Raw genomic sequence first — 57976 nt, 5'->3', positions numbered from 1 at the left:
CGCAAGGCAGAACCGCAGCAATAACCGGCCTTTCCCAACCCCTGTGGGGCCCAGGATGTACTTTAATTCCAACAGGGGGTGGGGGTCAGCACAGTACCAGTGTCAAAGCACAGCTGGCTCTGCTCAGCGTGCATTCAGCCCTGAGATCCAGCCATGTTATCCTTCTGCCTCATCAATAGGATTGTTTACTGGCCAATGCAAGGCCTCAAAGGCAGGGGGCTGGGTGTGTGCCCAGCTGGAACTGGAGACAATTTGCCTGCAGAGCCAGTATTACAGTATTTGAGGAGGGAGAACCAAGCTTGACTGTTTCCAGGCAAATTGACATTCAGTCTGGCCCAAGCCCTGATTAATTTGGCCTCCTCTGCCCTTTCCCCCAGCACCAATGAGTCAGTGGCTCCCCGCCCTCACAACCCAAGTGCGTCTGGTTCCCCTGTCCAAGGATCTTTTGTCTCTGCCCTAGAGACAGCTCTTCCAGCTCAGTCCCCTCCTCCCAGCAGCTAGGTTCCGGGTGGCTGATAGGCAACAGCTGGAGAAAGGCTTGGCCTGCCTCAGCCCATGTAATCAGTGGGGCACATCTCCTGCCCTGCAGGCCTGGTCCCTGGAGCAATCAGTAGGGACAGGGTAGAGCAGTAGCAATAGGGAGCAAGAGCACTTGTTCATGCTCCTGTAGGGAGCAGCTAGTGGGTGCTTTGGGGAGGTGAGTGTGAGCAAGCCCCTCACTCCCATCCTGAGCAGCAGGTCCCATACCAGCAGCTGAGGTGTCCCATGAGCATGCCCAGAACTAGCACAGGGGCACCAAGGGAGGAGGAGGCCTCTGATGCAGTGGTGCTGCGACACTGTAGGTGGGGGGTGGGCCCCAGTCCTACAGGGACAGCACATTGGCTGTGCTGTGTGCATGCAGTGCAGCCTGTGACCCGGCCAGACCCTCACCACCTGTGGAGCAAGGACTGACTTTCTCCCCCTGCCATTGTTAGTACCATTTGTGGAGCTGGAGCAAGACTCCCTTCCCTGGATCCTGCTTTCTCTTTCTCTCTGCCACTCTGCACGCAGCTGGGGGGTGTCAGGCAAACCTACATGATTCACTGAGCCCTGGGAGAAATGGAACAATGAACAGATGTGGGTGTGGTGGTTTAGGTCACAGAAACCCCCTTGGGACTGTCACTTCATGTGCTGAAACTATCTCTGAGCCTGTTTTCTTTGTCAGCCTCGGACTCCAGAACCCTGTCTTGTTGAGCCAGACACACTAGCCTGGTGCAACAGAGCCCCAGGGTCTGAACCACACTCCCAAAGCTGCAGACTTAACTGAAAACAGCTCAGCAAGTACTCCTGTCTACAGCACCCAGCTCCCAATGGGATCCAAACCCCAAATAAATCTGTTTTACTCTATATAAAGCTTATACAGGGTGAACTCATAAATTGTCCACCCTCTCTAATACTGCTAGAGAGATATGCATAGCTGTTTGCTCCCCCAGGTTAATTAATAAACAGAAGTGATTTTATTAAGTATAAAAAGTAGGATTTAAATGGTTTCAGGTAATAGACAGAACAAAGTAAGTTACCAAGCAAAATAAAATAAAACATGCAAGTCTAATTCTAATTCATTTAAGAGACTGAATACAGGTAATATCTCACCCTCAGAGATGTTCTAATAAGCTTCTTTCACAGACTAGACTCCTTCTTAGCCTGGGCCCAATCCTTTCTCCAGTACAGTTCTTGGTAGTTCCAGCTCAGGTGGTAACTAGGGGTTTTCTCATGACTGGCAGCCCCCTTTGTTCTGTTCCACCCCCTTTTATAGCATTGGCACAAGGCGTGAGTCTTTTGTTTCTCTGGGTCCCCACCCCTCCTTCTAAATGGAAAAGCACCAGGTTTAAGATGGATTCCAGTTCAGGTGACATGATCACATGTCCCTGTAAGACCTTCTTCATTACCTGGGAGCTGGAAGATGTGTACATAGGAAGGCTTGCAGGTAAACAAACCCATTCACAGTTCATTGATTCTGAAGCACCCTTAATGGCTTCAACATAACGTGTTTACATCAGTAACACAAGTTTATATCTTATTCCCCTAACTCCAGACATAGAAATAATACATGCAAACAAATACGATGAACACACTCAGTAGATCATAAGCTTTGTAATAAAACCTTACAAGAGACCTTTTGCATGAAGCATATTCCAGTTACATCATATTTACACTTATAAACATATTTTCATAAAACATATGGAGTGCAATGTCACAGTGGGGACAGGATGAGGAACCAACCCAGAAGACTGAGAGAAAATGAAGATGCAGGAGCTCGTAGTGAAGGCAGAGAGAAAGTGGCTTGGACAACCAGTCGCTGGTGAAGGGGACCCAGCCTGGAGCTGATAGGAGCTGAGACCACATCACTGACCCACCACCCTGTGCTCACACCTCACACTAGAACCAGAGCAGAGCACAGACAAGTTGGACTGACCCAGTGGGGGAGGGATCACACTGGTGCGGGGCAGAGTTGATGTGTGTCTAGCCAGGCATGGGGGGGACTGTTTTTCTCCCTTGCTGGGGCAAGGGAGGCTGTAGCCCCTGCCGGAGATCCTGCCCTGGGTCTGATGAGGGAGGTGCTTGTCCCTGGGTTAACGCTGATCCCCCTGGAAGGGAGGGCTGATGTGTGTGCCAAGGTGCATGGCTGCAATCTGGGAGTCTCCCTCTGACAAGAGGTGACACAAACAGGATTTGGGGAGTGTAGGCAAGGATCCCTGGGGACCATGGCAGAGGTACTAGGGACATCTTCGAGTCAGATGGACTCTCCCATTCCAGCCTAGCCTCCCCCACTGCCAGCGCCACACCTGGGGGACCAGCCTGGGAGATTCTGAGACCAAATGAATGGAGGAGGCACCCTGGTGTAGTGCACACCTGGCCCGCTGACCAGACGCCCACCACCTCAAATATTTGTAAGTGGCCAGATTGGATTTATGGGCCCCTGGGCCCCCTGGAACAAGAGAGCCTTTTGCTCAGGCCCAAACACCCCCTAAGACACACGGGCCTTTGCTAGTCAGCTCCAAAGGAGCCTCTGCTGCAGCACCTCCCTGGCCCAGGGCCTAGCATGGAGATGAGCAGGCAGGCCTGTGACCCTGTTGCACAGAAGGCTTTGAACTCTCTGGGGATCCCACAGCCTGATACGAGCTTGGAGTTGAGTGCAGTTGGGTTGCAGGCTCCTGAGAACCAGGGCTGGACGGCCACCCCCTTGCAGAGCTTGGGTTACCTGCACGTGACCCTTAGGAGCCGGTTGGGGAAGTGCTGACATTTCCCAGAGAGACCCACCACATCACCCCCAGACCCCAAGGCAGCCTCGCAGCAAGTGGCTCAGCTTTCTGGATTGAAACTGGGTGACCCCTCCTCCACTCCCCCAGGACTGGCCCAAGGGAACGGCTGGCTGAGATGTCCGGACACATGGAGGGTCTGAGCACACAGCTAGAGATGCAGCTGCAGAGACTGGCCTGAGGCAGTTCAGGGCAAAGGGCCAGCAATCAGTTTGCTCAGGATGGCCAGCACCTCTGCTGGGAATGCGGGATGCTGGCCACGGCAGAAGGGGGTGCTCCCAATGGAGGGTGGCTTTAAAGAAGGGGATTCTTAGGGCATAGGACTGAACTCCAGGGACAGCCACTAGATTCAAGGTCTCACTGGGAATGGTCTAGATTCATCAATAAGTGCCCAATGGTTCCCATCATCCTCAGCGCTGTGTGGCCAGCTGTCCCAATGGAAACCAGTTCCCAGGTGATGACTGTCCAGAAAAGGACATTCTGCCAGCGCTGATGGCCACAGGACTTATCGAACCCTCCCAAGAGCTGGATTCATCTAGCTGCTGGGAACTGGCTCAGCAGCCCTTATTAGGGTACGTACAACTGGCTCCAGGCTGCTTCACCAACATGGGAGCGTGGTGACCTGGGTAGCCATGCTCTGGGAAGCAGGGAGGAGCACCAGCCAGCCTCTCTCTGGCCCCAGCTTTGCTCTGTCCCGTTGGCAGCTGTGTCCCCAGCCCCACTCCCGACCCCAGCCTCCATGCAGCTCCACTTTCAGACCCACCCCAGCCTTGACTGCTGTCCATGGCTCTCTTTCTGGCCAAGGCTGGGGGCAGGAGCAGGGCTGGAAGCAGACCTACACCAGGCTACCTGCCCTGCTGCTGGCCCCCACCACCTCCACTCCTGCCCCCAACTTTGGTCGTGGCTCTAGCCCCGACCCCACTCTTGGCCCCAGACCTATCCCCCGGCTGCAGCCCCCTTATCCCTGTCTGCGTTCCCCCCACACACACACTCAAGCTGCATCCCTGCTCCTGGCCCTGGCTCCAGGGGTCAGGAGTGCAGATAAGAGTTGGGGGGCACAGCCCTCAAAAGTTTGGGGACCACTGCCCTAGAAATTGTTCCAAAGCTGGGGCCATAGTACTGATCCTGTGGGTCCGTGACACCCCTATTGCCTTGCAGAGCCGCATTAGCGAAGGCTTGGGAGAGGCCTGGATCCAGGAAATAGACATGGGAGCTGTGCAGAACAGAGGAACCATCTGACCCAGCTGATTCAGAGGCATCAGTTGCCTTCTCCAAGTGGCTGGCTGACTTTGGGTGTGTAACACATCCAGCATTGGGTCGTCACCATGCCCCGATCTGAGAGACAAGCCTTCTGGAGAACATCTTTGTACACTCAAAGACATACATGGTGACAGGTTTCAGAGGGGTAGACATGTTAGTCTTTTTGTAGTGACCCAGCCATTACCAATCTTTATTCAGGCCTAATTTGAAGGTGTCAAGTTTGCAAATTAATTCCTGCTCTGCAGTTTCTCGTTGAAGTCTGTTTTTGAAGTTTATTTTGTTGAAGAATGGCCACTTTTAAGTCTGTTATTGAGTGTCCATGGATATTGAAGTGCTCTCCTATTGGTGCATGTGATTCTTCCTTCCTAAGTGCAGGACTCTGCACTTGTCCTTGTTGAGCCTCATCAGGATTCTTTTGGCCCAATCCTCCAATTTGTCTAGGTCACTCTGGACCCTATCCCTACCCTCCAGCATATCTACCTCTCCCCCCAGCTTAGTGTCATCTGCAAACTTGCTGAGGGTGCAATTAATCCCATCATCCAGATCATTAATAAAGATGTTGAACAAAACCGGCCCCAGAACCAACCCCGGGGCACTCCACTTGATATCGGCTGCCAATTAGACATCAAGCTGTTGATCACTACCCGTTGAGCCCGACAATCTAGCCAGCTTTCTATCCAACTTATAGTCCATTCATCCAAGCCATACTTTTTTAACATGCTGGCAAGAATACTGTGGGACACCATATCAAAAGCTTTGCTAAAGTCAAGATCTATCACATCCACCAGTTTCTCCATATCCACAGAGCCAGTTATGTCATCATAGAAGGCAATCAGGTTAGTCAGGCATGACTTGCCCTTGGTGAATCCATGTTGACTGTTCCTGATCACCTTCCTCTCCTCCAAGTGCTTCAAAATGGGTTCCTTGAGGACCTACTCCACGATTTTGCCAGGGACTCAAGTGAGGCTGACCAGTCTGTAGTTCCCTAGGTTCTCTTTTTTCCCTTTTTTAAATATGGGCTTTATATTTGCCTTTTTCCAATTGTCTGGGACCTCCCCCGATCACCATGAATTTTCAAAGATAATGGCCAATGGCTCTGCAATCACATCCACCAACTTCCTCAGCACCCTTGGATGCATTAGATCAGGACCCATGGACTTGTGCATGTGCAGCTTTTCTAAATAGTCCTTAACCTGTATTTTTATACTCCTCCCTAGTCATCTGTCCAGATTTCCACTTCTTGTAAGCTTCCTTTTTGAGTTTAAGCTCACTAAAGATTTCACTATTAAGCCAAGCTGGTCGCCTGCCATATTTACTATTCTTTCTGCACATTGGGATGGTTTGTTCCTGTGCCCTCTATAAGGCTTCTTTAAAATACAGCCAGCTCTCCTGGACTCCTTAACCCCTCATATTAGCTGCCCAGAGGATCCTGCCCATCAGTTCTCTAAGGGAGTCAAAGTCTGCTTTTCTGAAGTCCAGGGTCCGTATTTTGCTACTCTCCTTTCTTCCTTTTGTCAGGATCCTGAACTCAACCATCCCATGGTCACTGCTGCCCAGGTTTCCACCCACTTCTACTTCCCCTACCAATTCTTCCCTGTTCATAAGCCGCAGGTCAAGAGGAGCATGACCCCTAGTCAGTTCCTCCAGCACTTGTACCACGAAGTTGTTCCCAACGCTCTCCAAAAACTTTCTGGATTGTCTGTGCACTGCTGTATTGTTCTCCCAGCAGATGTCAGGGTGACTGAAGTCTCCTATTAGAACCAGGGCCTGTGATCTGGAAACTTCAGTTAGTTATCCGAAGAAAGCCTCCTCTACCACCTCATCCTTCTGATCCGGTGTTCTATAGCACACACCCACCACATCACCCTTGTTGGTCTCGCCTCTAAACTTAATCCAAAGACTCTAAACAGGCTTTTCTCCAGTTTTAAACTAGAGCTCTGAGCAATCATACCGCTCTCTTACATACAATGCAACTCCCCTACCTTTCCTCCCATACCTGTCCTTCCTGAACAGTTTATACCCACCCATGACAGTGCTCCAGTCATGTGCACTGCCCCACCAAGTTTCTGTTATTCCAATCACATCACAGTTCCTTGACTGTGCCATGACTTCCAATTCTTCCTGCTGCTTTCCCAGGCTTCTTGCATTTGTGTACATGCACCTAAGATAACTAGTCGATTGCCTTACTTTCTCAGTATGACTCAGGAGGCTTCCTGTCTTGTACCCTCCTCCTTGTGTTTCCTCCCAATATTGCACTCCCCCACTTACCTTTGGGCTTGGGTCACCATCCCCCGGAGAACCTAGTTTAAAGCCCTCCTCACTAGGTTAGCCAGCCTGCCTGTAAAGAGACTGTCTTGTTTGGCCTGTGTAGATGGCAGAGGGGCATTGCTGGAAATTATGGCATATATCACATTGGTAGATGGTGTGGCTGATGTGGTTAGGTCCTATGATGGTGCCCCTTGAATAGATATGCAGACAGAGTTGGCAACGTGGCCATTCTTCAACAAAAAAATTTCAGAAACAGACTTCAACGAGAAACTGTTTGGTGTCATTCATTAATGGAGTTCTAAAGCACCTTGCCTCTCCCTGAGATGCTGGGGTGCTGCAGTATTTCAAACCCAAGAGAAACACAGAGAAGCCAAATTTCATCTCATTGTAAAAGTGGTAGGGAAGGTCTTGCGCAAGGGATGGGCATTTCACAGCTGATTTATTCTGAGTCATTGCTCTGCAGCCCACACCCACAGAAAGGCTAGAGCCAGATCCCTGGCAGTGTGACTTGTTGTGCAACTCCTAGAAGGCAGGTCTTGTGAAATAGGCATGAGCAAAAAATGAGAGAACAGGCAAGGTTGCCAAAAAACAAACAAGCAGACAGAGTCCAGGACCCAATGGAGCAGAGACATGCTGTGGACCGCTGTCACTTTGTGTTCATTGGCAAAGAGCCAACAAAAGTCTTTGCCAAGCTCTGTACTTCCTGTTAGCCATGTGATTGATCATAATGAGCTATGTTAAAGCATCCAGAAAAATCCCTGTTTCCTTGATTTGCTCTTTAATCTGAGTAAAGCAGCATGAAGGTCACCATTTTAAATAATCTCATCTTTCTTTTGCTACTTGTAACAGGATTTGCTCACTGCTGGTGGTGCATCCTCCTGGTCACATGGGGATTTGCACTTCCACATGTTGCACCCGCCTCTAGTGTTCGCTCCACTGATCATAGCTCACCCTGTGTCTCCTCTTGCTCCAGGAACTGCAGCTTCCTCTTTGTGACTTGGTCTCCAGAGAGGTCACTAAGTAGTTCCCCCTTCCAGGGAGACTAACAAAGTCTTTCCAAAACAAAACATCTCAGGCAGTCCACTGTCTTCTTCTTGGCTGGTGTTACGTTCCTCTTTGCCTGGTAGGGGAACCTAGGCCCGCCCTCTACTCTAGGTTCCAGCATAGGAGCCCTCTGGTCAAGGGCTGCACTGTCCAACCTTGCTGCTTTCCCCTGAGCCTTCTCCTAGCTTCCCCTGGCTTCGCCAGTCTCCCAACTCCCTCCACTCAGGGTGTAACTGTGGACTGCCCTCTATAGTCCCAACACACCTCCCTTCACCCAGGGAGTGGCTGCAGACTATTTCCATGCAGCCCTCTTCTGTGGCCAGCTTCCTGCCTTATATAGGCCCCGCCTGTCCCTGTCCACACCTTGTATCTAATTAATCAGGCCCTGCTCCCTGGCTCTCTTGTGTGGACTGGTAGACTCCCTTCTCAGGCCCTACTCTACCAGCACTCCTAGCTATCTTCAAGACACCACTAACTTCCTGAGGAAACTACAATCCATTGGTGATCTTCCAGAAAACACCATGCTGGCCACTATGGCTGTAGAAGCCCTCTGCACCAACATTCCACACAAAGAGGACTACAAGCCACCAGGAACAGTATCCTCGATAATGGCATGGCAAACCTGGTGGCTGAACTTTGTAACTTTGTCCTCATCCATAACTATTTCATATTTGGGGAAAATGTGTACCTTCAAATCAGCGGCACTGCTATGGGTACTCGCATGGCTCACAGTATGCCAACATTTTTATGGCTGACTTAGAACAACGCTTCCTCAGCTCTCGTCCCCTAACGCCCCTACTCTACTTGCGCTACGTTGATGACATCTTCATCATCTGGACCCATGGAAAAAAGTCCTTGAGGAATTCCACCATGATTTCAACAATTTCCACCTCATCAACCTCAGCCTGGACCAGTCCACCCAAGAGATCCACTTCCTACAGTACTACACCTACAGTACTACAGTACTAATAAGCGATAGTCACATAAACATCACCTTATACCGGAAACCTACTGACCGCTATACTTACCTACATGCCTCCAGCTTTCATCCAGACCACACCACACGATCCATTGTCTACAGCCAAGCTTTACAATACAATCACATTTGCTCCAACCCCTCAGACAGAGACAAACACCTACAAGATTCTTACAGCTACAATAGCCACCTGCTGAAGTAAAGAAACAGATTGACAGAGCCAGAAGAGTACCTAGAAGTCACCTACTACAGGACAGGCCCAACAAAGAAAGTAACAGAACACCACTAGTCATCACATTCGCCCCCACAACTAAAACTTCTCCAGCGCATCAAGGATCTACAACCTATCCTGAAGGACGATCCATCACTCTCACAGATATTGGGTGACAGGCCAGTCCTTGCCTACAGACAGCCTCCAAACCTGAAGCAAATACTTACCAGTAACCACATAGCAAAAACACTAACCCAGGAACCTATCCTTGCAACAAAGCCCATTGCCAACTCTGTCCACATATCTATTCAAGGGATACCATCATAGGACCTAATCACATCAGCCACCCTATCAGAGGCATGTTTACCTGCACATCTACCAATGTGATATATGCCATCATGTGCCAGCAATGCCCCTCTGCCATGTACATTGGCCAAACCAGACCAGGGCATCCCAGAGGATTCAGGGGGCCTGGGGTCTTTGGTGGCAGGTCCTGCTTCAGCAGTAATTCAGCAGCGGAGGTTCCTTCCGCCCTGGGGCAGAAGAACCCCCTGCTGCTGAAGACCCGGAGCAGAAGAAGCTCCAGGGGCTCGGGCCCCCTGGAAGTTTTCCAGGGCCCCTGGAGCAGGTGAAGGACTCTGCTCCAGGGGCCCCAAAAAACTCTCGTGAGGGCCCCTGTGGGGTCCGGGGCCTGGGGCAAATTGCTCCGTTTGCCCCCCCCCCCGGGCAGGCCTGAAGCGGACAGTCTCAATGTAAAAGAATAAATGGACACAAATCAGATGTCAAGAATTATAACATTCAAAAACCAGTTGGAGAACACTTCAGTCTCCCTGGTCACTCGATTACAGGCCTAAAAGTCGCAATATTACAACAAAAAAACTTCAAAACCAGACTCCAACGAGAGACTGCTGAATTGTAATTAATTTGCAAAATGGACACCATTAAATTAGGCTTGAATAAAGACTGGGAGTGGATGGGTCATTAACAAAGTAAAACTATTTCCCCATGTTTATTCCTCCCCCCACACACACACACACAGTTCCTCACACCTTCTTGTCAACTGATGGAAATGGGCCATTTTGATTACCACTACAAAAAGTTTTTTTTTTCTCTCCTGCTGGTAATAGCTTACCTTAACTGATCACTCTGGTTATAGTGTGTATGGAAACACCCATTTTTTCATGTTCTCTGTGTACATATATGTAAGCAGAGTCAGGATGAGCTCTACCCTGACATCTGGTGGTGAATTATGGCGAGTGTGGAAAAGAACTTAGGAGACTGATCTTGTTTGCATAGGCACACCCACTCTGCCTAGTATGAGCCCACGGCAGCTCGAAGTGGTCACTTTGACAGCTGTGCAATCCCCAATTTATCGGTTATTGGGGTAGGAGGAATAAAGTGTTGTTACCCTGATTATGTGAATGAAGGACTATGAGACTGTTTTATGACAGAGGGTCTCACCATCAACTGAGTAGCACTTGCTAGACAAGGAACATGGGTTCCAAAACCCAGTAAATTGAGAGAGATTGGTGATAGGTGTGTATGTGTGGTGGGATGGGCCCCTTTGGAGGGTCTGGCATACTAATTGCACCTCCTTCTTCCTCTCCACTATTGAATAGTAGAGATAATTTTGATTCTATTAAGAGTCTAGCTGGGGACTGCTGAGCTGAATTCATGTTGGGCCAATGGTGCACCAGCACTGGGGCTCCCTTACTACAAGCAGAAATCACTAAGAGCTGAAACCACTAGAAGAGCTAAAACTAGTGAGCTGAGATCACTGGGTGCTGTGTTAACTAGTGTGGGAGCCTCAAGATATATTGCTAAGTGGCTGGCGCAGTAGAGTGGAGCTGAGCAGTTTGCGGGGCAGCTGGTGGAGCGGAGCAGCTTGTGAGATGGTTGGAGCAGCCCACAGAACAGCGAGTGGAACAGAGAGGAGCAGTTTGCAGGGACGGCTCGAGGAGCGGAGCAGCTGGTGGAGCAGAGCCGTTCGTGGTGAAGGCTGCAGCAGCACTTCCACAGAGAGGCAGGGCAGTCAGCCTCAGCCCGCATAAGGTGCCCCTTAACACCCTGTGTGCCCCCTCCCAATTCCACCCAGGCTGGGTGGGTAAAACTCTGATGAACTTTTGAACTCTGGAGTGGCACTGACCAGGGACAGAGACTTTTGGGTGATTTGGACTTAAGACCCTGAGGGGAAAAAGACACTGCCAAACTTGTCTTTTGTTCATGGTTTGTGTTATGAATCCTGTTTGTGGTGTTTCCCCAACGTAATGCCACATTGTTACCCTCCTTTATTAAAAGGATTTTGCTACACTCGGACTCCGTGCTTGTGAGAGGGGAAGTATTGCCTCCTAGAGGCGCCCGGGGGGTGGTATATAGTTGTCCCAGAGTGGAGCTGAGCAGTTTGCGGGGCAGCTGGTGGAGCGGAGCAGCTTGTGAGATGGTTGGAGCAGCCCACAGAACAGCGAGTGGAACAGAGAGGAGCAGTTTGCAGGGACGGCTCAAGGAGCGGAGCAGCTGGTGGAGCAGAGCCGTTCGTGGTGAAGGCTGCAGCAGACCTCCACAGAGAGGCAGGGCAGTCAGCCTCAGCCCGCATAAGGTGCCCCTTAACACCCTGTGTGCCCCCTCCCAATTCCACCCAGGCTGGGTGGGTAAAACTCTGATGAACTTTTGAACTCTGGAGTGGCACTGACCAGGGACAGAGACTTTTGGGTGATTTGGACTTAAGACCCTGAGGGGAAAAAGACACTGCCAAACTTGTCTTTTGTTCATGGTTTGTGTTATGAATCCTGTTTGTGGTGTTTCCCCAACGTAATGCCACATTGTTACCCTCCTTTATTAAAAGGATTTTGCTACACTCGGACTCCGTGCTTGTGAGAGGGGAAGTATTGCCTCCTAGAGGCGCCCGGGGGGTGGTATATAGTTGTCCCAGGTCACTGGGTGGGGGCTCGAGCCGGTTTTGCATTGCGTTATTTAAACTGAACCCTGCCCTTGTTGCTGCCAACTCAGAGGGGCAGAAGGGTTACATATATATCTTCCTGCTATATTTTCCACTGCATGCATCCAATGAAGTGGGTTTTAGCCCACAAAAGCTTATGCTTAAATAAATTTGTTAGTTTCTAAGTTGCCACAAGTATTCCTGTTCTTTTTGCGGATACAGACTAACATAGCTGCTACTCTGAATCCTATAGTTAAGGTTACCTGACATATTCCATTATAAGAGCAGTTTTCATCTGCTTATGACTTTGGCCAAACTGTAAGTGTCTGGACTGAAATTTCCCATGCTGGGATCCTGCCTTAGGCTGCTTTTTGTTTTTTGACTGTCAGCAGAACTGTTCAGGCATTTCTGAGAATGAAATTAGGGGAAAGTACCTTGTTTTGCCCATGTTATAAAATTCTTACAGTGATTTATGGTGAAAAGCTCCTGAAAATCTCTTGTGTTCAGAGAAGAGAGCCTTTTTAGCCACCAACAAACTTCTACTGAAGAGTCCATCTGCACTGAGTGTGCTCCATCCCCTCACAGCTCCTACATGCTAACTGGAGTGGACATGCACCATCCCCACGGTGTGGTTGAACATGGGGGTGGGGCTGAGCAGGACTTTCCCTGCAATTGCACCTCTCAGCTCCCAGGGGCCACTTTGGTGTCAGATTCCAGACCTGAGAGGATGGAGAATGTCTCTCATGTGCTGTCAATGGCTCATGCTGGCACCCAGGCAACGTGGAGAAGAGGAAGCAGCCAGATTGGAAAGTAGAGAGGTGAGGAGTGAGGGGGAGACAGGAACAGGAGCTGAGGGACAAGGTAGGAGAATCTGTGAAGGAGGAAGACTGGGATTGGGACTAGGGCTGGCTGGAGGGGACAAGAACAGAAGGGGTCAGGCTTGCAGGATGGATAATATACAGGGGTGGAAGGGTCTTTGCCCACTAGATCACAGTCTCCTCCACAAACTGGAATTGAACCCAGGATTCCTGAGTCTCACCATTCCTCTGTTATCTAACTATGTAACATGTCTCTCTTATCCCTATCTAGTGGCTAGTCCATACAGGGAGTGCAGGGTGACCAGACAACAAATGTGAAAAATTGAGACAGGGGTCAAGGGTAATAGGAGCCTATATGAGAAAAAGATCCGAAAATCGGGACTGTCCCTAAAAAATCGGGACATCTGGTCACTCTAAGGGAATGACAATCTACTACTGCTATCAGTTACTCCTTAGCTGAGAGGGTAGAGGTCTGCACTATGGATCTAAAGGTTCCAACCCTGCTGAAGACCATGGGTAGGTGAACTGGGTTCCAAAGAATGGAATTTCTGTTTTTCAATTTGCTTTTTAAAATATTTAGGAAATTACATGTAAAAACTTACATTAAAGAACATTGATGGTGCAAAGTGAAGCCACCAAAAGTTAGGAAATGCCAGTAATAGGGCTCTGTGTGCAACCCTGTGTATGATAGCACCGTAGTGATATGGTCACATAATATTTGCAACTTTAACATGCTTTTTATGTAGTTTTTCTGTGTGTAATTAACTGCATAAGCACAGTCTTGCACTGGCAATGGGGCTAACTTTTCAGAGCAGCATCTTAGAATTTGCAGCAACAAACAGAACAGACACCGTTCTCCCTCTAAGGGCAAGCTGCAGCTCTGCCCACTCTAGGACCTTTCTGCATATTTAGACCCCTCTGTGGGTGTGGGGAACACCCCGCCCCATTGTTTTTTTGTTTTTTTTCCCATCCCTCCATCTCCTGTGAAAGGGCAAACAATCAGAGCTCCTGGACATCCTGAGTTTCCTGTTTCTTCAGCAAATGGAGTAGCTAGTGCTCCGCTGGCACTACAGGGCTGGGAATGCTTCTGTGTGCTGCCAGTCCCAGGGCCATGGGTATTCTTGCCATCTCTGCCCCTCTGGCCAACACTTGTGACTATTTTGATGGGGACAGGGGAGCTAGATGCCTGTGGAGGAAGGAACTCTCCAGGAACCCCACCCCCTACATTGCAGGATGGAGAAGGAGGGGGCAACTTCTAAAGCAGGGGCTAACTACTAAATGCTGGTCTGTGGGGGTGAATGAGAATGAAGTGCTGGGGCAGGATATGAAATGGTAGTGTGGCGAAGCTGAAGGGAAGGGACTGGGTGGAATGGCACAGGCCAACAGTGATGATGTATGACTGCACACCCAGACTGGCTGCACACCCCTGCCAGGAACTGGGCTGAGGTGGGGTTTGTTTGTTATACCGCTGCTTGTAGCTATGCACATTGCAGGGCCCCACCCATCCTTCCCCTGAGATCACTGCTGTAGATGGCTCATTCATGACACAGACGCTACCGCCCTCTCCCTGGCTGAACTCATGGCTCACCTACATTTGTAACAGGCCTTGCTGCAGGTTCCTTGGCTGCGATAGTCTGAATTAGGCCATGTCTACATCTAAAATTTTGCAGCGCTGGTTGTTACAGCTGTATTAGTACAGCTGTATAGGGCCAGCGCTGCAGAGTGGCCACACTTACAGCAACCAGCGCTGCAAGTGGTGTTAGATGTGGCCACACTGCAGCGCTGTTGGGCGGCTTCAAGGGGGGTTCGGGGAACGCGAGAGCAAACCGGGAAAGGAGACCAGCTTCGCCGTGGTTTGCTCTCGCGTTCCCCGAACCCCCCTGCAAACCGCAGGGAAGGAGACCTGCTTGCTCGGGGGTTCGGGGAACGAGAGAGCAAACCGGGAAAGGAGACCAGCTTCGCCGCGGTTTGCTCTCGCGTTCCCCGAACCACCCTGCAAACCGCAGGGAAGGAGACCTGCTTGCTCGGGGAACGCGAGAGCAAACCGCGGCGAAGCTGGTCTCCTTTCCCGGTTTGCTCTCGCGTTCCCCGAACCACCCTGCAAACCGCAGGGAAGGAGACCTGCTTGCTCGGGGGTTTGGGGAACGAGAGAGCAAACCGGGAAAGGAGACCAGCTTCGCCGCGGTTTGCTCTCGCGTTCCCCGAACCACCCTGCAAACCGCAGGGAAGGAGACCTGCTTGCTCGGGGAACGCGAGAGCAAACCGCGGAGAAGCTGGTCTCCTTTCCCGGTTTGCTCTCGCGTTCCCCGAACCACCCTGCAAACCGCAGGGAAGGAGACCTGCTTGCTCGGGGGTTCGGGGAACGAGAGAGCAAACAGGGAAAGGAGACCAGCTTCGCCGCGGTTTGCTCTCGCGTTCCCCGAACCACCCTGCAAACCGCAGGGAAGGAGACCTGCTTGCTCGGGGAACGCGAGAGCAAACCGCGGCGAAGCTGGTCTCCTTTCCTGGTTTGCTCTCGCGTTCCCCGAACCACCCTGCAAACCGCAGGGAACGAGACCTGCTTGCTCGGGGGTTCGGGGAACGAGAGAGCAAACCGGGAAAGGAGACCAGCTTCGCGGCGGTTTGCTCTCGCGTTCCCCGAACCACCCTGCAAACCGCAGGGAAGGAGACCTGCTTGCTCGGGGAACGCGAGAGCAAACCGCGGCGAAGCTGGTCTCCTTTCCTGGTTTGCTCTCGCGTTCCCCGAACCACCCTGCAAACCGCAGGGAACGAGACCTGCTTGCTCGGGGGTTCGGGGAACGAGAGAGCAAACCGGGAAAGGAGACCAGCTTCGCCGCGGTTTGCTCTCGCGTTCCCCGAACCACCCTGCAAACCGCAGGGAAGGAGACCTGCTTGCTCGGGGTTCCGGGAACGCGAGAGCAAGCCGGGGAAGGAGACCAGCTTGATTACCAGAGGCTTCCTCCTTCCACGGAGGTCAAGAAAAGCGCTGGTAAGTGTCTACATTGGATTACCAGCGCTGGATCACCAGCGCTGGATCCTCTACACCCGAGACAAAACGGGAGTATGGCCAGCGCTGCAAACAGGGAGTTGCAGCGCTGGTGATGCCCTGCAGATGTGTACACCTTCAAAGTTGCAGCGCTGTAACTCCCTCACCAGCGCTGCAACTTTCTGATGTAGACAAGCCCTTAGAGTTGGACCAGAATGAAAAGCCCAGGTCCAAACTCTGTAGCCTGGTGGCTGGATTAAATGTAAACCTATAGCATGGCAAGGAGGCTGTTTGACAAGAACCTTTGGCTGTGCACTCTGCCTCAGAAATGCTGAATTTATAGTGGGTGGTGAGTTCTGTCTGAATGCTCAAAGTGTGCCAGGTGCTGTCCACATAAAGAATTGGTCCACTTCCCAAAGACTCGCAGTGTAAGGTCAAACATGCCATAAGCAGACCAAGTGGGAGACATGGAAGGGCGGGGGAGAATGAAGCAGAACAAGAGTTACAGTAAATAGAGTAATACTTCTGCATTTACTTTCTCCACACCACTCATGATTTTATAGACCTCTATCATATCCTCCCTTAGTCATCTATTTTCTAAGCTGAAAAGCCGCAGTCTTATTAATCTCTCCTTAGAGGTATGGAAGCCGTTCCATACCTCTAATAAATTTTGTTGCCCTTTTCTGAACCTTTTCCAATTAAAAAAAAATTTTTTTGAGGGGTGTGTGTGTGGGCACATCTGCAGTATGTATCTATCCCTTTCTTAATGATTCCCAACATTCTGCATGCTTTTTTTACTGCCGCTGCACATTGAGTGGATGTTTTCAGAGAACTACCCACAATGACTCCAAGATCTCTTTCTTGAGTGGTAACAGCTAATTTAGACCCCATCATTTTATACGTATAGTTGGGATTATGTTTTCCAGTGTGCATTACTTTGCATTTATCGACATTGGATTTCATCTACCATTTTGTTGCCTAGTCACCCAGTTTGTAGAGATCCTTTTGTAGCTCTTCGCAGTCTGCTTTGGACTTAACTATCTTGAGTAGTTTTGTATCATCTGCAAATTTTACCACCTCACTGTTTACCCCTTTTTCCAGATTATTTATGAATATGTTGAATAGGACTGGTCCCAGTACAGACCCCATCTTCATTCTGAAAACTGACAATTTATTCCTACCCTTTGTTTCCTATCTTTTAACCAGTTACCAGTCCATGAGAGGACCTTTCCTCTTATCCCATGACAGTTTACTTTGCTTAAGAGCCTTTGATGAGGGAACCTTGTCAAAGGCTTTCTGAAAATCTAAGTACACTATGTCCACTGGATCCCCTAGGCCACGTGCTTGCTGATCCCCTCAAAGGGTTCTTGTAGAGTGGTGAGGCATGATTTCCCTTTACAATAACCATGTTGACTCATCCCCAACAAATTATGTTAATCTATGAGCCATTTTTAAAAATTGGCATCACATTAGCTATCCTCCAGTCATTTGGAACAGAAGTTGATTTAAATGATAGGTTACAGAGTACAGTTAGTTCTGCAGTTTCACATTTGACTTCCTTCAGAACTCTTGGGTGAATACCATCTGGTCCTGGTGACTTATTACTCTTTAGTTTATCAGTTTGTTCCAAACCTCCTCTAATGGCCTCAATCTAGGCCAGTTCCTCAGATTTGTCACCTAAAGAGAATAGCTCAGGTCTGGGAATTTCCCTCACATCCTCAGCTGTGAAGACCTATGCAAAGAACGCATTTAGTTTCTCCACAATGGCCTTATTGTCCTTGAGTGATGCTTTAGGGGTGCGGTGGGGGCAGGGAGCAGTGCTATGGAGGGGGGAAGGTTTGGGTGGGAGCAGGGAGCAATGCAGTGGGGGGAGGGGAAGGGTTCGGTGGGAGCAGGGAATGGTGTTCTGGGGGACGGGGAGTGAAGGACGGGTTGGGTGGGGGCAGAGAGCAGTGCTAAGGCGGGAGTGGAGTGGAGTGGAGGGGGAGGGGTTGGGTGGGGCAGGGAATGGTGCTGTAGGGGAGGCAGGAAGGGTTGGGTGGGAGCAGGGAGCCGTGCTGTGGGGGAGGGGAGTGGAGGGGAAGGGGTCAGGTGGGAGCAGGAAGTGATGAAGTGGGGAAGGGTGGGAGCAGGGAGTGGTGCTGTGTGGAAGGGGAGAGTAGGGTTGGGTGAGAGCAGGGCTTTGGGGAAGGGGAGTGGAGGGTGAGGGGTTGCGTGGGGCAGGGAGTGGTGCTGTGTAGAAGCCAGGGGAGGGTAAAGGAGGGGGTTTGGGTGGGAGCAGGGAGTGGGGCTTTGGGGAAGGGGAGTGGAGGGTGAGGGGTTGCGTGGGGCAGGGAGTGGTGCTGTGCAGAAGCCAGGGGAGGGTAAAGGAGGGGGTTTGGGTGGGAGCAGGGAGTGGGGCTTTGGGGAAGGGGAATGGAGGGGGAAGGGTTGGGTGGGGCAGGGAATGGTGCTGTAGGGGAGGCAGGAAGGGTTGGATGGGAGCAGGGAGCCGTGCTGTGGGGGAGGGGAGTGGAGGGGAAGGGGTTGGGTGGGAGCAGGAAGCGATGAAGTGGGGAGGGGTGGGGAAGGGTGGGAGCAGGGAGTGGTGCTGTGCGGAAGGGGAGAGTAGGGTTGGGTGGGAGCAGGGCTTTGGGGAAGGGGAGTGGAGGGTGAGGGGTTGCGTGGGGCAGGGAGTGGTGCTGTGTAGAAGCCAGGGGAGGGTAAAGGAGGGGGTTTGGGTGGGAGCAGGGAGTGGGGCTTTGGGGAAGGGGAGTGGAGGGGGAGGGGTTGGGTGGGGCAGGGAATGGTGCTGTAAGGGAGGCAGGAAGGGTTGGGTGGGAGCAGGGAGCAGTGCTGTGGGGGAGGGGAGTGGAGGGGGAAGGGGTGGGAGCAGGGAGTGGTGCTGTGCGGAAGGGGAGAGTAGGGTTGAGTGGGAGCAAGACTTTGGGGGAAGAGAGTGGAGGGTGAGGGGTTGGGTGGGGCAGGGAGCGATGCAGTGGGGGAGGGGAGTGGTGGGGGGATTGGGTGGCAGTAAGGAGCAGTGGGGGGAAGGGCTAGAGGGGGGAGGGGTTGGGTGGTAGCAGGGAGAGACGCTATGCGGGAGGGGAGTGGAGGCGGCGTTGAGGGAAAGCCTTTGTTTGCCTCGCGAGTCGGCTACATTAAGTGTACGTGACATCACAAACATCACCATGGCAAACAGCTGCAGAGTTGGCAGAGGGCAGCGACTCCCTTTCGCATACGCTAGGACCTGCCACGTGCCCCAGGAAGCGATTGGACGGAGGAGGTTGTGGCCCCGCCCCTCCTGGGCTCTCAGCCATTAGGGCGCGTCCCCGCCGCCTAACGTGTTGTCAGGGCCAGTGGGCGCGAGGAGGCAGCCCGCCCTTGAGCGCAGCGATTGGTGGCCGTGAGCGGGGCCGAGCGTAGCCGCCTATATGTGGGCGGTAGCGGGGAGGGGGCCGGGAGGCAGCAGGGCGCGTGGGGTGGGTGCATGCGGCTTGGGAGCCGTGAGCGAGGCCCTGGGTTCGCGGGCTGGGGCAGCCCGTGCGGCGGAGCCCGAGGCCGGCCGGGGCTGGGCGCCGTTCACTGCCCATGGAGCCCGAGGCGCTGCGCCGCCGGCTGGCCGCGGCCGGGCAGGGCCACCTGTTGCGCTTCTGGGCCGAATTGGACGACGCGGGGCAGCGGGCGCTGTGCGAGGAGCTGCAGAGCCTGGACTGCGAGGCGCTGGGCGCCTGCTTCCGCCGGGCCATGGAGGGCGCGGGCGCGGCCGACAGCGACAAGGTGGACGGGCGGATGGAGGCGCTGCCGCGGGCCGTGCTGGGCAGCGCCCTCCGAGACGCGGGCCGGCTCCCCGAGTGGGAGCGCGAAGGTACTGGGTGGGGGGGTTCCTGCCCGGTACCTGCGATGGGTGCTCCTGGCCCCGGGGCAACGCGGGGCGCTTCCTCCCCCCGGCGGGCCGGGCTGGCTCCTGGCCTTTGGGCGCCGCTTAACGTCTGGCAGGAGGGAGCCGCTTGGGGTGGCGGTGGATTCTGCTGTCGCTGCTGTGCTGCTGCCGGACCATACACTAGCGGGCCTCCCCCGTTAGCCTCCGGCCGAGCCCGCAGACTCCTCTGAGTTCCAGCAGGCCCTGGAGCCTGAGCTAGGGTGACAAAATGTCCCGATTTTATAGGGACAGTCCTAATTTTTGGGGTTTTTCTTACATAGGTTCCTATTCTCTCTCTCTCTCTTCTCTTTCTCACCCCCCCCCCCCCCAATCTCCTGATATTTCACATTTGCCCTCTGGTCGCCCTAGTCTGTGCAGTGCAGAGGGCAGCTGATCCAGGTGGCTGGTGGTGTAATATCTTAGCCACGACAGAATCCTCCAGAAGTGGTGTGTGAAAACTGAGAGCGTGTTATAATGGAAGCAGAGTTGTAGTGTTACCTTAGGGCATGGCTACACTTGCAGATGTAGAGTGCTTTGAGTTAAACCTGCCTTTGTTGAACACGGTAGGGAAAGCACTGCAATCTGTCCATACTGACAGCTGCAATTGCACTGGCATGACCAAATTAGCAGCTCTTGCAATGGCTACAGAGAGCAGTGCATTGTGGTAGCTATCCCAGCATGCAAGTGGCTGCGACATGCTTTTCAAAGAAGGGGGGTGGGGTGGAGTGTGACAGGGAATGTGTTGTGTGTATGTGGGGAGAGTGGGTTTTTGCGGGGCTGAGAGCATGTCAGCATGCTCTCTTGTAAGTTCAGACCACAACAGACCCCCCTACCACACACACACAGCATTCCACAGTAATGGTTGCTTTGTCTTGGAGCAGATAAGCATGCCAGCTGTCAGAAACAGAGCTTTCGAAGGGCATATTGGCATGCCTACAGTGAGTTGAAAACAATGACAAGTGGCCACTTGACTTAAGGGGATTATGGGGTGTTTCCAGAGGCTGATCAGAGCGTAGTAATGCAACACACTGACGCCTGGGCATTTCAGCCAGTGTGCACCAAGTGTTAATCTTCTCACCAAGGTGGAATGCTAGCAGCACTCTAGCCCTGGAGTCAGAGTGCTCTATGTGCCTTGCCAGTGTGGATGGGAATTGAGGTAGGGTGCCCGGGGCTGCTTTAATGCATGCTAACTGGCAAGTGTAGCCAAGCCCTAAGATCTGCTGCCTTCAAATACCACACTTCTGTGTGAAAAGGCAGCATTAATGCTGCATATCTGAGACCGTAGACATCCCTAGTAAGGTTGGGAGTGGAATGATATCTTAGGATACGTCTTCACTACCCGCCGTATCAGCGGGTAGCAATCAATTGCTCGGGGATCGATAGATCGCATCTAGATGAGATGCGATATCGATCCCCGAATGCGCTTATGTTGATTCCGTAACTCCACCAACCTGAACAGAGTTGCGGAATCGACAGGGGGAGCCGCGGACATCGATCCCATGCTGTGAGGATGGTGAGTAATTGGATCTTAGATTCTTTGACTTCAGCTATGTTATTCACATAGCTGAAGTTGTGTATCTAAGATCGATTTTCCCCCGTAGTGTAGACCAGCCCTTAGATAAAGAGACAGCAAGAGTGATTGTGAAATGAGTCTTGTAGCTGCTATGTAACCTTAATAGAATGATAAAACTTACACTTAAATGTAGTGAGTAGAGTACTTCACTGAGACTTGAGGGAGCTGAGTTTTGGTCCCAGCTCTGCTTTTGGGTGACTTGGTGAGTTGATTTTCCCTCTCTGTGCCTCCATATCCCCATCTGTAACAGGAGAACTGTGGTACTGAGCACCTTTGCAACACGTTTCCAGACTGACGGATGGAATGTGCTATAAAAGAGTTGGCACTGATGTATCAAAACACAACTGATGTCTATAGCATATGGGGGACACTTTGGCCCTGCTTGTTTTATTTGCTCTCTTGATATGACACTATGGTGTGGCCTGGGTAAAGTGGGGAGAGCATAACTGAACAGACTATTAAGCTTTGCACTGATGTCCTAGTTACTATGCATATGTTGTCCTGCTGGTATGCCTCAATATGTGTGGCACCCTTTTCTTAAACAGATGTTTGAGGCATGAGTCCAAGCAGGAAGTTATCCAGGAAGCATTTAACCTTTGGAGGTTCATTGTGAACTCTCAGCTGTTTGCTATCAGGAAAAACAGCCATACCACATAGTTTTTGCTGGTGGAGAAAGCTCTAATGTTGCAAATGGCTTTTCATTATAAATGCCTGTCTGCAGAAACTAGCAACTTTCTAAAATCTTCTGGGCCAAAGTGGAGTTGGGGGTAGATGTATCAAGAGGGTGACATACTTTTCCATCAGGAGGATGGGAGCATCTGGACACTAATTACATGCAAAAAACTTCACATGCCACTCAAACTTAAGTAGACATTCCTCAGTGAGGGCTACTGATCTGGAAATGGCATTTTCAAGCAATTTCCAACTATTGTGGATTCTTGTGCACTATTCTAGGTAGCTGTCCTGTAAATATAGGCACAGTTTGGAAAGAGCGTAATTTAGCTGCATAAAATTGACTGGTTCAGCTTTGTCTTATCTGAATGCTTTTACTCTTGCAAAAAGTTTTCCTTTTTGCTGAAATTTGACTGAAACCAAAGCTTTCTTGGAAAATGAACTTCTGTGAATTAGTCCAACCACTTTGTGAAGAGGGAACAAACATTTTTGCAGATAAAAAAACAGGTGCAGACATCACAATATGCTTAGCCAATGACTGGACTACATGAAGAACCGTCACTGTTGGGCTGAAAAATGATTGCATAGCTTTCTAAATTGAAATGTATTTGAATTTACCTTTTACCATTGTTTGGAGTCTTGTGGCAGTAGGTGAAACCCAAACTCTTCAATTACATTGTGGCACAGCTAAAGAGTGTTTTCATGTGTGGGATGGGCACCTAATTAGTTGGTTACATGTTGTGAAATGCTGAAGATTGACACTCCTACTGAAGTTTGAACCCTTCACCACAAATCCCATTGATAACTAGAGTGCTGTAAGCACATATTTAGGCTCCTATTGTCAAAATTTAGACCTATAGACTATTCATAACAGTGCTATATAAAGCCCTAGATTTCTAGTTATTAACTTTTGGTCTGTCACATCACCTGCTTGGACATTGCTTGAAGATGTGCACTTCTGTGCACAAGTTCAGAACTGCCTTGAATTCTCACTCTTGGGAGTAGAGCCACCCACTTATGCTGCACAACTGAGCACATTCTGTTGCTGAAGCTATTGTGATAGAAATGCTCAGCTGTGTAACATCTAGCACCGGGGTCTCAAACTCAAATGACCATGAGGGCTAGTTCATTGGCCTGAGGGCCGCATCACTGACACAATACCCCCTCGCTGCCCCTGGCCCTGCCCCCATTCCAACCCTTTCCTGAAGTGCCCACCCCAACTGCCCCCTCTCTGGCCCCAGAGTGTGCATGAGGGATGTAGCAGGGGCTCCGGCGGGGGGGGGGGTTCAGGCAAGGGCTCAGGGCAAGGGGGTTGGAATGCAGAAGGGATGTGGGATGCAGCAGAGGGCTCAGGGAATGGAGTTGGGGTTTGAGGTGCAGAAACGGGCTTGGCAGGGGCTGGGGTGCAGGAGGGCTTTAGGCTCTGGGGTGGCAGCGGCACACACTGGGGCCAGGGCAGGCTGCTGGCCCCAGCCCCGCTCTGCTCCAGGAAGTAGCTGGAACCCTGCAGCCCCTGGTGGAGGGGGATGCAGGGCTCTGCATGCTGCTTGCTGCAACTCCAGGTACCTCCCCCAAAGCTCCCCGTTCCTAGCCAATGGGAGCGGGGGGGAGGGGAAGTGCCGAGAAGCCAGGGCAACACACAAAGGGAGCCCTCTGCTTCTCCCCTCCCTCCCTCCCTCCCCCACAGCCACAGGGACATGATACCAGCCACTTCAGGGAGTGGTGTGAGGCTTGAGGGCAATCCTGTGGATGTAGTTTGCCCACCTCTGGCCTGGAGATAGGCCCAGGGGGATGGATGCAGGCTGCAGGAAATAGCGGCCCGCGGGCTGCGTGTTTGAGATCCCTGATCTAGCATATACAAACCCTCTGTGAATAACTGCTTCATGTCTTGGCCCCACATACAACCTAGCACTCCTAGTGCTTGACATGCTTCTAATACTTTAAATGCTGAGTATCTTTTGCTATGCACCTACAGAACAGCACTTATACCAACTCTTCTGAGATGAGAGCATGTGTACTGGGATATGGGAATGGAGGGGGGAAGAAATGAGATACAGATTTACCCGAGCTGCTGGCAGAACTGGGATTAGAACTCCAGCATTTGTGGCTTCCATTCATTCCTATGTCTAGGCCATGCTTCTCTCTAATGCAACACCTAGGTACTCTCCCTTCTTTCTGTCTTCCTTTTGTTTGTTGAATTCTTTTCTAAACTTTCAAATAAGAAAATTCCATGTTAGCTGTGCAACCTTGATTATTTTTTTAAACATACATACTAAATTCTGTAAGTAATATAGTATTGGGGGTGGGTGGGTTACTAAATACAAAAATCTGCAGTGGTGCAACAAGAAGGGTGCATAACTGAAATGCCAGTTGGGCAATAGGAATGCACAGGTTCCTTATCTGTGTTAATTCCCTAGACAATGCTGCCTGATCTAAGATAAATTCTGTCTGGCAAGTTAAGTTCTGGGCTAGAAACCGGAGTCTGGGAATTCTGATCTTGACTCTACTTCCCTCCCATCTTTCCTGCTTTCTGCCCTTGGGCAAATCCCAAATGAAGATAAAACCATGTACCTCACCAGGGTTTTGAGTGTGTTAATGTTTGTATAGTACTTTGAACACATGCTGGGTTGGCCACCTTTTACCACTCCTTATGATGTGGTTAGTCTCGGCTAGCGATACTCTGACATCAGTGGTTCAGGAGCTAAATTAGGGCTTGGCTACACTGGAGAGTTACCGCGCTGTAACTTACTCCCCGTCCACACTGGCAAGGCACATACAGCACTAGCTGTACTCCACGGCCTGGGGAATCAGGACTATAGCACTGCTCTTGCAGCGCTGGGGTGCCGGTGTAAACAGTGATTAATCTTACTACGCTGTAACTGACCTCTGGAACATTCCCATAATGCTTTTTAAGTAAAGATAACACTTTGTTTTGTTATGATGCATCTTTGTTTTGTTGTTAACTCAGGGCTCCCGGAGCTGCTTATCTAAAAAGCAAACACAGCTACTGTTTGCTCCGGAGCAGAGGCAGGCAGGGGGATTCCTTTGGAATGTCCGTAGCTAGTGTTTGCTTGAGAGCCCGGAGTGGGGACGTGGGGTCCAGTTTTGGAGCAGCTGCTTATCTGGTCTGAAGGCTATTTGCATTTAGTGAATGAGAGAGGGGTGGGGGAAGTGGTCAAAACTTTTTAGATGATTGAAGGTTAGTGCTGTGTATCTTCAAGTCTTAGAACTTGCAAGGCAGGGAGCTGACAGTGTCAGCTCCAAAAATCCACTCTGTCTCCCCCACGCTGTCTGTCACACTCCACCCCATCCCCCTCTTTTGAAAAGCACATTGCAACCACTTGAAGGCTGGGATAGCTGCCCGTAATGCACCACACCCAATACTGCTGCAAATGTGGCCACACTGCAGCGCTTTCCCTACACAGCTGTAGGAAGACAGCTTTAACTCCCAGCGCTGTACTGCTGCAAGTGTAGCCAAACCTTTAGTGATCAGCATTACTCAAAAGAGCAGCACATGGCAGGGTAGGGAGGGACAGCTGCAATTGCTAGCCTGCTGGGCTGTTGCTACACAGGGAACTTAAGGGAGCTGATTGATAGGGGAGCTACCGATCCACTCTGGTTCCAAGCCCCCACCAGCTAACTGCAATATGCAAGCAGTGGACAAAGGAGGCAGCTGCCAAATGATGTTAGAAGGGAGCATTGCACAACTCTAAAAGAGCATGTTCTCTAATTGATCAGCAATGAAACATTAACCAGGAGGACTTTAAATGAGGAGCTACAGTGTGTATGGTCTCTCAGCAAAATGACTGACCAAGTATTTTAACACAATTGGTTAATGAAATCTGCAGCACATGTTAAAACACTGAGAGCTGCAGGAGACAGACTGAGGCTAGTAAGCAACCTGTGTCACTGGTCTAGGCTGTCCTTGTGAGGACAACTGTCTTCCTGGTTCTGTGAAGCCCAGCGCTGAGTCCCAATGATTTGGGGGTAAATAGAAATCTAAAGAGACATGGCTGAGCCTGGATTACACTCCTGCAACAGGATGATTTGAAGATCCTTTCTGCACACTTATTACTGAAACTGCCTGCTGAGCTTCTGTACCCCAAAGGATAATCTCTCCGCAAGGCCACTCCTGGGTGGAGTGGTGTGATCCTGGTGGACAGGAGCTGGCTGTTTTCAAGAAGGCTGAGGGGTAAACACCACAAGCATGCCCAGAACTTAGTCTGGTGCTGTTGGGGCTGCTCTGAAGCTCATTCTTGTCTCCTCCAAAGAGAGCTCCTTTGCTGTGACTGAGCCAGTCAACAGAGCAGTACACGTGTTCCCTCAGACAATGCTGCCAATAATTGGAGAGCCTTTGTTTAGCTGGGATTGGCTGTGCTGCCTTCCTCCCTAGAGCCAACCAGCTTAGGTGCTGGAGGATTATGGTTCCAATAATATTGTTCATAAACTGGAAGGCATCACATAGTTCCCCTCTGCAGGGGGAAAGCTTTTTACTCACTTTTTTCTTTCTTTCTTGTTTAGGTCTCCATCAGATTTCTCAGAGCAAAGTAGCTGTCCTCCTCCTAGCTGGTGGACAGGGGACAAGACTGGGTGTTTCTTATCCCAAGGGAATGTATGATGTGGGGTTGCCATCCCACAAAACGCTCTTCCAGATCCAAGCAGAGCGCATCCTGAAACTACAGCAGCTGGCTGAAAAACAGCATGGCACCAAGTGTGTCATTCCATGGTAAGGGGTGTGCATTGTCAGTCCATCCTGATAGTAGTCTGGTTTGTCTGCAGCAGGGGCCTAGGGGAGAGTTCTAGGTTCTGGTCCTGGCTCTATTTCCTTTATGTAAACTTGGGTATGGTAACTAATCTCTGCCTTGGCCTTTCCTACATGAAGGCGCAATTGGCATTCCTATAGAATTATAGAACTGGATGGGACCTCAAGAGGTGATCTAGTCTAGTTCCCTGCACTCGTGGCAGGACTAAGTATTACCTAGACCAGTGGTTACCAACTGGTAGATTTTGATTGACTGATCACAGAGCCTCTGCCAGTCAGCAGCAGTCTCTGGCTGCTAAAAGTCTGGCAGCGCAGCAGGGCTGAGACAGGCTCCCTGCCTACACTGGCCCAGTGTGGGTCCCAGAAGCAGCTGACACATCCCTGCATTGGGTGGGGAGGGGGTGAAGGGAAAGCGATCTCTAGGCACTGCTCCTCCCTGCAGGCACTGCCCCTGCAGCTCCCATTGGCCAGGAATGGGGAACTGTGGCCAATGGGAGCTGCGGTGATGGTGCCTGCAGGGATGGGCAGTGCACAGAGCCACCTTCTCTCCCCTCTAGCTCCTCTTCCGCCGCCCTCCCGCCCCCCACCATTGTTGCTGGGATGTGCTGGCAGTCAGGGTAGTGTGGGACCAGGGCAGGCAGGGAGCCTGCCTTAGCTCCGCTGCCTGAGCTAAACACTGCCCAGTGCAAGCCTGCACCCCAACCCCTGTCCCAGCCCTGAGCCCATTCTCCTGAGCCCCCTCCCACTCTGAATGCTTTGGCCCCAGCCCAGAGCCTGTGGCCCCAGCCTGGTGAAAGTGAGTGCAGGTTGGGGATGGGGGGGTGTCAGGAAGGGGCGAGGTAGATCCTGGGTTGCACTTTAATTCAAAAATTAAAAAGGTGGGCAATGACTAAGCTAGACCATTCCTGACAGATGTTAGTCTGACCTGTGTAACTGCATACACTAGCACAAAGCTCTAATGAAAACATAGGCTGCTCTCTGCATGGGCACACCATGCTGAGGCTGTGCTCTTGGTACATTACCAGTTTAAACTGCACTAGTGTAATGTCTGTTTTAGAGGTTTGTACTGGTGATGTGGCATAGAGGCAGTTATGTCAGTGTGAATTGCCTTAATGTAGCTGTGGCCCAAGTCTGCCCATTTAAGTTGTTCTGCAAGGCATTGGCAACTGAAAGACACTATACCCTGGTAAAGTATTGAGTTATGAGTTGTAATATCATAGCTAAGATTGCAACTAGACTTCCATTAAAGCCTTCTTCTAAGGGTATATCTGTGCTACAGTGACACAGCTGGGGTGCTGCAGATGTTCCACTGTAGTGTAGATACTTTGTCAATTTATTAAATCTGTCTCTGAGAGGCAGTAGCTAGATTGACCTAACCATTGTGCTCAGGGTCAGAAATTGTCATAGCCCTGAGGGGGTAGCTAGATCAATCTAATTTTTGTGTAGACCCAGGCCTCAATCCACTCCCCTCTGGGGGGGGAGGGGAGATGGGTGTCTGCCATTGTTTCTCTTCTTTCTTGGTCTTTAAGCTTGTCCTCCCAATCTTGCTCAAGAAGGATGTGGCCCAGAAAGGTCACAGTCCATCACTCATGGGTGGGGTGATGAGCCGTTTCAAAGAGCTGCTCTCCAAATCATATGTCAGGTGTCTGAGTTCAGGAGGTATTTGAATATGTCAACACTGCAATTAAAAACCTGTGGTTGGTCCATGCCAGCTGGCTCTGGCTGTTGGGCCTGCAAGTTGGGAATGTCCCAGAGCTCAAGCTGCAACCCAAGCCAGAACGTCTACATTGTGTTAAATGATCCCACAACCTGAGTCCCATGAACCTGTGTCAGCTGGCATGGGCCAGCCAGGGGTATCTAATTCTAGTGTAGACAGAATATACACCTTATGCATTGTAAGGTATAATTTAAAACTGGTTTCAGTATTTCAGGCTGTGATGACCCCCCAAAAGTTATAGCAAATTACTGGTATTGCCACTCTTACTTCTGTATTGCCGCTGGTGGCGGTACTGCCTTTGGAGCTTGGTGGCCAGAGAGCGGCAGCTGCTGTACCCCCGCCCCCTCCCCCCATCTTCCCTTCCTCTTGGCAATATTTTTTGTTTTCATGACCATTTACAATAGCCTTGTGACCCCCTTTTCTGTCAGGACCCCCAGTTCAAGATATACTGAATGAAAAATTTATAATTTGCTGATCAGCATTATCATTATATTGGGCAGGGGACTGGACTCGATGACCTCTCGAGGTCCCTTCCAGTCCTAGAGTCTGAGTCTATGGCAAAATAAAATAGTAGCATTATGTGTGCAACTATAAACTTCATATATAAACAAGCTGAAATCATGACAAGTGTGTTTTCTGGACAAGTCTGGGGAGTGACCTACAGGTTCCTCAAAGACAAAGGGCAAGCTGATTCCTGACCCATGTGTAAACAAGGCTGATGGACAGTTACCTGCCAAGTGGCCGTTCTTTGGCAGGAAAGGGGGCAGAGCAAAAGTCTACATCTTAGTGAAGAAACAGCGTGGAGTTTCCTTCCACACCAACTGCATGTTGCCTTGCTCCCAGCTGGAAATGCTTCTCAAGGTGGGGACAGGACTATAGAAGGAAGGTACAGACACCCCAAGACACCTCTCCTCCCTGCCCATCACATTCACTGCAAGGAAGCAGCCATAGTACTCTGGGGAAGGGATCCTGACTTGGAGTTTGGTCAGTAAAACTGCTGAAAGCATGTGGCAAAAGAAATTTGTTTGAATCTAATAGAAGTTGGTTAGGCACCAGTAAGCATTTTACCTCTTTCTTGTAACTTTCTGACTTTTATGCTTTATAACTTGTACTCAAAATCTCTCTGTAATTAAAACAGTAAAACTAGTTTATTATCTAATCCAGCATGTTCAAGTTGAAGGGTCTGGGTGACTCCATTTGAGGTAACAAGTTATGTGCATATTATTCCTTTAAAGGAGTAACAGATTTAACATATTTGTACTAGTCAGGAGAGGACTGGGCAATACAGGACATGTATTCCTGGGGAAAGATCCAGGACTGGGTCTGTGTTGGGGTCACCCTGCAGCATAACCAAGGCTGGTAGGTGTCAAGGTGTGTGGCTGGCTGGCAGCAGTACACACAGGCATGACCTGGAGTGATTTGCATGCTAAAGGCTGTTTGTGAGCTGGCCAGGCTGGAGACTACAATGCCCTGCTGCTGTAAAGGGCAGCCCAGGTTACAGGGCAGGAGTGACGCATCTGCTCATTGGTCTGGATTGCACCCTGGTATGTCACAAACACAATGAGAACTAAAATTGTAAACAAGTAGCTCTGGTATTTCTTTCTATGGCTTCTGTTGCAAGCCTAGCACTTCAGGCAGCCTTAGAGGCTGTGAAGAAAAATGGGGGAGAAAAGACACAAATTTTGAAAGCAAGAGAAAATCCCAAGAAAAGCCATGAAAGAATCCCGAGAGATTGCCTTCAGGCACACCTTGCCTTGATGAGGGCAAATGTAAATTCAGCTGATGATGGTTCTCTGCACACTATATGGCTTTCTTCACATAAAAGTCTAAATAATAAAATGGGTGAACGAGAGTGCCTCATATCAACTGAGGATAATCATTGGATACAGTAATACCAGGGTACAAAATATCAGAAAGACAGAACAGGTAATGCTGGTTGGGGGAGTGGCATTATATGTGAAAGCATAGAATCAAATGAAGTAAAAAATCATAAATGAATCAAGCTGTACCATAGAGTCTCTAGGTAGAAATTTCATGCTTTAGTAATATAGCAGTAGGGATATATTACTGACCAGGATGGTGATAGTGACTGTGAAATGCTCAGGCAGATTAGAGATGCTATTAAACTCAATAAGGGTGATTTCAATTACCCCCATATTGGTTTGTGCATGTCACCTCCAGGATGAGATGCAGAGATAAAGTTTCTAGATACCTTAAATGACTGCTTCTTGGAGCAGCTGGTCTTGGACCTCACCAGAGGAGAGACAATTCTTGTTTTAGTCATAAGTGGAGCATAGGATTTGGTCCTAGAGGTGAATATAGCTGGACCACTTGGTAATAGTGACCATAATATAATTAAATTTAATATCCCTGTGGCAGGAAAAACACCACAGTGGCCCAACATCATAGCATTTAGTTTCAGAAAGGGAAACTACACAAAAATGAGGAGGTTAAACAGAAATTAAAAGGTACAGTGCCAAAAGTGAAATCTGTGCAAGCTGTGTGGAAACTTTTTAAAGACCTAATAATAGAGGCTCAACTTAAACGTATACTCCAAATTAAAAAACATAGAGAACCAAACAAGAGCCACTGTGGCTAAACAACAAAGTAAAAGAAGCAGTGAGAGGCAGAAAGGCATCCTTTAAAAAGTAGAAGTTTAATCCTAGTGAGGAAAATGAAAGGAGCATAAACACTGGCAAATGAAGTGTAAAAAATACAATTAGGAAGCCAAAAAAGAATTTGAGGAACAGTTAGCCAAAGATTCAAAGTAATAGCAAATTTTTTTTGTAAGCATGCTAAATAACTAGTGGGGCCACTGGACAATCGAGGCGCTCAAGGACAATAAGGCTATTGCAGAGAAACTAACTGAATTCTTTGCATTGGTTTTCATGGCTCAGGATGTGAGAGAGATTCCCAAACCTGAGCCATTCTTTCTAGGTGACAAATCTGAGGAACTGTCAGATTGAGGTATCATTAGAGGAGTTTTTGTAACAAATTGATATATTAAACAGCAATAAGTCACCAGGACTAGATGGTATTCATCCAAGAGTTCTTAAGGAGCTAAAATGTGAAACTGCAGAACTACTAACTGTAGTCTGTAACATCTAATTTAAATCAGCTTCTGTACCAGATGACTGGAGGATGGCTAACATGATGCCAATTTTTAAAAAAGGGCTCCAGAGGTGATCCCGGCAGTTACAGGTCTGTAAGCTTAACTTCAGTACCAGGCAAACTAGTTGAAACTATAAAAGAACAATATTGTCACATATATAGATGAAGATAATTTGTTGAGGAAGAGTCAACATGGTTTTAGTAAAGGGAAATCATGGCTCACCAATCTACTAGAATTTTTTGAGGAGGTCAGCAATCGTGGACCAAGGGGATCCAGTGTGTACTTAAATTTTCAGAAAGCCTCTGAGAAGGTCCCTCACCAAAGGCTCTTACGCATAGTAAGCTGCCATGGGATAAGAGGGAAGGTGCTCTCATGCATTGGTAACTGGTTAAAAGATGGGAAACAAAAGGTAGATATAAATAGTCAGTTTTCAGAATGGAGAGAGGGAAATAGTGGTGTCCTCCAGTAATCTGTTCTAGGTCCAGTCCTGTTCAACATGTTCATAGATGATTTGGTAAAAGAGGTAAACAGGTGGCAAAATTTGCAGATAAAAAATTCCTGAAGATAGCAAGACCCAGGCAGACTGCGAAGAGCTACAATATAAATACGTGGTATGTCCACATCTCAGATACTGTGTGCAGATATGGTTGCCCCATCTCAAAAAAGATATATTGGAAAAGCTTCAGAAAAGGGCAACAAAAATGGGGGGCATGGAACAGCTTCTGTATGAGGAGAGATTAATAAGACTGGGACTTTTCAGCTTGGAAAAGAGACAGCTAAGGGGAGAGATGATTGAGATCTATAAAATCATGACTGGTGTAGAGAAAGATAAGGAAGTGTTTACCACTTCTCATAATACAAGAACTAGGGGTCACCAAATGAAATTAATAGGCAGCTGGTTTAAAACACACAAAAGGAAGTATTTCTTCACACACTGCATAGTCAGCCTGTGGAACTCCTTGCCAGGGGATGTTGTAAAGTCTTAAGACCATACCAGGGTTCAAAAAAGAACGAGATAAATTCATGGAGGACAGGTCCATCAATGGGTGATGGGCAGGGATGGTGTCCCTAGGCTCTGTTTGCTAGAAGCTGGGGATGGATCACTTGATTACCATTTTGTTCATTCCATCTGGGGCATCTGGACGGGATACTGGTTTAGATGGACCTTTGGTCTGACCCAGTAGGGCAAGGGGTAGGCAACCTATGGTACATGTGCCAAAGGCGGCACGCGAGCTGATTTTCAGTGGCACTCACACTGCCAGGGTCCTGGTCACTGGTCTGGGGGTCTCTGCATTTTTATTTAATTTTAAATGAAGCTTCTTTAAACATTTAAAAACCTTTATTTACTTTACATACAACAATAGTTTAGTTCTATATTATAGACTTATAGAAAGAGACCTCCTAAAAAGGTTCAAATGTATTACTGGCACGCAAAACCTTACATTAGAGTAAATAAATGAAGACCCAGCACATCACTTCTGAAAGGTTGCCGACCCCTGCAGTAGGGCCATTCTTATGTTCTAAATGTGCCCATGCCCCAGGGGGATTCAGAAACTTCCAGCGAGAAGTGTGTCTGGGTCAACAGTGCATTTCCACCATTTCTGCTGGGACTGAAGAGTGTAAAGGGGGATGGCTCCAGCTGCCCTTAAGTTCATTCTGAGGTGGCTGTTCTTTGACCAGGGAAGTAACAGGATGAGCTGATCTAGTTTAGCTCCTTCTTGTTGGTTCAGTCTTCTCTGAAAGTGGTTTTTCTAATTGCTGGTTGCAGGCATTACTGTGGCCTTGCCTTCTTAAGGTGCTTGTGCATCTTCATCCCTCTGGGATAGTCTCCCATTCTCTACAGTTGACCTGTGCTTTGGATCTGACTCTCTGGTATCCTGGCTGGGACATTCGAGGAGGCCAGCATCAAGCACTGATTTACCATATTTCTGGTAGCCATTGCTAGTGTTTCTAGAACCTGAGCCATAATTCCTCTAGTTCTCTGTGCTGCCTGTTCAAGCAGAACCCCAAAAGGTCAGGAGATGAGCTGCCTCCAGCAGCAATGGGGCTCAAGGGCCAGTAAGTCAGCAGTGCCAGATGCTGCTGACAATGGGTCTTCCAGCCAAATTACCCAGCAAAGCATTGTCCAGGCCTGCTCAAGGAGGTTTCAGTGTCTGTTGCTGTCAGTGGAGGTGTTGCTCAAGGCTTGTGGTGAGGTTCTTCCCTGGCTTGGTGATCATACCGCAGCAGATCCAACTTCCTCCTGCATGTGTTCTAACCATAGGCTCCTCCCAGCTCATGGAGACCACCAGCACCATCTTCTTGGCTCTCTAGGTCCCTGACATGGCCACTCAGACAATTGCTGCCAAACCTGTGGCTGCAGAGAGCTCACTGGGCAGAGGTGAAATGTTGATGTGATTCATTGTTAGATGTCTGTGAGAGCTGTTCTATGATACATCCTCATCCCAGAGGATCCTGATCTCTATCCCATGAGTGCTACGTGGGCTTCAAAAGCAATCCTATGTGAAAATCAAACAGGAGCAGTCTGTCTCCCTATTTACTTGAGTTTTTCTCTTCTTGCTGTGGCAGGTACATCATGACAAGTGGCAGAACAATGGAATCAACCAAGGAGTTCTTCTTGAAGCACAATTACTTTGGTTTAAAGCAGGAAAATGTGATCTTTTTCCAGCAAGGGATGCTGCCTGCTATGGGGTTTGATGGCAAGATTTTTCTGGAAGAGAAGGGCAAAGTTTCCATGGCACCAGGTCTGTGCTGGTGAAAGCCCATGAGTGGGAGTTTAGGGGAGCAAACCTCTCCAGCAGACTGGATTCAGCAAGGCTCTGAATGGGTCATCAAGATGGTTCAGATTGGAAGGTCTCAAATGCAAGATCTGGAGCAGAGGTTCTCAAACGGGGTCACAAGGTTATTACATGGGGGGGTCACGAGCTGTCAGCTTCCCCCCCAAACCCTGCTTTGCCTCCAGCATTTATAATAGTGTTAAATTAAAAAAAAAAAGTGTTTTTAATTTATAAGGGGAGGTTGCACTCATGGGTTTACTGTGTGAAAGGAGTCAGCAATACAAAAGTTTGAGAAACGCTGATCTGAAGGGTGCCGGGGTTAAAAAGCTTTTGAGGAGGTAGGGTAAACCGTGGTGGGGTGAAAGTTCATTCTAATGCCATCAGACACATGTAGCCAGCAGCCCGCAGGTGTTTTTAGATGCAGAAGTGCTTTGTTTGGAATCCTGTAGAACTTACAAAACATTTCATGGTCTGTGCCAAATCCAGCAACAATCCCTCAATTTCCCATAGATTTCCAGTATTGCTCTGGCTGATCTTGAGCAGAGGGGAGTCGCAGAAATGGCTGGACTGAAGAGGCTTTGAGTAGGAGGGAAGGAGCTTGTTAGACTGCAGGCTAGGGACACCCCCTTTCTGTCACCCAAGAGAACAGGTTAGATGGGAGGGACAGAAAATACATAAGTGGGATAAAACTCACTCTAGGGACTTCTGAAGGTGACTTGTGCAAAGGCTGGTTCTAGGAAACAGCAGAGAATCGCTGCTTATCCTCCTAGATCTGGCAGACCTGGCCTTTCAGAAAGCAGCTTGCAGGATTGGTGTCATTAAACATCTGTATCCCAACAGTAAGTGCCTGCCTGTTCCTTTCCCTTAGATAAATATGGCTCTAAGAAAGCCAGGCATCTTGCCTGCAAACTGGGGAGTGACACTCTTACTATTCTGCCTAGTTATCTAGGTGTAGTAGTTTGCTCTGCTATAGCACAGCTGGGTTCCTGTTTTCCCTCTGGGACAGGGGGGTGAATTTGCACAGAGTGGCTTGTGTCCTATCACTCATCCTCATCTTGGTGATGGAGTTAGCACTGAGATGCCAAAGAGCCTGCTTAAGCCATAAGTGAATGAGGAGGAAGGAGAGGAGGGAGAGAGGCTTTGCGGGGCTTTAGTAGTGATGGAGGGCTCAGTATCTCCTGGTCCTATAGGAACAAAAGCCACTGTTAATCCGATCCTTCCTGCCATTGGTGCAGCCTAATGGCATTTTTACTGAGCTGAGTCCTTGCCCCAACTTGGCATCTCAGTGTTGGAATGTACCCTAGGATTGTCACAATCCCATCCTGTGTACCTTGGCAAAGCCCCCTCCCCATAGACACCTCTGTCTTGTGTAGTTCCCTCTCCCCCTAATTCCTCACGTATGCTGCTCCTGATAGGACTCTTCCTCCTCCTCCTCCTCCCCCACAGAGCAGACGGACTGGTGCTGGCCACTCAGGGTTGTGTGGTGGCTTCTCCTTGGCCCAGCCTCTGCTGCAGGGTCATAGTGCCAGTCCGCAGCCTGGGGGATGGGATGGAACAGGGCATCAGGAAAACAGACCAGGGGAGAGGGTGTTTGGGGTGTGCTCACAGGAGGCCAAAATCCCACTCTGGCCCCTCTTACTACTGTCTAGTCTGTTCCCCTGGCAGCTTCCCTTAATCTCTAAGAACGTGCTACTCCCTGTGTGGCATCCTGCTGGGGACTGGCTCAAATACGCACTCCTGCTGTATGCTTCTGGTGCAGTAATGTGTTCTCGCCTCACCAGATGGCAATGGGGGGCTGTACCGAGCCCTTGGCGCCCATGGCATCGTGGAGGACATGGAGCAGCGAGGCATCTGGAGCATCCATATGTACTGCGTTGACAACATCTTAGTGAAGGTGGCTGACCCCAGGTTCATTGGGTTCTGCATACAGAAGGGAGCTGAGTGTGGTGCAAAGGTAATGGGGCTGCAGTGGGGTGGAGAGGGCAGAGGAGCTGGCGTATACACTCTTGAGTGCACTGGCACAATTGTCATAATCACGCCATTGGCTGGCATCAGCAGCTTGCTTCCCATGAAGGCTGTATCCAGGCTCTTCTGGTCCCTCCGTCAACATGGGCTCTGTAAATCCTAGAGGAGATGGGACTATGCTCACTGCCGTGAATGCTGTATGGCGCTGTTTTTTCAGGCGGCAACCACCTTAGCCCCTGTAATCAGGGATTGGATGTGGTGTGCTCCAATCTCTGTGCATGGCACCATGTAATGCCACTGGCAGGAGACTGCACATCTCAGTAACAGGACAGTGCCTCTCCTTTCTCACATAACTTGATGGCCAGATGAATAGCTGATAGTTTGTTTAAATTATAATCGCTAGGCTTCAGCTTCAGCATGGCCTTGTGGTTAAGAGACATGAATAGTCATCTTGAGCCATGTTTCAGAAAGCCTGTGCACCCAGGCACCTGTTTTGTATGTGGTTTGTATTGTGACGCTTTTCTCAAGTGCTTGATATTGAACTCTAATGTAAAGTTTAGGTTCTGGAGCCTGATTCAGCCCCAGGGGAGCAGTATTATCTCACTGAGCTGCCCCGATCCAGCCCCTTCTTCAGTGTTTTTGTTTCCAGTTGGTCCTTTTGGATGGCTGAGCTACTTGAGCGGGGAGTAGAGTAGGTGGCTGTTGCTATTTCGGGCATCAGCTCCTTAGTGGACTGGCCATCTGCGTGGCACCTGCTCTGTTTGTGTAGCACATCCAACAGAATTACATTAAACATATTGGGATTGCAAAATTAATCACTCAAATTAGGAGGTACCTGTGCACTTTTAATCCAGTTCTCTTCTGTATGTAGTTCAGCTGTTAATTACTTGATCACATACTGCTACCGCAGGACCCCACCTCACTCAGTGCACAGGATTGATGATGCACTTCGCATGGGTATTGAGGATTTTGTCCTCATTCAGTGCATAGCCTTTTACTGTTCGCCTGCCAAATACAGAATAAGTAACTCATGGGCTCTTCTGTGGTGCTCTCCTCATAGTCTTAGTTCTGTGCAGATGTTACTGAATGTGGTTTCTCACCCCTATGAGATGAGTGGGTGATATCCCCGTTTTACAGCTGGGGAACTAAAGCACAGATTATAGCCAAGTGTCAGCTAACTTTCAGTGTGCAATTTGAGCAGCCTAGGACCTGATTTTTGTTCAGAGTACTTAGAACTTTATAACATTTCAAATTTTGAAAGCACAGTTCCCATTGACCTCCTTTTGCAACTGAGTGCTCAAATACCTCAAATCAAATACCTAGAAAATGAGGACTACAGTTAGTGCCAACCTGCAAAAAATCAGACTTAGGTTAAATGATTAAACACAAACCTATAAGAATAGCCATACTGGATCAGACTAGTATCCTGTTTTCTGACAGGGGCAAGTGCTTCAGATGGAATGAACAGAACAGGGAATTGTTGAGTGATCCAAATTATCCATATTTGTATACGATTAAAGTTGAAATTGACAGTCTGAGGCCCAAACTTACTATGATCTATTAAAACCATTTAAATGTTTGATGAATGAGCTCTCAAACTTCAATGAATTAAAGGTTGCTGCTTTTTTACATCTTCTGAGGTGATCTCAAAAGTTAAATTTATAAATGTCAGTATCATAAAGTACATTAACTATCAATTTCAGGCTTTCCAGAAGAGCAAATGCTTGTATTTCAGTTCCTGTTGTGCAGAAAAGCTTTTGCCTTAATTGCTTTTGCCTTCAGTTTAGCTAGCAGTTACAGAGAACACTTTCTCCATTTGGACTAGTTAATTCAAAGTTGAGAAATCAACTGGGAGTTGATTTCAATAAGTTAGGTGCTGAGAAATCCTATGAGGCATGTATGTGCATCTTTAGGTGTACAAGCAATTTGGAAAATATGGCTGGGGGCAATCTTATTTGTTTTTTATATAGTGAAGTAAAATTATCTTATTTAATAAAAAAAACTTTAAAATGTTTTTGTGCATTTTAAATGTAGTTTGACCTAAATCTCAAATACATCTTTCACTATTTTCTAACAGTCAAAGTAAATTAAGAATCTGAATAAATGTATGTTGAGCTATGTCATTCAAATTTATATTGATAGTGTGTCTTTCTTATCACAAAGTACCCATATATCTACTGTATTTAATTAAAAAAATGAGAATCTACTTTTATTTAAGAAAATAACTAAAGGTGCAAATGCAAAGCACAGTTCAAGCCAATTTTAACCTAATCCACCCTCTCTGGGAGAGAAGGATTAGAATCCTGTTTCCAGCAGGGGTGGCTCTAGGTATTTTGCTACCTCAAGCACGGCAGGCAGGCTGCCTTCGATGGCTTTCCTGCAGGAGGTCCTCGGTCCCATGAATTCAGCGGCAGCCTGCAGGAGGTCTGACGAAGCCGCAGGACCAGCAGACCCTCCGTAGGCATGCCACCAAAGGCAACCTGCCTGCTGCCCTCGCGGCGACTGGCAGAGCACCCCCCGTGGCTTGCCGCCGCAGGCACACGCTTGGCCTGCTGGTGCCTGGACCCACCTCTGGTTTCCAGAGCACCATTCAGCTACCTTTTTTTTCCTGAAATCCCCTTTTTCATTCACTGCAATCTCCCACCTTCTACAGTAGCTGAGGCAGAAGTCCATCAGACCACAGCCTTGACTCATCCCCAGACCAGGTTTGTCCTGTGCACTGAATGAAGCAGAGGTCATATGGAGAAAATAGTATGATCACCTAATTAAAGAAGCATCATAAAGTATATGCACAGGTAGCTAAATAAAAGTTGCCTGGGAAACCATAGTTCTGGCACTTCTAAATACCATGTTCAGTTTTGTAATCACAAGTTTCTTAACATTTTTAATGTAATTTCCCAATTTTTTTAAACTTAAATGCAAACTTCATCCTGTAAAACCATGTTAATCCTGTCATGGCTCATCAGCAAGGTCAGGACTTTCAGATTCACTGCACCAGTCTCTCTTGATCTAATGGCATAACTGATAATATCTTTGTTGACCTGCTGCTAAGGCGGAAATAGATACATTTTACCCATGGTCTAGCTATGTGCTACAGAGCAGAAAAATGGTGGGAATAATCAATAATGAATTCAGTTCAGGTTCTGAAGGCTTAGCGGTTACAGATCCTTCTGTTTCTGCCCATGGTCTCCCGTCCTATCTGCATTTCTCCTTTGTCCTCCTTCACCCCTTTGCATTACAGTCACGCAGGTGCAGAACCAGGCAGCATTGAAAATATATGTCAGTTGTTATCACTGCACCCTGCACCACAGAGACCCCTGTCTTCTGGAAGAAGCAATTGTAGAGAAGTGTTGCTCAGGCTCAGATCTTGATCAAGTAGGCTTAGTAGCTCTGGGGATGGCACCTGGTCAGCCTGATGTGTCAAGGCTGTGAAGGGATGGCGCATGGTTGGTGCAGATGGACTCTTCAAAGAATTGTTTGGCCTGATTTGTGTTAATTCTCACAGGGAGAGCAAAAGGCACCTCCCAGACTCCAGCATTATGATGCCCCCACCTACATAAGCTGCTAGCATTTCTCTGGGGAATGGCTGCAAGACTTCACTGAACATGGGCAGAACATATCTCTTTGTTCTCTGAAGCCACTGAGCTATCTGTGCTGGATCTTTTAATAAGAGACAGCTGTCATGGAAAACTTACAGCCTAAACTGGTTAAGTTCATCAAATTTCTAAGCAAACAGGGTCATACAATGGGAAGTGGTGGGCACTGTAACTGTAAGTGTTGGTATGTGCATTGCCTATAAGGTGGGCAAACTTTTTGGCCTGAGGACTACACTGGGTATGGAAATTGCATAGTGGGCCATGAATGCTCACAAAATTGGGATTGGGGTGTGGGAGGGGGTGAGGGCTCTGGCTGCAGGCTCCAGGGTGGGTGCAGAAATGAAGAATTCAGGGTGTGGGAGGGTAGGGTGTAGGGTGAAGAATGTGAGAGCTCTGGCTGGGGGTGTAGTCTCTGGGGATGAGGGGTTTGGGATGTAGGAGGGTGGTCTGGGCTCACACAGGAGTTTGGAGGGCAGGAAAGGGATCGGGGATGGGGATGTCAGAGCTGTGACTGTGGGGGTGAGGGGTTTGGGTGCAGGAGGGTGCTCTGGGCTGGGACTGAGGGGTTCAGAGGGCAGGAGGGGTCTTGGGGCGTGTGTGTGGGGGAGCAGGGGTTGCTCAGGGCAGCGCTTACCTCATGGGGTTCCTGGAAGTAGTGGCATATCCCTCTCTGGCTCCTATGCAGAGACGCAGCCAGGCAGCTCTGCTGTGTGCTGCCCTATCCACATGCACTGCCCCTGCAGCTCTTATGGGCCACGGTTCCCTTCTGCCCCGATGCATAGGAGCCAGGGGGGATGTGCCACTACTTCTGGGAACTGTGCAGAGTGGCCCCCGACCCTGCTCCCCAGCTGGAGCAAGGCAAACCCCAGGCCCTGCTCCCTAGCAGTAGCTTGAGGGCTGGATTATAATGGCTGGCAGGCCAAATGTGGCCTGCAGGTTGTAGTTTGCCCACCCCGGTCTATAAAAATCTGGCTACAGTAGTGCAGGGGTGGAGCTTGCCCTGGGAAATTGATGAACCTTAACCCAGCAGTGGGCTTCAGGGATATCCAGCTAAAATCCTGACAAACGTAAACTCCCTGGGCTAATTAAATAATGAAAGACTAATTCCTGGGGTGCCAGGTTAGCAATGCGAAGTCCAGATAAAGGGCACAGCCCACATCAGTGCTTCTGGAGCAAGCCTCTCACCTGTTGGAGACGGCCAGGAAGAGCAGTCAGGAAACCTTACCAGTCCATGCAAAAAACCACTTGCCCATCCACTTAATAAACACTACTAAGCACCATACCATGCTTCCTTCTCCAGATACTTGTCATGTCCCTGCTGACTGGCTTTCTCTTTTCCTTGGGTGTCTCTGGCTAGTCTTTCATTTATGTGCACAACATTCTTTTTCTCTGTTTCCAGACCCCTGCTGCACCACTGACTCCTCACATCAGTTCTGTCTCTCTCCACCAAAGGCTTAATGCTTTTAAATCTTCCCCCTCCTCACAAGCAAACTTTCACCTGTGCTATCTCTTAGCAGCAGTGGTTTAGAGCAGGGATGGCTATTCCTGTCCTCAGCGGGGAAGGACTCCTTGGGGCAAACACTTCAGCCCCTGCTTGACTGTTCCCCTGGGTTTACAGTTTCCCTTAATGATCCCAGAGGGCCTGGGGGGTTGGTGTCTACTTTCTGTTGTGTCCAAGGGGGTGTGCATGGGAGCGACCGTACTCTTTGTCCCTCCCCTAGAGAGGGATGCAGAACTAGTTCCCTACTCTTCACCTTCCTGAGTAGGAGGGGGTTGTGGGTAGGCAGAGCTGGAGTGCCCTGCTCCTGGGTTTAGCTGGCCAAGGAGGGCAGAAGGGAAGTGTTTTGGCCCAGGGTAGGGGGAATCCAGTGAAATAGCAGCTCTCCCCTCCCTCTCAATGAGCCCGGAGTCTGGAAAAGAAAAGCTGCTGGGATATAACTGTACTGGCCTGCAGGGTAAGGTGCATGCACTCTCTCCTGATAGCAGAGGCAGTGGGTTTATAGGCAGGTGATAAAACACATTTCTGCTTTTCCCCCTCCACCGTGCCTCTATTTGGGGGCAGTAGCCAGAGTGACTGGACTTATGAACAAATTAGAGGATGTTGTATTAGGCTGTGAGGCAGTCATAACAGCGCAGTAAATAAAGATTGATGGCTTCTAGTCCTCTTCAATAATGTGCTGTCAGAATTCCAGCAGGGCACTCTGCATCTCTAGACTGCTGACATTCTTGCTCAGCAGGTAACCCTTCATGGCACTGGCCAGCTCTGGGTATTGGATAGTCACAATTACAAGATTCAGTGCTCCTTCTATATTCAGACATGGCTTGCTTGGAAGAATAGAGCAGCTGTATCCCATGCATGCAAACACATCGGCTAGGAGTGGTTCCATGCCTCGCCATGACTGCTAGCTAAGGGGAATACTGAAATGCAAATGCTTCTGAGATCTTGGCTCAATCTGGCCCTTGAGGCTTCAAAGATCCTATGGGCTTAGCTACTCCATGCCCATGTAAACTAATGGCAAGAGAGTATTAAAGTCCTCTCGGTGGCCAGCTTTGGAAAATCTCTGCCTTGAGGAATTTCTTTGCCTGGCCAGTACGTATCTCTAGTCAATAAGAATTTATTATTTGTGTCCTGGGCCCTGGCACAGCTGATCATCTGCTCAGTCTTAACTTCATGTTAGCAATCAACGTTTGAACCCAATTTCTTTGACTCTAAGAAGGTGGAATCTCCAGGTTCCCTCACAAAGCTTACCTTAGGTGAGCAGTATTTTAATTCTCCCCCTTAAAAAAAGGCAAACATATTTAACATTAAGCTGCCTGTGTGGCCTGCACTAGGTATTTCCACAGTTGCATGATTGAAAGTATGTGTAAAAATGGGATCTCGCTGAAATAGCTGGACAAACTCCACCGCTGTACAGGCATGGTCTCGTGCATAGATGGGGACCTGCAATTGCAATTCCTGGTTTCTATTCCCAGTTCTGCCATAGACTTAGAACTATACCCAAAGTCGTAAGGAAATGTGTGATTTTTATACCCACTTAGTTTAGCCACTGTAACTTTGTGTGTAGACATCCTTGCATCTCTCTTAAATCTGGTTTAGGTTTAGCTTGGAGTCATAAACTTACATTGGTTAGCTTGCAGATGTAACTAATTTTAAATCAGTAGGAATGCTAATGCACAGGGTGCACTAGTTTAACTAAACTAATGTCAGTTGGAGCAACTTGTGTAGACAAACCCTTGCTATGTGATTTTGGCCTCATCACTTCACATCTATTTCTCAGCTTATTCCCGGTAAAAATGAGTTGCCTCACCAGGCTGTGGTGAGAGTTAACATTAGAGATTCCTCTGTGAAAGGCACTGAGTTATTGGTACTAAGCCAAAGCCCTTTCTCCTGTTATGTAGTGCAGTCATTGCTGGCATTCCAGTGCACTTCGGTGTCCAGACATCACATGGCAGCAGGCACCCGCAGGGATTGCAGCTCCAAGTTTGAGATCTTGTCCTCTGTGCACCATGTAACGAGTGCAGCTGCTTTGCTAGGTACAGAATATACTTGTGGTGCACGAAGGGTGCCCCCCCCCCGCAGCAGTGCTAGCCCCCATGATCACCTCCAAAGCACTTGTGACTGGACACCTCAGTTTGCACCAGAATGGCCTTCAGATTCCATGCAGGCAAGGAGACTCACCCAAGGAGGGACCTGGTACTTTGTAGTTCTGTGTGGGGAGTGCCCTGGTGGTAGGACACATAGCTTTACCCTGTAAGACTCTTTTCTAGTGCCACACAAGGCTTCCCATGCATCCCCCACCACTGCTGAACACCAGATACTCGGGGGATATAAAACCATGTTCGCTGAGACTTATTGTATCCATTTCTGATGAAAGATCTCAGTGGAAGGGCCTTCAGGGCATGCCTGCATCCATTCCTAGGAAACCATCTCCTGCCAGACCACTTTTATTTGCATCCAGCTTCTTTTGACGAAGAGCACAAGGGGGAGCTAATCCCACGAGCCATGTCTAGGAAAGCTCAGCACCCACAGCCAGGACCAAGTTTTTAGAAAGCCCAAGGCAGCGGCTGAGCTCTTTCATATTCCAATAGCTTGCCCAGATTCTCTAGTGTTCAGCACCAAGGTGAGCAGCCAGCCTTTCACAGAGGGGATGCTGCCTCTGCAGATGACCCTTGTGGACAAGGCCTCTTTCAGTGTGGCTAGACAGTCTCATTCAGCTTCTGTGCAGTGCAGCCTGAAGGGCAGGCCACTCGCTGCTCTGTTTTTCTCTCCCCAGCTCCATGTCATCTCTTGATTCTCCATGGACAATGTGAGCATGGAGTGTCCTACCAACTACAGAGCCAGTTCCCTTAGCAGGAGGAAGACAGAAGTATTCTGTCCTTTGTCTGGTACACCAGCTGCGCCACAGGAGAGGAGCGTTTGTGGGAGTGAAGTCCTCTCCTGGCAGAACAATGTTTCTGGGAGAAGGAAGCAGAGGACTGGATAACCTGTGAGGGAGAGGGGCAGGTGCCAGGGAAGCACATGCAGGGGACAGGGCTTGGATGGAGGGGGCAGAACTGTAGAACAGATTGGGATAAAGGTTGATTTAGCCTCTCTCTTTTTCCTTTCTAAGGACAAAAGCATCACCTAAAATCCAGTGTAAAAGTTGTGAACCCCTGTGCGAGGTGCTCCCATTCGTGCCCCTTTCTGCACTGGCTCTGGTAATCCACTTCACCCCCTTACAGGGACTTCCTGGACAATGCCCTCTCATCTGAGTTCTCCTGTGTGTGTTCTCTGGGCAGGTGGTGGAGAAGACAAACCCCATGGAGCCAGTGGGCGTGGTGTGCAGAGTGGATGGCATGTACCAGGTGGTGGAGTACAGCGAGATCTCCCTGGCCACAGCACAGAAACGTAGCTCCGATGGCCGGCTGCTGTTCAACGCAGGCAACATTGCCAATCACTACCTCTCAGTGCCCTTTCTGAGAGATGTTGTCAAGTACGGGCAAGTTTGGGCCAGGGGCTGTGTATTAGTGCAGTGCCAAAGAGAAGAGCTGGGACTTGGAAATCTAGTATGGTCCCGTTGCAATCAGACAAAAGCTCTTGGGCAGCATCTCACTCTTAAACATTACAGGGGTTTCAGCTTTCCCAGAGCAGAGTAGGATGAGGGGTGACATCTGAGTGTCTCCTTCTACCACTAGTATTTCTCCTAGCCCCTTTCTTCACAACCACCTTTCCTTAGCAGCAGGCCAGTGGCTGTGTTCACGCTCACCATGTGTGGTAAAGTCCAGGTTAATGGTGGAAGGCAGGAGATTTTCATCTCTGGTCAGAATGAGACTGTTCTCTGAACTTTGTGGCACCCCTCAGGAAGTAGAAATCAACCTCAGTGTGCAAGATAGGTAAAGTACCCTGCTGGTGGTGGTCTCACTATAGAGACAGCTCTCAGAACCAGCAATCCAGCCCCCCGCCCTAAAGTGACGTGGGTAAAATTGCAAACTACCTCTGCCTTCACTAGGTTCCTGCTTCGCTGATGTTGGGACCCCCTGCCACCTGGAAACAAAAGCCACTTACAGCCTTGCAGACAGGACAGCTGAGAGTCCAGGCATGATGAACGCTCTCCCATTATATCTGGAATGAATTATAACACCTGTCCCCAGGCCCACAGTCCCTCACTGCCCTGACTATACTGCACTACTGGCAGAAGCCCTAGCTGTCATGACTGAGCAGGGATCAGCTGCAGTATGTATTGTTGCCATTTGTTGTGGCCTTCTGGCATGTCTGTTCACATGGTCATCATAGCGAAAGCCGGCGCTCCTGGGAGCGGACATCACACGTCTCCAGATGTCTCATCACTTTAGAATAGTTTCTCTTGCTCTCAACCCCCTAAATCCTCTTTTCCATCACCCGTATACATTCTCTGTCCCTGGCAAGACTGGGACTGGTTAATAATGCTTCATTCCTTAATGTAAATGGAGCATGTTGTTTTGTGGGTGTGAGGCAGCTGGGAGGTGGCTGCTGGGGCTGGAAATATGTGGACTGGGACAGTCACTGACAGGTAAATAAGGAAACAAAACAAAAACTGCTTCCAAAAACTAAAGCACAATTAGCAAAGGTTGAAACCCAACTGGACTGTCTAGCAAGGTTAACAGGCACTAGGATGCATATGTGCAGCCAACAAAGCACTGAGGCAAGGGCCAAGATCTGGTCCTGTGCATGAGCTTCTTCCCCTCCACAGATCCCTCAGGAGTACTGTGTGCACAGCATCGGGCCTGGAGCATCAGCATCGTGCTTTGTCACCCTCTCGTGCTCTGTCCACTAGTTTGCTCTGCTCTGCTCTCCTGCCTGTCAGCAGGAGGCGGAAGCACTGGAGTACCTGGGCTTCCTCCACTCCAGTTGCACAACCTGCAGAGGAGGTTGTGAGCATGCCAACACTCCCAGAAGCTAGGGAAGAGGGGGACAGAATGATTTGATCCACGGGGCATTAAATGGGGACCAACAGCAGGAGGAGGGCAGGTTGTAGGGAGTTTGGTTTTTCTGTATTCTGGCCATAGGGCAAGCAAAGTGCAGGTGGCTGGGGAACCAAAAGAGGAGGCAGCTGGGAGGACGATACACCCTCATCATTCCCAGCTGCTGCTGGGCCAGAATGACTGGAGGACAGTGACAGCTAGAACATGCTTTCTAACTAGGAGGTTTTGACTCCTCTTTCTTGTCCTGCCAGCATTCATGAACCTCAGCTGAAGCACCATGTGGCTCAGAAGAAGATTCCATACGTGGACATCACCAGTGGGCAGTTGGTCAAGCCAGACAAACCGAATGGCATCAAGATGGAGAAGTTTGTCTTTGACATCTTCCAGTTTGCCAAGTATGCCCTGGGCTCTGCTGCTTGTTACTCAGATGGTAGAATATTGCTGTACCCTCTTCCCGGAGCTGCTCCAAGGAGGAGCTGGGCATGCCAGGTGTTACTGGCAATTACTGTATTGATATTGGTATGCTATAACCCAGCCCGGACTTGGCCGCTCAGCGGCAGTGGTCTCCCAACAAGGACAACATGGCTTGGTCACAGGGCTCCTGCCCCAGTGTAGTTACACTCTGGATTCCGTTACAAACTGTGTAGGAAGCTGTGCTGTCATATGCAGATGACGTGGCTCTCAGCACAGTGTTGAGGAGGGCTGACTGTGGTGGCTCTGGCTGGTACAGATAAAGACTCAGTGTCCAGCTGCAAGAATCAGTTTTGGTGCCCAGTCCTGCTCTAAGTTCTGCCCAGGCTTTGTTCCCTGGTTTGTTCGTTTGCCTCCTTGCAGGCTGGCAGCTGCCCTGTCACCTCTGTCTGGTGCACTTTGCACTGCCCTTTAGCCAAGAGAGGAAGCATGAGGGCAGGGTTGGAAAATTCTGTGCTTCCCGCTCCGGCCCTCACATGGTCTCCCATTGTGGGCTGCTGTCACTCCCTGCCTTAGGTTAGGGAGTGGGACTAGAAACCTTCTGAGGTAGGCCATTCTCCTGGAATTGGGATGAGAAGCTTCTCGAACTCCCTCTGGTGCATTGCCAGCCATCTTGATCACATCCTCTGCTGGGAACAGCCTGGCCTGGCCTGGGAACAGCCTGAATCATGGAGCTCTTGTCAGAGCAGCGTGGTCTCTGGACTGACAAAAGCCACCTCCAGCAACAAGGAAAATGTGTTGTACAGTAACTCCTCACTTAAAGTCATCCTGCGTAATGTTTCGTTGTTACATTGCTGATCAATTAGGGAACATACCCAGTTAAAGTTATGCAGTGTTGTACTCTTTTATGTTTGGCTGCCTGCTATCTCCACAGCTGGCAGCCTCCCTATTTCCCCTCCTCCCCACAGCACCCCCCACCTGCCGGCAGACCCCATGGATCAGCGCCTTCCCCCTCTTCCCCCTGCTTCCTGCTGGCGGCAATCAGCTGGCTTGCAGCATCTTGGAGGGAGGGGGGAGGACTCAGCATGCAGGCTACCCCTGCCTCGCCATGGCAAGCCAGCTGATTGCCTTGGGAAGGGGGGAGGAGCGAGGACTCACTGCACATGCTCCCCCTCCCTCCAATGTGGCAAGCCAGCTGACTGCCCTGGGCCAGAGGGAGGGGGAAGAAGCAAGGACTTGGTGTGCCTCCCCCCTCCTTCCCAGGAGGAGCCAGGATGCAGCATGCAAAGTAAAAGGGGAGAAGAGGCAGGTCAAGGGTGGCAATTTGGGGAAAGGGGTGAAGTGGGCAGGCTGAAGGTTGAGCCCCCCACCTCTGGTGCTTGCAGAGTAGGGAAAGCTGCCGTTGAACCTAACCCCCCCCATTTAGATTAATTCTTATGGGGAAATTGGATTTGCTTAACTTCGTTTCACTTAAAGTTGCATTTTTCAGGAACATAACTACAACGTTAAGTGAGGAGTTACTGTACTCCCCACACTCAGAGCAGGGGACACGGGCTCAGGGCTGTAAGACCTAGGTGGCTACAGACTTTACAGACTCAGTGGGTGCAGTATCTCGGCCCAGAGCAGCTAACTGTGACGCCAGTGGCATTATCTGTGCTGCCGGTTGTTGACAAGTCTCTGGAATGCAGAGAAGAGGGGAGGCTTCCTTTCAGCTCCAGAGAAGTGAGAATAAAGGGAATCTGTAGCAAAGCTCTTTTCTTTGACACCAAGCTGTTCCCTGCCTTATCCCCGCTCCAGACAGTTTGTGGTGTACGAAGTGCTGCGTGAAGACGAGTTCTCTCCTCTGAAGAATGCAGACAGTCAGAATGGGAAAGACAACCCCACCACTGCCCGACATGCCCTCATGTCGCTGCACCATTGCTGGGTCCTCAATGCTGGAGGCCACTTTGTGGATGAAAATGGCACCCGCATCCCTGCGATTCCCCGGTAAGTTGTTGTTAGCTACCCTACCCCTGCTTCATCCCCACATAGCAGGCTCCTTTACCGTCTCAATGGCTGGTGGGAGAAGAACAGAGATGTTTCATTCCCAGTTTGTGATCTAGCCTTGGGAACACAAGGGAGCCCCATTGGCTGTCCTGCTGGGGAGCACTCTTCCTGCCCTCAGGGTTTAAAGGTTCCTTCTGGAGAGGCTTGGCCGCTTGTGACTCATGTCATCCAGTTGATGTACTGTTCTGTTACTCAGCTGAGCACCTCTCTTGAGTAGGGGGCAGCAACTGGTCTGTGTGTAAACTGAAGAGAATTCTTTTCATCCCATGGATTCAGAGCAGAGAAAATATTAGCAAATAGTTCCCAGCCGCTGTGCAACCATTCAGTAACCAGCAAACAGATCCTCTGATGGCCTGTGCAGACTCATTACCTGGAGCTGACGGCTAGTTGGTCACTACTCTGTGGTGGTCCAAGTGCCACCTACAAGTGAAATATGGCTTGTGGAGCTCTGCCATTTGGTCCATGGCCACTGCTACTGGCGGAAGTGCATCCTGCAGAGATCAGTGGTGTATCGCTAGTCTCTTGTAGGCCGACCTCTGCATTAAGGATAGCTGCCTTCCCCGGCTCCTGACCAGCTCAGGCAGTTGGGCTGAGTTTGTTCAATACAGTGAAGAGGTTACTAGAGTTTACCACTATACAGCCCATCTTAAGGAGCAGCTAGAGTCATAATGTATCCTCGTTGGCGATTGTGCTCTCTGCTGCTGGCTATCCCCCTCACCAGCTCCTCACTGCAGCCACCACTACTGGGGGGTTCCAGGAAGGGGCTGATGAACAGCTTTACCTCCTCACTTGGTTTAGTTCCATTTCAATTTGTTTCTGTTCTCTTTAACACTTATTTATTCCCACATAACAGCTTCACAAGTGGAAAGCCAGATGCCATCACAGCTGATGTCAATTGCAAGTAAATATCCAGTGCCAGGCTGTGTGCATCATGCATGGTGATGGGGCTATGCTTAGGTACTAACAGGCTCTGCATTTCACTGCAAGGCCAGGTGCCTGGTGACTGGCGGTTCGCCCTGGTTGGTGTGCACCGCTTTCATGGTGACTGGCTTCTGATTGAGAGCTACTAACAGAAAGGTAGTGAGGGTGCATGCTGGGAAACGGAGAGCATGGCCTGCTAAAGAATCCTGTATCTGTTCCTTCTCATGGTACCTAGATCCAAAATCAATGATTTATAATATTCCATGTGTTCTTTCTGGGACCTGTCTCATGTCCAGGCCTGTGTGTGTTAATTCCTACTGCTCCTCTCAGCAGTGAGACGGAGTGGTGTAACTTGAGGCACAACTTAGCCTGGCAGCTGGAATTTGGGTTTACAGTTTTGCTGATGCAGGAGCCAGGAAAGACTTCAGCACCCTTCTGTGGCTGTGCTTTCTTTCTCTCAGTAAGTGCATCTGAATCCGATACACACTGGGAAAAGGCGAGAGAGTAAACCATATAAAAATGGCATGGGAGCTCTTCAGGTACTTGCAAAGTAGGCAGGGGTTGGTTGTGGCCTTCTGTCAAACTGTTCTTCCTGCACCAGAGACGGGCTGGACTCTAGCTACCATCTACGGGCCCAGCTGATCTTGCTGGCATTTGAACTTGTACTTCCAGAGAGTCTGTGTATTTCAAGCCATAAATGGAGACCATCACCTTCAGTGTTCATTATCTCAGGCCTCACACTAGGGAAACTAACTGGAAAACAGTTTCCTTAGAAAATTGGGAATTGGGGCTATTTGCTACGTGAACCTTGTACTGTACATGTTTGGGAGAAGGTCTGCCTTGGATTCTTTGGGAGACAGTGGTCGTTCAGACTTGCTGCTTGCTTCTGTTATTCATTTAAATGCTATTCCTGGGGGAATTCTGTGCCACTGCACACCTGCAGAAACATGTTCCCCCCCTACACACACACACAGATTCTCTTCGCTTTTCCACAGAAAAATGGTTTCTGTGAGGAAGAAAAGAGAAGCTGCACCAGTGCTCACTCACTGCTCCCTGGCAGCGCAGTTGCGTCTATTTGGCTACCCTGGGTAGCCAGGGGAGAGGTAAGTCTTGGCCCAAGGGAAGGAAGGGATCTGGGGATGCCCCGGCTCCCCAGGGACATTAGTACCAGTTAGGCGGAGGGGGAGGAGGAGGACAATAGAGACAGAGTTCCTCCTCCTTCTCTCCCTCCCCTGCACGGAGCAGCCAGGGCTGGGTCAGATCAATCCCCAGAAACCTCCCCTGGCTGCAGGAAGCTCTGCACTGCTGGGGGTGGGGCTTGGCAGAAGAATCTGGGTTCAGGGAGTGAGTCTTGGTGGGGTGGGGGTTCCGGGTCTGGGAAGGGCAGGGTTTGGTTGGGAGGGTCTCCAGCTGCATAGGGAATGGGCAGACGGGGAGCAGCTCCCTGTATAGTGACCCCTCCCCCACTTCCATGACCACTGTGGGAGGGGTCACTGTACGGGGAGCTGCTCCCCCTGTCCACCCAACTCCCATGCATCGGGAGCCCCCCCCCTGCACCCAGAGCCTCCCCCCAAGTCCTCCACTCCCAAACCCCCACCTCCCCAGTCACACACACCCTGAATTGAATACCTGGACCCTCTCTGTACTGAGCCCCACCCCTCCAAGCCCCAGTCCTCCCTGAGCCATAACCACCTTCACGGGACTCCACTGCAGAGTTCCATTCCCCCTGCACCCAGAACCCCCCAAGAAGCCCCTGTGCATCCAGATCCTCTCCACCGAGCTGCCTGCACCCAGATGGTGCCACACAAAACCCTGGTACTCTTGAGGGAATTCTCTGCCAAAACATTAAAATTTTTAAATTCTGCAAAATTCTGCGTATTTTATTTGTCAAAATATCACACCATTTCAGTTATTTTGGTAATTTAATACTTGTCAGCAAATAATTGAAAATGGTGTGATTTTTATTGTGTTATTTTGACACAAATATGCAGAATTTTAAAATACTGTGTGCAGAATTTTTAATTTTTTTGGCCCAGAATTCCCTCGGGTGAAGATGGAGTGTTTGATTTGGAGCGAAGAGCTGGGCTGAGAGAAAGCGAGAAAGACACACCGCTCCCCCCTTTAACTGCTTGATCTATGTCAGGTGATAAGGACATCAGTCACTGTGAAGCTGGGCAAGATAAAATCAGTAAATGAAGGGAAAACATCCAACCCCTTCACCTTTCATCAGAGCAACACACTCAGAGTGCTCTAGTACGTTGTGATCAACTTGTCCAGCAGCTTGAATTCAAACTTTTCCATTTCCGCCTATCAGGTCAGGCATGGGAGAGGGTGCCATGACAGTGAACACTGCTAGATATGCTAGAGCTTCCTGAGGTATCATTTGATAATCAGCATAGCCCTACAAGTGCCTGGCTACATAAGCATGTCAGATTCAGTAAAATTCCATTCTTTGTTCCAGCCCTTCACACGTAGAGACCACATCCTTTTTCTCCTTCCCGCAACCTCTCCAGCATATTTTCTCCTCTACTTCTGTCCTGAGATGCCGTGAGTTCTAATGTCACAGAAACCGATTTCCTGAGACTCTCTTGGCTCTGCTTTGAAATGAAGTATGGTTAAAGAGAGGTCTCTTTCTGTTTGTACTGTAGTAGAACCCAGAAGGTTCATCCATGGGATCTAGGTACTGTACAAACACCAAAAATCAATCCCTTCCCAGAGAGCTTAGTTTGGCTACTCCTATCACCCAGAATGCACTTAATTCTCATATAAAACCCTTTTTGATATCGTCCACCCTGTAGAACCAGTACAAGTTGGTATTTGTATTACAGAAACAGTTGGAAGACCACAGCTGAGATCAAGGACCCGTTGTGCTAGGTGCTGTACAAACTTAGTGAGCCAGCCCAGACCCTGCTGCAGGTCTTAGTCTAACCAGACAACAAAGGGGGGCAGGAGACGGGCACAGACATGTGATGGGACTGCCCCAGGTCACCCACCAGGCTAGTGGCACAGCTTGGGATAGAACCCAGGTGTCCTGAGTCCCAGATTATGCTGCCTCCCAGAGAGAGCAGGATTCTGTCCTCCTTGCACTGCATCAGGTAACGACTGCCACTGCCAGAATTAGCATTGTTCATCACAACAGAAAGAACACAGCCATCGAACTCATGTTGAGCAGCTCTTTGCTCTGGAAGTAGCCTCACTGATTTAGGTCTGGTCTACACTAGAAAATTAGGTTGGCATAACTACATTGCTCAGGGCTGTGAAAAATCCACACGGCTGAGCAGCAGTGTTAAACTGACTGAAGTGCCTGTGTAAACAGCACTAGGTGGATGGAAGTCGACCTAGCTGCCACTTCTCAGGGAGGTGGATTACCTATGCCAATGGGCGAACAGCTTCCATTGGTGTAAGTAATGTGTACACTGAAGCACTACAGTGGTGCAGCTGTGCCGCTGTAGCATTTTAACTGTAGACAAGCCCTATGTGGGCCTGCTTGAGGACTGCATTTCTACCACCTGACTCATGCTAAGTAATATCTGGCCTTCAAGTACAGGGGTGATACTTACAGAAACTTACAAATAGAGCAAACTGGATCTGAGAGCCACTCAAGGGTGACTAAACATGGGACAGCAGTGGACAGGAGATCAGTACTTTTTAAAGCCTTTCAAAATATCTGCTTAGGAAGTTCTCCCATTTCATGTGGCTTCCTGGTAGAAATTTCATTTTAAAAATGGTGAGCTGCATCTAAAAAGTTTTGCCAACAATTGTAAGAGTCAGAAGAAGCAAACAGCACATGCACCACTTACAGTATAAAACACACCTCCAACTTCTGAATTAAGACTTAAGGAAAACCCTGATGTGAGACCGGAGTCCCTGCATGCCCCAGAGACACTCTGAGGCATCCTGAAATGGCTACAGTTCATGCACCCTTGCAGACAAGCACTCTGATATAACATGGGGGAGGGGTTGATCATTGGGAACAAGAGAACAGGGTTGCACTATGTCACTTCACTGAGTCTTCCTCAGTCAGTCACTGCCTGTCTCAGGCTTAGCAAGCATCAATCCTGCATGCACAGCTGAGGCTTGAATCTGTGAATGAGCCAGGCATTGGAAGGCAGTCCATGAGTACCGGCCATGTTCGTTCCTTAGTATACTGTGCTCGCCCCTTGCATTGGCATCAGGGGCTAGTGTACACACATGGTCTGCGTATACAAAGTGCAGCTGCTTGCACCTGGAAGGCTGCTTGTGTTTACAGGCTGAGTTCTCCAGGGCTCTTACTGATAGTCACCACAACTAGAAGCATCTGTTTCTTAACACAACTTTTCTCTTTCTGCCTTAGTTTGAAGGATGCTAACGACTTGCCCATTCAGTGTGAAATTTCTCCTCTCATCTCCTATGGTGGAGAAGTAAGTTTTATTCCTTCCCCTCCCCCCCACTTCCTTCTAGCTGAAAATGCATTTGTAGACTAGCTTAATGAGGTTTTCAGGTAACTGAGCGGGTTGTTCAGGTTATGATCTGTCTTGGAGGGATGGAGGGGTAGAGTTGGTTTGTTAGAGATACCCAGAATTTCTCCTGTTGTGAGGTTACCTGGGCTTTACTGAGTTAGGCAAGGTGCATCCTTGATGCTTTGGAGGTGGTTTGTCTAGTCAGGGCCTGACTTTGCCCATGCCTAGTGGAGTCTGCATTGTGTATCTGCTGAACAGGCAGGTGTGCTTTGGCCTTCTGGAAATATCACCCTTTCAGCTATTACTTAGTGACTATGGCAGTGAGCTTGCAGCTGTCGGAACAGTCTTACAGTCACTGGTGTGTTCCACTACAACTGGATGCATCAAAATTATGCAACACCTTACAGTACATGATGGTGCTGGCTCTTACGTAGGCCGCACATTAGTAGCTGAAGGGAGTATTGCTGGATTCTCTATGCAGCTTAAAGTACTTGCTTTGAGTTTCATTAAGACCAACTCAGCGAATCTGAAGCTGGCATTTATTGGAAAGAACCAATTCAGTCCACAGGATGCAATGCAGCCCCTTTGACTGGTGTCATTACACGCTCATCAGTTCAGTACAACTTAACTCTTATGTCCTGTCCACACTGCCTTTTAAGCAAGCTGGTAACCGGTTACCGCCATGGCTTGCTGTAAGCAGCATTGGACAAACTTGGCTAGGAACCGGGGCAGCAAGGTGGCCCAGGTTGACAAGTTGTCTTTCTTTAATTGGTACCCTATGGTCAACTGGGAACAGAGCAAATGGGGACCGCCCCCAGCCATGTTCTGGCTTGGCCATTCCTTGTGCAGGAGGACATCTCAGAATACCTTGCTGCAGATGCTGCTCTTCATACATGTCTTCGGAGCATTTTGTCAGAGCTGCCCAAACCCCTCCAGAACTCACTGAAAAACCACTCTTGGGCAGCATGGTAGATGGGACATGCCCCCAGAGCTGTGATGGCAGAAGCCCTGCTGTTTAGACCAGTGGTTCTCAACCAGGGGTACATGTACCTGCGGAGGTATGCAGCAGTCTTCCAGAAGGTACATCAACTCATCTAGAAGATATTTGTCTAGTTTTACAACAGGTTACAGAAAAGCACTAGCGAAATCAGTACAAATTAAAATGTCATACAGACAGTGACTTGTTTCTGCTGCTCTGTATACTATACATTTCAGTGTAGGTACAATGTTTATATTCCAGTTGATTTATTTCATAATTATATGGTAAAAATGAGAAAGTAAGCAATTTGTCAGTAGTAGCGTGCTGTGACATGTCTGTGTTTTTGTCTGATTTTTGTAAGCAAGTAATTTTTAAGTGAGGTGAAACTTGGGGTATGCAAGACAAATCAAAGTCCTGAAGGGGTACAGTAGTCTGGAAAGGCTGAGAGCCACTCCTTCAGACAAAACAGAACCTTGTATCTTATAACTGGTTAAGATGATGATCGCAATATTGCAGTTAAAGGTTGTCATGCGGATGGACCCAGAGCATTAACTATTTAACCAAAGCGTTCTGCTCTGGAACGCCACTTTAATTTGCTCACTCCACTTGGTTAAGTATCTGGCGGTTGTCCGTTAGCAGGTCGAGTCATTCTTAATGCTGCTAAATCCACTGGGCTGTTGTCACCTGGTTCCTAACGGCAGCTATTTTTCTCCTTTTAGGGTCTGGAAAAGTATGTGGAAAACAAAGAATTTCATGCGCCGTTGGTCATTGATGAAAATGGGATCTATGAGCGGGTGAAGAACAGTGTATAGACTCTTTTGCAGGAAGCCAACAGACCCAGCATAGCTTGTGACTTTAACTGTCAGACTGTGAATCCAAACAGATGAAGATTGTAGCTGTATATTGTAGGGGGTAGTCTTGCCCTCTGAATTCATTGGCTCGTGGCACATGATGGTCTCTATATTTTAATTTAAAAAACAAACATTTCAGTCAATCCCCTGAAGCTAAGTACAGATGTGGTGTTGCTCTCCACGCTTTGAGCATAGGCATTTATTTTAAATGTGTATAAAATAATAAACAATTGTACATGCAGAAGGGTTTTTATGGTACGAGAAGGGGTTCATATTAAATTTTATTTTTTCCTCAAATAGACATGACTATCTTTAAAAACAAAAATATGCTCAATGTCACTGTCCACATTCTGCCTTTTTTGAGTCATCATTTTGTAAGCTAGTACATCTGTTTTGGCTTCTCATACACCACATTACTAGGTGTTATGTGCATGGTATTAATATAACGTACATTATGTGGGTTTTGGGAAGTCATATTAATTGATTGTATTATGCTCTTCCCACAGTTCTGTTCACCTATGTCAAGTATCTCATAAACACTGCGAAGTTGAAGTAAGCTTTGGCATTAGAAAATAGGAAACCTATCAAAGCAAAGCTGCATAAATACCTTGTACCAAGTGCAGTTAGGGAGTACTTTCCTGGCTCATCAACACTTGGAATGTAATATTCAGAACAAGCTATGGGAAAGTATGGGGAGGAACCAAGGACAAAGCTGGCACAAACTAGTGGGTTAAATTTAAACTTTAACTGGATGTACATGGGTCATTTAGCTTGTAACAATCACACTACAAATAGAAGTGGGTTTGAGGGCATATCTTTGAAGCACACCTGTGAAAGGTGAACACGCTGCAAGATAAGAATTGCTTCCCAGAAGGAGGGTATGTATGTTTCCTCTTCGTATTGTGCTGTTTTGTCTTTAGGCAATAAATTTGACTAGGCTTGTTTAGTTGGTCCCTTGAACATTCTTAGGCCTGGTTTACTCAGGAGGATTAGGTTGGTTTAACTATGTCAGTCGGGGGAGGGGGGTGGAAAATCCACTCCCTTGTATAGCGTTAAGTTGATCCATCGCCTTAGCTACTGCCTCTCTGGGTGGTGGATTACCTATGCTGATGAGTGAACCCCGCCCACTGGCATAGATGGTGTCTGGACTGAAGCATTACATTGGTGCAGCTGTAGCATTTTAAGTGCAGACAAGCCCTTAATAATGAACCATAACTGTAGTCAAATCAATTGGTTATACAATTAATCAATCAATAATTTGGCAAACCAGGCCAGGGGACGTTAGCCAAGCATTAGTCAAACCCGTTTGTCCTGAGGTCATGAGCTAGCCAGTTGGATTTGGAATATCAGTTTCCTAGAGGATGGACTTTGGGAGTCCTTGCCAAGTAAGGGGAAAAATTATATTAAGTGTTACTTTGGCAAATAACTGGTTAACAAAGATTATTGAAAGCAAAAAATGCTTTCTGCTCATAAAGCCATATTTTAAGAATATTTAAAGATTAATTATAAGTAAAATGTTTTTTGCACAAAATACCCAGATAAAGCAAAGTGTAAAGTGGCCACTATTTGCAACAAAACACTATGTTGTGCTAAAACACTGTATAGAAATATAAAAATCTAAACTATAGCAAATGAAAGGGAGAAACAGGACATTTTAAAGCATTTTATCATACAGTACATAACAGACCATGGCAGTGATTTGGTCACATTAAAGGCAATCCAAAAAGTGATCCATGGAGTCATGTATGTAATCTGTTTAAATTGGAGATGGAGGGAAAAGGCAAAAAAGAGAGAAGACAAAGAGCAGAAAGAAATGGGTGTTTATACAGTGACACACGGTCTATTAACCGAAGCAAGAAAGGGCACTACTGTAAACAATTTTGAGGGCAGACAAAAGCAGCAGGCACTTGGGGAACAAATACAGGTTTTGCAGGGACAGGTAGCAATCCCCACACTCCTCCTGGAGCCAGGATAAAAACCAGTGGTCCTGGCTCCCAGCCCCGCCTTCCTCGCATC

General features: G+C 49.0%; 1 protein-coding gene across 2 annotated transcripts; it reads left to right on the top strand.

Annotated features, from left to right (window-relative positions):
• Positions 1-19367: 19367 nt before the first annotated feature.
• UAP1 (UDP-N-acetylglucosamine pyrophosphorylase 1) lies at positions 19368-57748 on the top strand. 2 transcript variants are annotated; one of them, XM_030572691.1, is made up of 10 exons: positions 19368-19644; positions 26465-26669; positions 34103-34278; positions 36093-36265; positions 44652-44845; positions 46565-46708; positions 48522-48710; positions 49624-49671; positions 54025-54091; positions 55829-57748. In XM_030572691.1, the coding sequence occupies exons 1-10, from the start codon at positions 19368-19370 to the stop codon at positions 55919-55921; spliced, it is 1566 nt and encodes a 521-aa protein (XP_030428551.1). In that variant the 3' UTR covers positions 55922-57748. The 2 variants fall into 2 exon arrangements, with proteins under 2 accessions (XP_030428551.1, XP_030428552.1); XM_030572692.1 differs by lacking the exon at positions 49624-49671.
• The last annotated feature ends 228 nt before the right edge of the window (positions 57749-57976 follow it).

The sequence above is a fragment of the Gopherus evgoodei genome, chromosome 8 (assembly GCF_007399415.2).
Source record: "Gopherus evgoodei ecotype Sinaloan lineage chromosome 8, rGopEvg1_v1.p, whole genome shotgun sequence".
In the NCBI taxonomy this organism is placed as follows: domain Eukaryota; kingdom Metazoa; phylum Chordata; order Testudines; family Testudinidae; genus Gopherus; species Gopherus evgoodei.
The sequence above is the reverse complement of the archived record's forward strand: the minus strand, read 5'-3'. Positions and strand labels throughout refer to the sequence as shown.

What these genes read in the sequence shown, in the direction of transcription:
- UAP1 (XM_030572691.1), top strand. Translation starts at nt 19,368, where the DNA reads ATGGAGCCCGAGGCGCTGCGCCGCCGGCTGGCCGCGGCCGGGCAGGGC. An exon ending in CCCCGAGTGGGAGCGCGAAG is followed by an intron (nt 19,645 to 26,464) that starts GTACTGGGTGGG and finishes TTTCTTGTTTAG; the next exon opens with GTCTCCATCAGATTTCTCAG. An exon ending in ACCAAGTGTGTCATTCCATG is followed by an intron (nt 26,670 to 34,102) that starts GTAAGGGGTGTG and finishes TTGCTGTGGCAG; the next exon opens with GTACATCATGACAAGTGGCA.